This window comes from Haliotis rubra, unplaced genomic scaffold, assembly GCF_003918875.1.
Source record: "Haliotis rubra isolate DU_JTF1 unplaced genomic scaffold, ASM391887v1 Scf1121, whole genome shotgun sequence".
NCBI classification, from domain to species: Eukaryota; Metazoa; Mollusca; class Gastropoda; order Lepetellida; family Haliotidae; genus Haliotis; species Haliotis rubra.
In genome coordinates, this window is record NW_025765028.1 from 26,240 (window position 1) to 98,328 (window position 72,089).

Genomic DNA, 72,089 nt, shown 5'->3' on the forward strand with positions numbered 1-72,089 from the left:
GTATGTCAGTGCTTAGGAAGTTCAAAGCCATTTAGCGATGGCAAATGACTAATGTGTCGGTGGTTCTCAGGCGCGTAGCAAGCCAGTTTGTTTCGTGTTAGCCCGATAGGTTGCAAAGCTATATATTTAGATAGTATTGAGGGCTTGCCCAACCTTTTTAGCAAAACTCAAAGATCAAATAAAAAAATCAAAGATGGCAGTGACCTAATAACGTTCACGCTTCTATACTATTCACACTTTTCTAAGGATCAATCATGGATTCAACAGAAAACTACGGTGTGGGGTCAAATTGGATTTAAATATCTAAGCTTATTGTAAGCATGGATCCTAGGATTCAGTGTGCCATTTCATCTTGTGGATCCTATACCTGCTATTGATAGGTGTTGTGTTGTTGTGAATGACTCGTTCCAAGATTTGCAAAATGGTTACTCATGTATCAAGTGCATAAGGTAAGATTAAAGTGACTGTTTGCCTAAAGAGGGGTTACCATATTATTATTTATCCAGTTTTAAATGGATACAATTTCAAATTATGAATCTATGTTTAAGTAAAGTTGTGAATTTGGTGATTCTTAGCAAAGTGTGATTAGTATATGTTACAGTGGGAAGACCAAACAATTCTTGCAGAAAAGAATGTTGAGTCTGTCCAAACATAAAGATTCAGAAAGCCTGAAGACATACAGAGTATTGCCCATGCACATCCATTGTATTGATGCGAACGTGAGTCATTGTAAAGGTTCATCGATGGCAACAGACACACACATTGCTGCATCACAAACGTTTACCATCAGGTTACGTTTACCAAACACACATTTTAAATGATTTTTGTGATGACTTGATTCACTGAATAGTGCGTTGCACGCACTAAATTATTGGAGGGCTACATCTACACGGGCCATGGAAACAAAGGTCAACGACAGTATCGGAGATAATCCGTACCCCAAGCGATAAAATAATCTATCCCACGTTATAGAAAATATACGACATCTTTCTGTGATTCAGCATATCCTGTGAATACTGAACATTTAGATGTACTTTGAGTATGTTAGACATTTACGTCTTGTAAGGCAAACAAAGCAGTTATTATGAATCCAAATTGCATCTCAAAACAAACATCCGCATTTTATCGCACATCTTTAAGAACATGTTTTGAAGAGGACATTGATGTTATTGTTGTCGGCTGACTTATTCACAGTCTTGTGCATTTGAACCCATCGACTCCAGGACCCAGATGCAAGGAGTAGTATGTGCCCTTGCTCTTGTTACTGGTTTCTACCTGTAACACCGTGACAGTTGCAACGTACAATCAAGTATGATTGCCGACAGAAATTAACACTTTCCTAATGCTGATGTTTCACATTGGGAACGCAGATATATGGACATAGTTACAGTAGAGAGACGGTTACCATGTAGTGCAGGCGAGGTGTTTTAATACTGATGCTGCCGTTGGGTTTATCCACTTAAGTCAACTGCAACCCGAGTCTGTGAGGCCCATGGGGTTAGTGGATTTTAAACTAATCTCTCCCTCTGAGACAGCAACTCAGGTTTACGACACTGGATTAGATGAACAGCTAACTGCTGAGAAGACTGGGTATAAATTGGTAGTCTACGAAGTATTGAGCGTGACATTTCCGGTATTTTCTAGTCTGCTTGCAACAAAAAGTTTACGTCAGTGTTAAAAAGTACGACAGGGCGTTTGTGAATTCATAATACTTTAGACCAGTAACTCAAGAATTCGAAACCCAGAGATTCATAGTCGATAATACTTCTGCATGCAAAAAGGAACCTGATAATACATGAGGGACTCCTTTCATGCTCACCTGACATTCCATCTCTCATAACAAGCAGCAGTTGAATACCACCGACGAATATCAGCGTACGCTTGATTTGGAAGCCTGAAGAAGTAGCCCCAAGTGAACATTGTCATCACTGTCTTTATGCTGTAATTTGAAAACACTGCATTATGAATAACCTTCATAATTAGGGAATACGTGATTACATGCCTGAACATATTCTTTATCTTGTCAAAGACAGACGGATAAGTGGAAGGGACGTACTTAGTGAAGTTATCTGACAGTTATGATCAAGAATAAGAAGTAATGTATGTAAGTTTTATGCATACTATAGTGTAAACATGAATAATAGTAAAGGAAACTGCACTTGTGTCTTTACTGGATTCACAAGTGCTCTCTGTATAACGCACATACATATTTGGAATAAGAGACACATTGTGGTTATGTTCGTGAGATGCAGCAGAAACTGTATAACGACACCGACGGACATATGAGAATAAGAGCTGTAAAAGCAACCATATCTTGGGAACATTTATTTGATGGTAAATTGTATACGTACATAGAGGTACTTAAGACAAAGGGCTTAAATGCCTGAGATATTTTAAAAGTATTTTGTTGCTGTCTGGGCTGTTGACTGCAGTAGCCGTCTTCGCATATAGAAAAACTGGATCAAAACTCGACTTTGGGTGTTCTGTCTGCTTAAATAACTCTATATAATACATGGAGATAACATCTAAACTAGTGAATGTTTGGGCCTTCAGTATGTGTCAAGCGGAAAACTTGCGGAAGCCAATGAAAATCTACCTCTGACAAGCGAACGAAACTTACCTGGCAGTGTGCAACTAAATTTGGTTCAAACAAGTCTGATCAAATTTTAAACACGACTCCGTGGCTACATTAAAACTAAGTCATTCTGGAGTAGGCGATGCAGAAGAAATGTAACACTGGTGTTTGGTATTTCAGCGAGCTTGCAGTTGAATTAAAGCAGCATATCCCTTTTTCTCTATGTATACTGTTTTTTGTAAGGACGTTAAAACAACATCACAGTTGCTGCAAAAACAGGACAGCCTGTGTGTTGCAGACAGACAAACAATACTTTATTACCTAAAAAGGAATTTGTGTTGGATCACAGAGCTTGACAAAGAAATTACTAAAAACATAATAAGAGATAAGTATGTGCTTAGAAATAATTAAACGAATAAGATGATAACAGGACATAATAATCAATACTTGTTTAAAAGTGAAATACTTTGAGGTACAAAAGACGTCCGAGCTGGTTTAGTCTTGGTGATTGGCACTGTGTAGCGGCGGCCGGAAGGTGAAAGCTTATACTCTACATTTAAAAAATGTGTTATGTCATTAATGATTTTTTTTCAGACGCTAAAAGTAATTACCGCTCATAGAGAAGTAAAGGATTATCGAAAGTGACCCAGGCTATTTTACTAGCTGTATTTACAATTTTGTTAAGGTTTGATTTGTTTTTGACTGAGATAAACTCGAACCAGCACTGAGAAGAAAAAGTGAGTATACTCTGAATAAAAGTGGTATAAAACAACATCATAAGAGATTGGGAAACATAACTTCTACGTCCCAATAATAGGTCAATATCTGGTGCCAAACTAAAGATCCCTTAACCATATACACGATACACGTGTTGAAAACGACATACTCTTCCGATTCCCTCGTGTTTACAAGCTATTGAAAGTTGAGTATCCAGATTGTCAGCCACCTCCAACCTTCATGCCGTATTTCCTGTTATGTTGGTATTTCTGGGCACAACAGAGGTGTACGAGTGTGGCAGCTAAAGTTGGGCTTGAAAATACACTTTCTGAATGCAAACAGTCCGTTACTGTTTTGAGGCCTTCTACATAGTAACCGAAGACGAGTTGTTCTGTTGGTATTGTAAATCATTCGTATCTTTGGGATGGCGAAGATGTTTCGGTATGTATGTCTTGTCTTAGTCCTCTGATTGTCTTCTAAACAAATAATTTAAAAATCAAATTGTTATCAGTTTGCAATATTAACTCATTCAGTCACGTAAAAGATTCCAAAGCACCCTACATATTCATACAAAGAAAGATAATAGTGGGACCACAACTTTTGCAATCTCAGAGACCCAAGCTCCATTAATCTGTCAAAACATTTGACCTTTCAAAGTTTAACACCGCTATTCCCACATGACCAATTTCATTCGTTGTGGCCCTAAATGTTGTTCAAAACCACAGATACAGCTATATATCAAATGTATATAATGCACTTGATGGCAGCTATACTCTGCTATGGCGCAGAAACTTGGGGCACTGAATATTGTAAAGTTATTGAGGCCGTACAACTTAAGTTCTGTAAACAGCATTTAAGAGTAAACAAATGTACGTTTAATGGTATGGTGTTAGGCGAGTGTGGCAGACTCCCTCTCCAATATGTTATCTCTTGCGTGTTATTAAATACTGGTGTCGTCTCATACATTTACCTGCAAATAGGTTGCATCGTCAATGTTACATTATGTTAAGATCTTTAGATGAAGCTGGACGCACCACATGGGTTTCAAAGGTTACACAAATATTACTCAGGTATGGCTTTGGTTATGCTTGTTTTTATCAAGAAATTGGAAATGTTGGTATGTTCATTTCTCTTTTTAAACAAAGACTAAAGCATAATCTACAACAGTCATGGTATTCATCAATACAGGATTCTTCAAAATGCTTTTATTATAAGCAATATAGGTCTTTGTTGAATGTTGAAAAATACTTGTGTTCTGACATTCCAGTGTATCTAAGGATGTCTTTATCAAGATTTAGATGTAGCAACTTTAAGATAGCAGTAGAAACTGGAAGATATGGCAATATTGAACTAAGAGAAAGACTTACTGTACTGCAAAGCAAAAGGTCTGGATTATATTGATAATGAATGGCATGTCATATTTGTGTGTGGTTGTTATAAAGATTTAAGAGTCAAATACATTGCTAAATATATACAAGAACCCTACACTGTACACACTATGATAAATCTGTTTCAAAATGAAAGTTGTTATGTTATGTACAACATCGGCTTGTTTTTGTACCATGTTAACAATATTGTAAATTCTAGAAACAAATGAGTGCTACGTATACCTTTTTAAAACAAGGGTAAGTAACCTTCACATATATGTTCTATCCCTATATAGTGTATCGACCTTGTCTACGACAGACAGACAGACAGTTTATTCAGTAAGGAGGCCACTGGCCCATAATACATACAGATAATAGTTTATATCTTTCACTTGCGCATTATTATATGGGAGGCTCGTTTTTATATTCGATTTTTAATTTAATTTTTAATATTGTAGATGTGAATATATGTTAACTAATTCTGAACTTTGGAAGAGATTATTAATCGTTATTCTTGTCCAATTTAGAAACAAAGAACTTGAAGTCATCTACTATTTTATATATACCTTGGTTCTGAATGCCACAAGATCAATGAAACACTTAACTGAAAGCAATGTTGTGTCTACTTAGAGTAAGCTGAAACATTGGTGAAATAAATATAAAAGGTCAGTGCCAGAATACCCAGTCTTGACTATTCTCAGAAATAAACTGTGTGAGCTCTGATTGCCTGTGTCTTGCTACATGTTATCCAAGATATACAAATATTAACTAAAAAAACATGCTGAACTATAGAGAGATAAAAAATAGTTATGCCCACGGGTACCATGTGAGTCATGGCAAATGTCTTTCATTGTGCATTTGAATCGGAATTTCAGTTCAGCTGTGCAAAATTTAAATTTGGTGAAGACAATTATTGAGCTTGACTTCATGTTGTTCAATATATTAGCAAATAAATGGTTTTACTTCCATTGCACTAGGAATACACGAGATCAGTGAAAGAAGTAAAAAGCCTCAAAAGGGTAATTTCAACTTTCTGATAGTCAGCTTCCACTTCATGACGAGCAGTATTAATTCCAGCAGCTCTTCGTCTTGGTATCAGCTTTTAGAGTCGAACATGCTCGTTCTACAAAGGTTTGAAGCAGCAACATTCATGCCTAAAAGTCCGCTCGTCACGCCGAAGACCTGGGTTCGATTCCCCACATGGGTACAACATGTGAAGCCCATTACTAGTGTCCCCCGCCTTGATATTGCTGGAATATTACTAAAAGCGGCGTAAAACAATACTCACTCACTCACTTACATTCGTTGAGGTTTGAGTTATAGAAATGCAACTTTGATGGTTTTGGTAACAAGCTTACTTCACGCTCTGAACCTTCAGGCTAAGGAAGGATGACCAGACAGAACGAAAGCCTATAACTTTAACAGAATGGAAGTCATCAGACCGACTAGTTGCATTGTCAATACACTGTGTCGCCTCTTTCGTTGCACTTGTAAGGTATGTATGCGTCTCTATCCCTGTCATATTTAGTCTGCATATTACATCTTGTCTTACCAAACTTCCCGTGGTTATTTAAGGAGAACAGTTGACTAGCCTTGCATTTATTTATTACTGGTGCCACGGGTGGGGGAACGCTCACCTTCTCTCGAACTCCACGTAACATCGCTGTTTGATAGTGATTCATAGACACATGCCCAGGAAAGAGTCGCAGTTGAAGAATCGAATTGTTCCCTAGACATACTGATAACATAGTTCTCTAGCTAAATATGTCTCTGGCTGTCTCCTTTTGGAGGGAACAAAGCGAATTCTAAATGAAATACCTGTGCCCAACAATTCCAACTCCCATCTCTATACCTCTCCAACATACACATACACAACTCGACAATCTCTCCCGACTAAAAATGATCGGTCTCCTAAGCTTCATTGACATCTATACATTACCGACTGTCATAAGGCTGCATTAGAGTTGGTATTTCGTGTGATGTAAATCAGTTACGTTCAGGCTTGGTTTGAAAGTGACATTCGGAGAGAAATTACCATGAAAATATAAATGTCAAAAGATCAATGAGTAATAATATACAAGAGAATCCGAATAACAGCCTGAAAGCTCATTTTTTTGTGATCTTTAATTAGTTGTTCAAACTGCGATGAGATGGAATTGATTCCTGGAAAGCTGTTTGCTTTTTCACAAAGGACTCTCGTTCATGAATTTATTTACCGCTGGGCAAAGATGACTCAGTTTTACCAACTGCTATTATCTCGGTGACATAACCGCTGTAATAACAAACGGCGACGACCACTAAAACACACTGTGGTGTGAAATCGAACACAGTTATTTCATATTGCTATCCAGGAATAATATTGCCGGCTAAACTTTCCACTCTTTGAAATATTTTTTTAGGGACAAATTTGTTATTAATAGAGTGAATGAGTTTAGTTTTACGCCGCTTTTAGCAATATTTCAGATATATCACAGCGAGGAGATTACACTGTGTACCCATGTAGGGAATCGAACCTGGGTCTTCGGCGTGAGGAGCCAACGCGATAATCACTAGGCTACCCCATCGCCCCTATTAATGAAGTGAGTGAGTGAATATGCTGGATAAGTACCTATTGTAATAAGTGCAAGATAAGGGTTTATGTGAAACCAGGTTTTAACACAAATATCTAGTAGGTTGAAAATGCATAATCAAAATCGCTTCATGATCCTGAATTGGCTTGAGTACATTATTCCCTTATAGAAAGTGATCAAATGCTACAAAGTGAGCGATGTTGTCCACTTTCGAAAGGCATTGTGTATTCATTGCTTTCGGCGGTGGGAGCGGTGCCAACCTGTCAGAGGTGTACACCAAATAGTTGACGAAGTGTTACTGTGGCTCTAAATGTATCAAACTAAAAAGTAAAACATTTCCTGTCAATGAAAATGCTCAACCCAACAGTTTATCAGATCTAGTTTCGGCAGTTCACAGTGATTGTTCTAAATCTCCAGCAAACATTCAGGATACAAGAGAAACCGAAGATCAAAGAGGAACCTCACTGCTACACAGATAGATTCCTATTAATGGTAAAGACCTCGTGGGAGAGAGTTCCTTGACATAATCATGCCTATGGCATGCTATTTGTGCTCTACTTTCATGAGTTGTTTCGCCATTTGGGAGTGTTTTCTAATACATTTCCCCTGACACTTCCATTGATTGCATTCGACCGAGTATAGCAGGTACTACTCAACCATACCACAATGTGAAGTGTTCTTAATTACGTCTCGGGCGATGCCTTATTAGTTTCCTTAAATATTTATATTATTAATTCGCTCTTTGCTGATGGACAATTTATAAAGACAAATTAGAAGGGTAATAAGTTAATAATCATATTTTGTCAGAAATCCCATTTGGGAGTGATTTTGTGAGTTAATACTTAACGTCACATCATCAATATTTCAGCCAGTTGGTGACGAGAACAAATTTGATATTGATAAAGAATACATTTATACTATAAAACCTGTTGTCAGTAGACAGTGAAAACACCCAAGAGTATAAATTTGTATCTAGTCAGGACATTACAACATATCGCCATCAACTGATGGGACCTTGGGGACTTACAGTACTTTTGTTATCAGCATGGACCCTAGCAAGGTAAACGTTAAGGAAGGATAACAATATATGGATGAACAACTTCTTTTTTGCTGTTAGAGCGACGTTTCGGTGTAGGTTCTAACACCGTTATCAAGCATGGTAAACGTGATTCTACTTCGAAAAGGTATACTCTAAAGAGCATACTTTCATAAAACAGTAGTGAAAAGTGACGAACTTACAACATTCTACATAGGCGGATCCAGAGGGGCACCCCCCAACCCCCTTTTTCCCTGAAAGTGTAGTATTAAATGAACATTGAAACTCTCGTGAAAACGGCTGAAAATGAACTGTGCACCCCCATCTCCTTTCTGAACTGTGCACGCCCACCCCTTTCTCAAAAAGGTGTAAGAAGGTGCTCTAAGAAGTAATGACACACAAATATCCCATGTCGTGGACACTCCAGAAACCAACTCTGAAGGCTTATCACGTGATCACAGTTGAACGGGGGTAGGGGGGTGGGGGTGGAGTAACGACCAGAACAAAGCTGTAAAGCTAGAGAACTAGAGAAAACAATACACATATCTAAGTGCATATTATGTACATTATGGCTGGAACATATGGCCAAGACATGAACGTTCTTGACGAAGCTACTATCACACACACGATAAACCGAGGAATATTTCTGACACTAAAACTGGCAACGCTACATCAAACAGGAACACGCCATATGTCACTGCAGTAATATATCCTGTCAAATCTCAAAGTGCTTTTCCCGACACACTGGCACAAACGACAGTGTTACACAAGAACCAGCTGTCTGAGGTATGTTTGCTGTTGTCACATTACAGGAAATGATGCTTAATTAATGTTTGTGGGACACTAGAACAGATTGTTTCACGTCATGATTTAAGGATGGCATTATATGATAAAAGGGTTTGTTTTTGGACGGTCAATGCCCTGTGTTAGGAATAAACACTCTCTACGTCTTGCGAAATACAAGTCAGCTGAAGGTCATTAGCATGTAGGTACTGACTATACAGGAAACCTAATTAATTCAGCTGAACGGTTCTGTTTGCTATGGAAAACACCGCTTAATATTTGTTCAGAAGAGTGGTTTCATGGCAAATACTTTTATGTTTAAAATGGCCTTGAAATTTCTAGTGCGCATGATGTATTATTCAGTACATTAGTAATGTATCATCTATGCTTGTAAAATATACTGCCTATTCCGGAAGATTGGCTAACAACAGAATTGTAGTATAACAAAACATTATTCTAGGATGATTCTCTCGTGTTATTAATCTAATCGAGCGGCTTGAGGCTATGTATGATCGGCAACAGAGTATATATTCGATATTTCAAGAACGTATTAAATTGTACATCACAAGGGAATGTTATCTAATGTTCCACTTTTTTATAACCGTCCCATACGTTTTATGTCACCTACGCTTTTTCTCGGACAACCTGTCATAAACTGGTTACATTATAAGCAACTGCCAATGTTTGGTCGGCGGTAGAAATAGAAGTGTAGTTGCTATGATCGAGATACCAACGTGTTCAATAATTACAGACTGATTTATTCAAACAAAATAATACCACATGTTCACTTCGCCTCGCTTATCCCGTTTATAGAAAGACACACACAGGTTATGAACAGTTCATTCCAGAGTAAGAGTGCCCCAAAAAGACCGGCACCTGCGTACTTCGCACGTTCGGAATCAATTCCCGTCAGTGACCAATGCCCACGTGTTGTAGACAGACAGTGGTCATCATTGGCCCGGGTATACATCATTGGCAGCGACGAGACCGGCAGAGGTTCGTCTTCAGTGATGAAAGCCGAATGTCTGTTCAGAGCTGATGGAATATTTACCGACGAAGTTGAGATGTGGTTCAGAAGGTCGTGTCGTATGGTAGAGTGGTGACTGTTATGGGGCGTTGAGGGATTTGTGGAAAGGAGATAACTCCACTCTTATCGTTAACGGGCGTTTGACAGCTCAGCGGTACATGGACGATGTGATCGCTTCAAGTATCGAAACATTTGTATAACAGCTGCCACGTGGTGTCCGTTATTCGCATAACGACGCGAGATCCCATACAGCCTGAACTGTTCAGTACCTCCTTGCAGGCAACTTGAAATGTTGCTGTGGTCTGCAAGCTGCCCAGATATGCAAAACACGTTTAGGGTAACATGGATTCAACCAACAAGAATGGCTAGGAATTACACGGACTTAAAAGCTTGTTCTGTGCGCAGGAGAAGAACGTGTCAGTGAAATTGGTAGATGTGACAACTGCCAATTACACTGAAAACGTGTTGCTACTTCACTAAACTGCTATGTCAATGTAATTTTAAATTGTTGATTTCGTTGTTACTTTATGCTTTTATCTATTTATATTATAATAAGTTTTATAAGGTACAAAGCTTTGACTCATTTCTTCAAGCGAGCATAACTGCATGTACAGGTATGTTTGCACGTGTTATTGACTTGACTACTGTATTTGACAAGATGTGATTTTATGTGTGCATTGTTATTTGTTGATGTCTTATCAATAAAGATTACGTCTGAGACCTATTATGTTCGTTTCTTTGTATGTCTTTTTACATATGGTCCTTGGTACAGATATCCGAAAATTCGTTTATCCGGACAATTTAAAAAAATACACAAGTGTCCGGATACATTTCTGTAAATTAACACGGGGAATTAAAGTTCGTTGACATTACGCACAGTTTGAATATCCGTTTCAGGCTAATGGTGCCTAAACTTATATGTAATATCAAGATGTGAAAATGTTTTATGAGACTCAACGAAAATTTCCGAACACATCAGCAAAGAACAAAGAGCACACCATCATGTAGGATGCTACTATTTAAAGTCGTATCCACCGCCACTACCAACACGCGTCGAAGGAAGCTACAATCATTAACTCGCCTGTTTCCGTCAACAAAACTGATTCTCAAGAAAGCTCCACAAAACTGACCTGAATTTTCCTTCACCCGATGACAGAGTAAGAATATACTCCGAAACGCCATCATGTGACAGAAAGAGTATCCATACATTTTCACTTTTTTAGGTACGTCACTTCTGAAAGCCATTCAAAGACTTTGTAAGCATTGTTGTCCACAATCTATGTCCTAGCTCTATTATTTACTACCGAACTATTATTTACCGCTGCACATGGTTCCACTCAGTATGTTGGAACTGCTTTAGTAAAAACTACCTACAGGTTCAAACTATTTGCACAAGGAACCACCAATTTTGATGTAACTCTTCAAATAAGACCTACCTAAACGATAAAACAACACAGATGGTAGAACGTCTTTAGTAAGAACTACCTAAATGTTAAAACCGTTTGCACAAGGAATCACCATTGCAGCTTTTTCACACAGCTGATTTAATCTTGATGGGCATACTAGTATATCACAGACAACCGCTAATCATAGAGGATGTACTTGACAATGACCAGACAACCACGGTGGGATCATTTCATAACAGAAGGAATGCGACTCTGTCATGACTTTCTAATGAGCATCACTCCAAACTAGGACTTACTTCTCTCAATGGCAGCCCAACCGCGTCATAACAAAAGACGTTAAGATATGGTACTTGTTGGTCCCTGCTTGGCGCTCGGCATTAATGGGTACAACAAGGACTGGTCGGCTCGGAGTCAGTATAATGTGTCTGAGTGGGGTATTCATGCTTCACTGCGGCATGGTATCTCAGTGGGCTAGCACTATATAAAACCAGCTTCAGTCTGGGCTAGTACAAGCAGCCGCACATACACAGACACACGCATGCAATCGTCATATGAGCGAAATATTCTTAAGCACGACGTTAAACCCAATTTCACCTCACCTCACCTCGATGGCAGCAATATTTTCCCACTACAGCCACGAAAGACGTGATATCTATTGAGTCAATCTTAACAGCTATGTGATTAGAACCACCGAACAGGGTATTTTTTTGGTTTGATTTCCATTGGCTCTTGTCAGAATTACGTCTTGTTAAAAAATAACAGGGCCTTAAATCTCCATTTAACGGACTCGTTGACAGGCGCTTTTTGTGCTACCATGGGGTGTCCTAATACCCTTCAGAGATGACGTTCTCAGAGACAGTTTTATCATTTCTGCTAGTAATTCCCAGAAGAATACGAATGTGCCAAAGGCCTATTTCCTGGACTCGACCACGTGGAGTTCATGATGCTGATGCTACTGATCAATCAAATCGCACAGCTGTACCCTCGAAATGACATGTTTGTGGTCGATTAAACACACATCGCTTGTGATTAGTGTCAGGGGGGCCAGTTTCACAGGCATCATCATTTCGTTACATCGTGATAATACAAATGAGGTTCTATCAGAATAAAGACAAAAAGCAATGCCTTTATCACGGAACAGCCATCGACCAACGGTGAAATACATATCACGTCAAAGATTTAAGAAGAGCGACGGGAAACCATTGTAGTGGAGATATCTCTAATCTAACATATTCCATTTTTATCTGCTTTACATGAATATAACTTCCCAAAACATTATGAAAAGGAACACTTTACTTCTTAAATAGAGATTTTGTAATTGTCTACCTGGCGATGGGCTTGTTTAGATTAGGTTGTGCATACTAAGGTACCATGAGATGAATCTGTCACTAATAGGTACAATGTATGTGAGTGTATAAGGGCTCAGAGGACGAGTACATCATGAGACTGATGGCCGAAGGTTCACACGAACCTTTATTCCCTTTAATCCCACCCGACGGCACCCTTGTACACACAGAGATCGCATATCGAGCTTGTTTCAGATACAGTTGTGCCCCAAAAGAGGCACCCCTTTAATCTTATTCAGCATCATATGGGTCACTGTCGCAGATACAGTTAGTGTATTATTCAAGAAGAGACATATTCCCTTTAATCTTATTGAACAGAATGTGAATTATCTGACAAGACGGGTGAATAACGCGGAAAATTAAAAACATATGGAAACATTCCTAATGGTTTAGTGAATGTTTCCTTTTATCCATAACTGGTCGAAATCCAATATAGTTATTCAATATCCACAAATGAGAAAAGGACGTTTTATGGCGGCAACTATGAAGAGAATCCCCTTTGTGATGAGTGATGGGTAAAGCTGATTCCTCCGACCCTACCCACCCCCCAACCCCTCACCCGCATTGCTCGTTATAAGAGGCGACCAAATGGGCTACCTGTTTGCCGTGGGTTGGGCGGTTGAGGTGTACTGCTTCGAGGAATAGCGTCACTTTCCCCAATACACCACTTCGACCCTTACTTTACCGGGACGCGATCGTAGAATGGGCCCACGTCTATAAATCGGCTGATCACGCCAAGCCCTGGGTCCGGAAAGTAACTTTGCACACATTTGATTTTTCACAATTCTGTTTCTTTCCTTGGTCATTTCTGTCTAAAAGCACAAACTATTGAGTGTTAATTTGCCTACTGTCCTCTGCCAGTAGGCCCATGTGGCAGTCTGGTAGAATATTTTCCTTCTTGAGAATACCTTCCTGGTCGCCTTGGTATCGTCTGTTGGCGATCCACAGATGTGAGGTATCTTTGTGGACGCTCCGTGGCGGGTGGGGAGCTAGCAGGGTCAGCAATATTCGTTACTACCACGGCAATCCCACACGAATCTGTCGATTTGTTATCTTCGGAAACTGAGGCTGCTACAGCTGGCACTAGCGCTGATAATTGTTGTCGTATGTTATGCCTTCTCCGAATGATGGTCGACTTAAATTGAACCCTTTGGCCAAAGGGCATAGAAGGGCTTGCTCTCGACGCGAAAGAGGTTAAAAAGCTACGGTCTTCGGCTCTCTAGTGACTGATTGCAAAAAACAAAAAAAATCAATCCTAAATTCTACTTTCAATCAGATTACTGCCTAATGTTCCTGTCAAGGCTTCACCTCACATGACACTCAATAGTAGTAAAGACATTGTCCGTGATGCAGAACCTTATCTTTCAGACATGGATGAGGCTGACATCGTGTCACTCACAAAGAGCCACTGCTGTGAACCGTTTCATGTCTTGAAAAGAAAACGTAATTACAGAAACAAACATATATCTATTTACATTTGGTCTTTCATGAGGCCCACTTAAATCTGGCTATTGTCACTTTAGAATATGTGCCTACATTCCTAATCCGTTAAGGCGTTAACCCGTGATATCTGGGTTAGAATTAACATAAGAGGCCACAAACAGGATCGGGTGGTCAGATTCTCTGACTTGGTTGACACATGTTATCGTATCAATATCATGCCACAACCCAACTGCGAGTCACCGATGTGGTGGCAAATGTGAAGACAGCAAACCCTGTCATAAACCTGTCTGCCTGTGTAAATTGCCCTATATTGGAGCTTCAGTCTAAACATGACCGTAATGTATTTTTGGAACCACAGAAATTCGTACTGGCTCAGCTTCTGCTTCAGCTCCTGGTTCTATCCTATGTCATTCAATAGGTTGCAAGACTGACTACACGTGGGTGAAAACCTCTGCCCTTACCTTGATATATAACACAGTCGAAGTGAGGCCTCCAAAAGACCTCGAGTTCACTATCATTCAAAGGCATCTTGTGAGAAGGGTTCTTCTTTGTTTCAGGAAAAAGTTACTGTCTTAATCAGCTTACACAAATGAGAAACAAAATAAAAAGACCCATTTCAAATCGAAAAGTGAAACTAACAAAAAGAATGAAAGTGGCTGAACCTCAAAAGGGACAAATAGCCATTCCACGACCTTTCTCCCTTAAAGAATGTGATCACCTGTTTATCCCCCGAAGAGATAACGTCTTGTAGAGGACTGAGGACTAATTTTATTGTTTTTCAGCAATTAGTCCAAGATTTGAAACCGCCGACATTCTGCTTACAAGAAACCTATCTTAAGCAGACGGATAATTTTAACTTACTTAATTTCAACGTCTATTACTATTTTTCTCCTCCGGGTGATAGCGTCGCTGGAGGATTATTCAATGATTGTGGGGAGAGATGTTGTTTTCAGCCCATTTAACACTGAAAACAAATCTCAACGCCGTTACTATGTGGTCTTTGTAAATTCCGGCTTCATTAACTCCTGATTTGTCGATTACAGAGTCAAGCCTAGGAAATGAATTTGAATGGTCAGGCCAGGTCGACCTCTCCAGAAGAGACCATTTTCTTACAATTCTAAAACCTGCGACCCCACCTGATGTTCCTCCAATATGAAGACGGAATTTAAAAAATGCTAACTGAGCTTAATATAAATCTTTATGTAGTGACAACCTTAAACATGAATTTGTTATTGATGTTCCTTGGCAGTAAACTGTTTATTGTCTGACGAACTACATCACATGACATAGCTGGCGAGACACTAAGTCATCTGCAATTCCTCACTTACGAACACTATGGTTTAACGATGACTGCAAACAAACTAGGAAGGCGAGGAAAAAGGCTTAGTAGCATTTCCGTTGTCACCCTATGATACACAATTTAAATAAATTCAAGATTCTAAAGGCTAAAGCACGACGTACATTAAAAAAGTAAACCACAATATTGGCGAAACTGTCTATCCAAAATTAGTTCACGTACGCCGATGTATGCAGTGTGGAATATGATCCAGAAAATCAAATGTGAGGGTTCTAAATCTAACATTTACCATCTATCTAAAAACGAGGGGTAGCCCAGTGGTTAAAGCGTTACCTAGCCGAAGGCCCGAGTTCTGTTCCCCATATGGGTACAATGTGTGAAGTCTAATTCAGGTGTTCCCCGCCGTGATATTGCTGGAATACTGCAAAAAAGCAAAACCTATCTCTGTCAGTCAGTCGTTTACTCACACTCTCAAAAACGAGGACCAGTTATTAACAAACAAATCAAATATTGCAAATAAAGTTGTGAAGTTTTGCAAAACATTCTTCCTCTTTCAGTTATGTACCTCAACTCCCAAAAAGTATAAACACAGCAAGAGGAGAAAGCACTAATTTCAATTCGGCAATGTGGAAGATTTCGATCAAATATGTTCTAGTCAGGAGCTGCATACTTCTCTCAACAATCTCACGCTGCTGCTTCAGGAGCTGTTAACATAACCTTATCAACCCTTATAATACTTACCAAAATCATGTTTGCAGTCTCTTTTAAAAATGTGGATGACATTTGGACGTCTGCAAAGTTCCCTTCTTCATACCGTGAGGCAATAATTTTCCCAATACCTAAACCTGGACGTGATCATGCCGATCCTTCAAATTCTCTACCACCTTCATTATAACTGCGTTTGTAAAACCATGGAGCGCATATTGAATAATAGACTAGCTTGGTACTAACAAACAAATATCTTGTTTTTATACAATGTGGTCCCCATGAAACAGAAGTACCATCGATCATTATCAAGTAAGCTTGGAATCATTTGTCAAAATGCTATAATTAATAAACAAGACGAAGTGTCTTTATTTTTCGATCTAGAAAAAGCATATGACACTGCGTGTAATTACAGTGTTTTAAAATATTTACAAGACTTTGGATTGCGAGGCCTTCTGCTTCAATGTATATCAAAGTGTTTTCATGACAGGCAATGTCAGGTCCATGTGGGTTCTATGCTGCCTTTACAATCAGGATCAGAGGATCGCAATATTTTGTCTGTCACATTGTACAGTTTATCAACTGTGTTAAACGGCTCCATCATTTATAGCGGGGCTTTTGTAAAGACACTTTAGAATTATAATATTGTATTAATCATCAAGACCTAAAGCTAAGCCTTGGATCCTCTAGAACGTCGACGATGCATAGTGGAGGCTGATGAGCCGTCCCTAAACTCACGTCGCACTAGAATATCTTTACAGTATGTTTCTAAATTACGCTCTGAAAATCAAATCCGGTGAGTGAGTGAGGGAGTGAGATTAGTTTGACGCCGCACTCAGCAATATTCCAGCTATATGGCGACGGTCTGTAAATAATCGAGTCTGGACCAGACAATCCAGTTATCAACAGCATGAGCATCGATCTGCGCAATTGGGAACCGATGACATGTGTCAACCAAGTCAGCGAGCCTGACCACCCGATCCCGTTAGTCGCCTCTTACGACAAGCATAGTCGCCTCTTACGACAAGCATGGGTTACTGAAGATCAATTCTAACCCGGGACCTTCACGGGTTCAAATCCGGTGGCAAAAAGAAATAACAAACATCTTGAAAATATAGCCCCTACTCAACATTTCTCTAGAGTTGCGGAAATCTGAAAGAAATCAAATTATTCACCACCAACAAAATATTGATTTAAGAAACACTAATGATACTTACAAATCTATCTTCACAGACAGGTGGATCCAAGTATGGTGGTTCAGTTGTCAGTTTACATTTACTGGATCCAGATTACCAGATGGCAAGTCCATTTGCAGAGCAGAAGCAAATGCCATATTTACTGTTCTTAAATATAATTTATATCAATAAACAGTCCAAACATAGGCAAAGCACAATATATTAGACTCACGTTTATGCCTTCAATCTATTAAAACGTACATATCCTGTAAACATTCACATTTAGTCGAAATAATTGAATTCAATAATGATCTTGCTACTGGCCAGTAAGACATAGTCCTTTGTTGCATGGTTACCCAGCTACATGAGAATCATCAAAAACACAATGGCTGATGCTTCTGCATAGTCAGCACTTAACAAATACGTGACACCACTTCTTATCTCATACTCCGATTATAAACCCGTGATTAAAACCTTACATTCCTGATCCAACGCAAAGTAGGTACAAATAAATTACATGAAACGAAACTAACAATCAGTTATACTTACTTGAGTTGTCATTCCAGATTTTATCGTCATTATTTGACGATGTCGTTTTGGCTATTCCATATATACACATGAATATTTATTGGAAATAATCTCTCTTATACGCCTTGTGATGTAAGAATCACGGTTTAGCATGACCTGCTTAACTGTGTTGATTTTTCTGTAAAATTGACAATACATATTTATTCCCATTTGGTATTAGAAATAGAATTACGTCATTCATTTGAAGTTTGGTAGGCAATGATTATATACTGAAACTGGTCATAGCTGTGCTGTGCCCTTGGCAGGGTTTTGTAAAGTATTGTAAATGTCTGTTCTCCCTGGTGTATTGCAAGCCCATAACATTCAAAGAATATTATATATCTCTCTTTTAGACACATAATACTTTTTATTCTTAACTCTCGCCAATGGAGTGATCAGCACGGTCCATGCAGGTAGCAAAACTACTGACAATGCCCATGGTCCTTAATGTGGCGCTCCAACTTCAATTGCTGGCAATCTATAGCTCAACTTTCTACTGTATTTTCTGAGAGGCATTTTAGAAGTTGTATAGATGAAGGAAAACCAAATTCTATGGATAGTCAACTTCTTTACTGCAATGAGTGCGACGTCTCGGTGTAGGTACTTACACCGTTATCAAGCAAGTTTTTATCACTTGCTTGATAACGGTGTTAGTACCCACACCGAAACGTCGCACTCATTGCAGTGAAGAAGTTGACTATCCATAGAACTTGTTTTTCCTTCTACTGTACTGTCTTCTGGATTTATATAATCATATGGCTTCGTGATAATTTCACATGTATATCTGTGACACTCATGTTCTTTACTGTATCGACAGGTTTTACAATAAACTGTGGTTTCACGTGACAGTGTTATTCATTGTGAGGTGAAGTGAAATTGGGTTTAATGTCGTGTTGAGAATATTTCGCTCATATGACGACGTCAATGCGTGTTTATGTGTAGGTGCGGCTGCTTGTACTAGCCCAGACTGAAGCTCGTTTTATAGTGCTAGCCCACTGAGATACCATGCCACAGTGAAGCATGAATACCCCACTCAGACACATTATACTGACTCCCAGCCGACCAGTCCTTGTTAATGCCAAGCGCCAGGCAGGGACCAACAAGTACCATATTTTAATGTCTTTTGGTATGACGCGGTCGGGGGTCGAACCCGCGACCTTCGCTCTCTGGGCGGAGTCTCTAAACACTACACACTACACCACAATGTACCAAGTGTAATAAAAATGTTTATGCTGACATTCAGCAGGGGGCAGTATATATTTAGAAGAGTGCGATATTTAGACTATATTCTAGATATTTCTAGAATGTACTACAACCTTCCTCCGATACAGAGAACATTATGGAAAGATGTGGTAGGTAAATAACTCAGATCTACATTTCAACTCAATATTTAAAGACACATTTTTGGGAACCATGACCATTGTTGAAGTGACCATAATTGTCTTTAATGCTACAATCACTGTTTTTGTATACTACTGGCTTTGAATTGGCTCAGCGACTCTATTCGTTAGGGACATAGTGATACCTTTGTATTACTTTGCATTGATTTGAGAACTCACATAATTATAGTGTACACTTGTTAAGAAATATCGCACATTCTTTTAGGGTTTGTTGGTTTCACACCGAGTTCAGTTACAGATTGATTACCTTTTAGTTTCAGCTACAAAGGCTATGGCGGTACATGTAGTTCGTAATATGCATTTCAACTGAAACATACATACATTTCGTTACAAGCGTGCACAATGTTAGTTACTGAACCTACGCTGTCTTACATCTCACCAAATACTGTCATATAATCATGCACGATGTTCGTGTTACAGTGAGTAATCTAATGTTCATATTGTAGATTACAGATGTGCAATGTACTCCTTATCCACTCCTTTATCATGCATGCCAAAACTCTTGCAGCATAAGATCCATTTCTCGTGGTGTGATTGGAAAAAGTTGTCTAATAAACATATTACGTGAATGGAGCACTCGGTATTTCGAGATATTTCTGACACAAATGTATTAACTACCATGACGGAGTGGCATATTATTGTAATGTTAATCATATACTGCTCGATGTGCACTGATATACACAAAAAGATGTATTTTTTCATAGATAGAAGGAATTATAAATATACGCTCCTCAAAACACACAAATTCCCTTGCCTGTCCCAGAATAACATTATTTTCTCTTCCGCCCAGCCCTTATTGCAATGGCAAAGCCCTAACTGAAGCAAGTGTACATTTCCGCAGGTATATAGTGGGAATATTGCTGAGCGCGGCGTAAAACTAAACTCACTCACTACAATGGTAAACATCTAAGACCTGCATCGCTTCAGACATTAATTCCGTACCAAGCTGACCCTAAATCATTAAGTGTCATTATCTAAGCTTCTCTAACTTCTGGACCCTAACATGTAACATATTCGCGGAAATTCAACCTTAAACATTTGCGTATTCGACAGTGATCCAACGACAGCTTGGTTAGGGTCTGGTCCTGGATTTGCTCACAGTGTGAAGGGTTTCAGTAGCGTACGCTATGTTCAAGGTCATTCTTCTTTGAAGAATGAGTGAGTTAAAATTTAACGTCACCTCGGCAATATTTCAGCCATATAATGACGAGAAAGGTTTTCCATACACAACAAATATAAGTTGTTAAATAACCAGTCATCGAAGCACTGTAAAATAACTAGAGTATCACAGATGGTGTCTAAAACTAGCATGTAAATCTAAAATTATATTATTAACGAAGACATTACAATATGGAAACAGGTTATAAGTTGCCATCAACTGAAGGTAGATCACCATACTAGAGACCATGGGGACTTACATTACTTTTGCTACCTGCATGGACCCGAGTTGGATTTACACCATCCCTTCAGCCGCTGGAGATTGTAGGAAAATTTATCCGAAATTTAGAGTAACAATAGTACTACATTTAAAAAATCTGGTAAGTTTAAATTTTACTTTGAGACTTTGGGGACTTACGTACTCTCTCAGGGTACAGGAATATAAATCTATCAACAGATACAAAACAATATCTCCAGTTTACTTTTGTCACTTACCAAAACCACACAGCAGCTTTCTATATCGCCTTACTTGGAAATGCGATGGTTTCAAATACAGCGAGTGAGAGAGTTAGGTTGAATGCCACCTTTAGTAATATTCTAGTAATATCAGGAATAACAGGATAAGCTATAACAGGAACACTGTTTATTCTTTTAACATTTATAGTAACTAGATGGTTTGAATAATTGCATTATCAATCATCTATTTTCTCTCTGTTTATCTGACATGCTCCGATCTTTTGCACAACCCATTTTTTGTACCACACAATATAAGAACTTATGACATGACTATATTTATAATCTCAAATATTCTCTCAGTACGTAATAATCCGGGTACATTTGAAAGAGGCTTAACCTCATAAACAATTGCTGACGGCCATGCGAAAATCAACAGAAGTTCACAATGGTGCACCGGGAGAAATACTGTCTGATATGTACCACTTGCTGAGTAAATCATGACGTTTGATGCGCAGGTCTGTATGATGTGGCTTTGCTCGTCCAACTAACTACCAGCCCACAAGTTCCAACATGTTTCAAACATCTTCGACTTTCAAACTATGAATGAACTGTAACACGCACTGAAACAATCATTTTACGTATATGATCACAGGGGGCAGTCTTGTTTAACCTCTTCCGCTGACCATAAATCTATGTTCTTTGTTACGAACACGAAATTCGCCCAAATTATGTTTCCTGGTTTTTCAGCACTATAACCATTCCCGCGGCCTTCACTAAGGTAGTACACTTTCCGTTCGCATCAACTAAACAAGCGTGATGTAACTGACATAATTTCAAAAACGGTAATAAGCCCTACTCATCCCATGCCTCCCTTGTTAACTAAATCTCTTATCATGTGAAAACGGTAATAAAATGTAAGCATGAAACTGGCCCTCATTAGTAGCCGAATGCTATATTAACTGTTTCCATAATCACATCAGAATGTCGCTCATCAAGATGACATACCGTTTTGATTGTTAACAGACGTCTCCGTGGACTTTATTGGAAGCTTAACAGCTTAAATACAGTACTTCACCTTGAACCTCTGCAGGGACTTAGTACGTTTTGCTCTCTTTGCACTTTAAATATGATCAATACACAAGAGAATGCTCTTTGTGAATTAACCTAATTGGCCGTCCTTTGTTGGTCGTTACGCTGATAACGACTGATTTTGTATTTATACAATCAATCTGCAAGATATGAACGTATTTTATCAATATTGATATCTCTATTATTTATGGGTGTATGATGATTGAAACTATTTCAGTCACTAACTTCAAGACCATTGAAACTAGGATGGGTTCATTGTGGATTGTTTTTTTGTAAACAGTCTCATACTGCGACATTACGTGCATTCCTAGAAACGCATGCTGTGACGAGACAAACGTATCAGTGACAAATGAGAATTATAGAGGAAAGTGATACGTATGGCTTTTCCTCTGAACACGAGTTCATTTCTTGGTACAGCCGCACACTCCAAGAAATGTGCCCGAAAGCAGTAATATTAATTGTTTCTGTTATGTGATTCCGCCTGCAAGTCAGCAAATAAAGAGTCATTAGTAAAGATGTTTCAAGATATTTCACTAATTACGTTGTTTGCTTTAAGTTGGGTACACATCATTCAAGGCCGGGGTCATTTCCAAGCTTGACACATACGTTGCTATATTAAATCTATTTTCAGGCGAAGAAGAACGTGAGTGAATGAGTGTAAATGTATATGTGCTGTGTGTTGTGTGTGAGTGTGTGCTCTGTGTGTGACGCCCACGTTTCGGGAACACGTGGAATCATCACTATTACATAGTGATCCGTATACGCATCATGCAATGGATAGAGCATTGAACAGACATCATGAAAATGGTTATGTTGCCTTTATTTCAAGAAGCAGTCTTTTGGGATAGAATTGTTAAAGTTGCCTACTGAAATCTGTATTTCAGCTAAACATTATTTTTTTCTTGGAATGGCTCAAACTAAGGTACTGTAAATAGTCACTGCAACTGGCAGAATCGTAACTGATGGGTTCCATATTCAGTGTGTGGGGACTGCCAACTTGAAGTTGAATTATACCTAATTCCAATCGACACTAGAAAAACTCTCATACCATATCATGGGAGTTTTTACTCAACTTTCCCCATGTGATAAATACGAAGCATGAAAAGTTTATTTTTGGCCAGTGAGATGTGCCTTATTTGAAAATAGTGACGAGAATGTTTTGAAAACGTTAGACAAGTGATAAGACTTATTTCGATTCATATGAATCTGATTAAAGCTTTGCAACCATCGACTTCAACCTTGACTACAGATGTAATATTTCTGGTACAAAAAAACCCAAACATCTTTTATTTTCACACATTTTGCCGTAGGTCAGTTCTTGTTTATAAAACCAAGTATGTTAGTAAAACAGACAACCCCTGCCGAGATATTGTACGTGACATGACACGTTCCTTGTCTGGCATGGCGGAGCAGGAAATAACAGATGAATAAAAACACCAAGGAGCGTCTTCTGTAATATGTTTCAGCAAAAAAGGGAAGGGTTCAACAAATGAAGCGGCAAGTACATACTTGTCTTCATTGTCACAATTCACCAAAGCTGGTTATGTCAACACTCAGTGAGTGATCGAGTTTAGTTTTACGCCGCACTCAGCAATATTCCAGCTATATGGCGACGGTCTGTAAATAATCGAGTCTGGACCAGACAATCCAGTGATCAACAACATGAGCATCGATCTGCGCAATTGGGAACCGATGACATGTGTCAACCAAGTCAGCGAGCCTTACCACCCGATCCCGTTAGTCGCCTCTTACGACAAGCATGGGTTACTGAAGATCAATATTCTAACCCGGTCCTTCACGGGTATTGTCAACACTGGATAAGCATGACAACGCCGAATGCCAACAAGATCTAAAATGTACAAACTATGTCTTGTTTGGCAAAACGCATAAACAATCTCAAAACTAAAATGTGAGAAAAACATTACATTTGCAGAAGCCAGATCAAAACTATTGACGTCTCAATCAGCTCCTCCAGCAAACTTGAATTATGCCGCTGCTGTTGTTTCGAGATCAGATCAAAATTCTTCTGTTTCCTGTCATAAGGAGTTAACATGTATCAACTCTAAACAACCAGTTGCAACTGCACCCATCATGGAGACTGAGGTTACTGACATCAGCATTACCTTCTACTGTTCAGGCAGAGAGCCAGACTGTATGATGGCAACCTGTTTTCAGCAACTATCAGAAGAGGAAAAACACAAAACGGGAAAGAAAATAAAACACTAAATAAATAGAAAACAGTAGCCCATGATTCCTGCTCCTTCAGATGTGCCTGTCACATCGTCACAGAATTCTGAGAGGAGCTCTTCAGCATCACGTTCACGTGAGAGATCATCTATTGAACCACAATGATTCATTCATCTAATACAGTTCTATGAAATAACTTTAAAGAGATTCTTGAGAGGCATTTGGAAGTTGGTGAATATATAAGACGAGTATATGGATGGCAACTTCTTGTTTATTGTATAACATAACGTCTCTGGGCTACTTCTTGCCACTTCTTCAGCTTTAATGAGACACGGTTGTTAGTTCGAGATTTTCAACCGTCATTATTATGTCTCCAAGAGATCTATCTTAAACATGCAGATGCATTTGATTTCAGGTAGTACAAAATATCACTATTCATGTCTCCTCCAGATTAACTACCTAACTATCTACCTAACTAACCACCTAACTAACTAACTACAGATACAATTCATGGTGGTTCTGATTGTCGGTCGGTTTCAAATTGAAATATGAATTGGACGTATCAAATGAGGTGAGGTGAGGTGAGGTGAGGTGAAATTGGGTTTAACGTCATGCTTGAGAATATTTCGCTCATATGACGACGTGCATGCGTGTGTATGCGTATGTGCGGCTGCTTGTACTAGCCCAGACTGAAGCTGGTTTTATAGTGCTAGCCCACTGAGATACCATGCCGCAGTGAAGCATGAATACCCCACTCAGACACATTATACTGACTCCGAGCTGACCAGTCCTTGATGTACCCATTAATGCCAAGCGCCAGGCAGGGACCAACAAGTACCATATTTTAACGTCTTTTGGTATGACGCGGTCGAGGATCGAACCCGCGACCTTCCGCCCTCCTGGCGGACTCTCTAACCACTACAGCACGGAGGCGGTCGGAAGTATCAAATGAACAGTTACTCTTCGTTTACTTTCAAAACACGACAGGCTCATCTCTCAAATGTCATGTTTATGGTGATGTATTATTTCCTCCTAAAATGTCCGTCTGGTCGATTTCGCAATTAGGTAGCTCAGACAACTATACGCAAAAGAATTTAAGGTGCAATAGCCTGTTATAAAGCGAAAACACTTTCCAGAATGTTCTATACTTCGTGTATGTTTGATTTGTCTCATGCTGTTCTAGAAGACTCCAACAGTACTTATCACATGATTGCAGTTCTCACGCAAAAGGTTTATCTCAAAGTTGTGAATTTCATTCTTTAAAACACTGTTTTACCACAAATAACATTAACATGTAACAAATTTCTGATTTTCAGTATAATAGCCTAACTAACAACTGGTCGCTGAGTAGGACAATTTTAACACCGTTTAACATTTTGAACGACTCCGAAACAAATGTATTGATGAAAACACCTCATATAGATCAATCGTTTGCAAACACAAAATTGGAGTTGCTGGAGGTAAAATCTTTGAAGGGTTGTTGATCTTCACAAGAACAGGCTGATAAAAGTCTCTTGTAGAATGTAGTTTTTCTGTAACGTACTGCCTATCATGTAACCTTTCATATGACGTAGCAATGATTAGATTCTGAAAAAGTCTCTAAAAGCCTTTTCATGTTTGTATTTGTCAAGAACCTTCAGAACCCCAAAAACACGTTCCACGAGAGACTGTTATTAGCCATCCACAGCATGCGCCTTTTCAGTAGTATGACACAACTAGCCCATGAACTGATCTTATCTCTGTTGTCACACTTCTTTGTCAGCTTGTAAAAACAGATCTAGACGTGTTCAACTTCATTGCAATCTGATGTAAAGGTCATACTTATAAGTAAGAAAATCCTAGATTAGAAGCGAAATATCGTTGCCAAAAAGCAGTACAAGATACTGAAACCTAGTAGTGCCCCAATCGAAAGACATCAACGCAACATTATATTTTCATGTACATAGATTATGCTTATGTGATAGATGCGTAAGTGATACGTATATTTAGGTTGATATTCCTAACATCTACATTGATGACACCATTATTTACATTGATGCTACCTTCACCTAAATGATATTGTACTCGTTCTTATCGTTAATCAGGTGAGGCGAAATGGGGTTTAACGTCACACTTAAGCATATTTTGCTCATATGACGACGTGCATGCGTGTGTATGTGTGGCTGCTTGTACTAGCCCAGACTTTAGCTGGTTTTATAGTGCTAGCTCACTGAGATACCCACGCCGCAGTTAAGCATGAATACCCCACTCAGACACATTATACTGACTCCCAGCCGACCAGTTATTTGTTTTACCCATTAATGCCGAGCTCCAGGAAGGGAACAACAAGTACCATATTTAAACGTCTTTTGGTATGACGCGGCCGGGGATCGAACCCGCGACCTTCTGCTCACCGGTTGGACTCTCTAACCACTACACCACGGAGGCGGTTTATCGTTAAACAGACAGTGATGATGTGAAGTTCCAACCATAGTCGGGTATAGTTTATACAAACGTTATATCTTCAGTAAAATAGTTTACTTAATTACGTAAGTTCATGTCAATATTGTGGAGCGTGTTGGTCGGTTTGCGAGGTTTTTCCTGTATGTTTATTAACTTGATAAAATAAATTTAGATTGTCTCACATATATATGGTATGACGCGGCCGGGGATCGAACCCGCGACCTTCTGCTCACCGGGTGGACTCTCTAACCACTACACCACGGAGGCGGTTTATCGTTAAACAGACAGTGATGATGTGAAGTTCCAACCATAGTCGGGTATAGTTTATACAAACGTTATATCTTCAGTAAAATAGTTTACTTAATTACGTAAGTTCATGTCAATATTGTGGAGCGTGTTGGTCGGTTTGCGAGGTATTTCCTGTATGTTTATTAACTTGATAAAATAATTTTAGATTGTCTCACATATATAACAAGTTGATAAATGCAGGCACCATTTATAATGTGAAGCTTGTGATATATTGCATGCTATGAGATGGAAGTTAGATTTCCAACTCTACAGTGAGTGAGCGAGTGAATGGACTAGTAAGTGAGTATTGGCCTACGCCACTTAATAAATTACAATTTGTAGACTTCACATGTCTACCCACATGAGGAATCGAACCGGGAGTATTGGCATGAAGTAACACATGCAACACTGCATGGGGTGAACATAAAAACATTGACGCCAGCGATTATCCGACGAAATAGACTTTATTGGACGAAAAAGCAAAAAAAGCCAACTATGAATACTGTGTGAATGGGCGACTGAAAATCAGTGATGACATTCGGTGTTCGCGTAAAAGGTGACCAAGCGTGTTCTGCCCTCATTTACTTTTTCCTTTGGCAGGCAACATGATTTCGTTATGTCGTGATAATACAAATGAGTTTCCATCAGAATGAAGAGAAAAAGCACTGCCTTTATCACGGAACAGCTTTCATCGACCACCATAAAATACATGCGGCGACAAAGCCAAAATTGGTTTCTGTAAGACGGTGGTAGACGGTGGTTGACTAACTAAGTTCCATCTTATGAGCAATGATACTAGTTGTATTAGTGACGTTAGTGTTGTACCGACGACGTTTTAGCTGCACCAATGGTATTCATGTTCCAGTGGTGACGTTTTAGTTGTATCTGTGACGTTCCAGTGGCTAGACGTATCTAAATTGCTGACAGCTGAAGAGATGATGTAAATCCAGCTAGGGCCCATGCAGGAAGCAAATGTACTGTAAGTCCTCATGGTAGCTAGTATGGTGATCTACCTTCAGTTGTTGGCAATCTATAGCCGGTTTTTATATTGTATTGTCCTTTAAAATATTTTAGATTTAATTACTAGTCTTAAATTTATTCCTGTGATAATCTAGTTGTTTTACTATCCTTTGTCGACAGGTGTTGTATAATGTAATTGTGTTTATTGTTAATTTATAACTTTTTAAGTCACAATATGGCTGAAATGTTGCCGATGTGACTATAAATTTTAACTTACTCACTCACACACTCAGTAAACGCAGCCGGAACAAACACCTCAAACGAACTCATCATTGCTCTTTTGACAATGTGCAAAGTATATTTAGCTTCAAAGGATCTATACAATTTCCTCAAAGGGTCCTGCATGGATATTTTCATGGCTTATTATACAATTGTAACCAAATCGATACATGTAGTGTTGACCAGTCCTACATCAACGCTGTGGAGTGAGCATGACCTTGAAGAACTGGTTGTTTGTTGTTGTTGGGAGAGAAAGATATATAACGCCACAAGCGCCAGTAATCCAACTGCAACCCGACGGTCTGTAAGCAATCGATCCTGGGAAAAGTGTTAAATAGGATCAGTATCACAACGAATCTCTCAAAGTGACTCCATAGTCCACAGCGGAACGAAATCGTCGCTGATGGCTAAATTTCCTTTATAGGACGCAACATAATCAATACAACTTGCTTTGAACAGTCAATATGTGTCATAAACTCCCCATTGCTTGAGAATGTCAGTGAGACTGATCCTAATTTAAGGAAAGGGGAAGAAAACATAAAAAATAATGTAAACTGCATGTAAAATAGGTCGACCATGTGCTGCACTACTGCAGATAAGATAGAATGATTCTGCAGAGGATGGAAACACAGAGACCTGTTTCATGAAGTTAAGCATTGATTAATGCTACAAACTCAATAATAAAGCCTGTCACCGAGCAAATAAAACGTGTTTTCATCAGTCACTAGCACGTGCCTTTCAAATTAATTGCCGTCGAACAAGCAGTGCAATCTATAAACTATTATTGCTCAAGACAAAAACAAACGAGTGTTTTCAACATTCACACCTGAAGACATCGTAGTACACAAGGGCATCGCATATTTGACGGTAATTGGTATATTTGTATCATACAGACAGTGAGATTGGTAGAGTTTCTACTTCTGTTGCATAGCCTCTTAAATCTTATTCAATATGTGAGACAATATGTGAAAGAATGAATGAATGAATATTGATGTACGCGTCATGATCAATTATCAAGCAAATCGCGGCAAGAACCAGTAACTATGAATTCCCAACATGTGCGCATAAAGAACGGTAACAACAATATGTGACATCATTATCAGTGTCTAATATAAAATAGACTGTTCCCTGTAATTTTAATGAGCATAACCTCCAGATTGAGTCGTGTTTGAATTGGGAGAAAACATTCAGTATATACGGATACGTTCTTTATGGTTTAGTCTGAATGTTACCCGTAATTCGAACATCTCAGATCCGCATCCCTTCGGGCTTTCCTTTCACATCGAGCTGACACACCGTGAGGGAACTTCAGTACTGTTCGAAGCGGCGTGAACTCACCGCACTCACTGACTGAGCGTCATAATCTATCAGCATGATATAAGCTCCTCTAACTTCTGGGCCGCGACATAAGACGTATTCGCGGAAATTCAACCTTTAACAATGACGTATTGATTATTCGTCAGTGATCCAAGCTGGGATCTGGTCCATAGCGTGAAAGGCTTCAGTAGCGCGCAATATGCTCCAGATGAATCTCCCTGGAGAGTGCTCAAAGGGGACTGCCAATAAACCACGGCCTGGTTGTCTGGAATGATTGAACTAAATAAGACGGCTATTCTTAAAAGAAACTGGACAAAAGTGGAATACGTATGTAAACAAAGGCGGAAAACAATATAAACAAACATGCTGGAACAGCTTTATTGTATCATGATTAAAAATAGAGTTATAGAAGAACAGATATTCAATAAACCGAGAGATACAATACAATAACTCCAGCTCATATTGTCGCTCATCAAAACCATATACATGGTAGCTAAGATTATCAACTGTTTGTTAGTGGCTGTATGTTCAATGGGTGTTAAGGTATCGTAGAATTATTGTCCTCCTGAGAGGGTACGTTAATCCCAAAACTTTCAAAGTAAATTTAACCAGATTTTTTTAAACGTAGTGTTTTTGTTACTTTAAATTATGGCTACATTTTCTTACAATCCCCAGCGACTGAAGGGATGGTGTGAATCCAACTAGTACTAGGGTCCATGCAGGTAGCAAAGGCACTGTAAGTCCCCAAGGACCCTAGCGTGGTGATCTACCTTCAGTTGTTAGCAATCTATAGCCCATTTTTATATTGTACCGTTGAACTTAGAAATAGTGTTTTATGCTACTTTTAAGTATAAATCTGTGTTAGACTAGCTATTTTACTGTCCTTCGTTTTCATATTATGTTTTGTCGAAATAGTGCTATCATCTTCAACTTGAAATGCTAGTTTTAATTCGAACTTTGACCATCTAGTTGTTTTACTGTCCTTTTGACGACAGATTTTATAATATACTAGTCAGCAAAAGAAACGTCAGTTTGGAATTCCCTTTCGCAGAAACGGATAACTGTAAACTCATTTACTGTTTTGATTGTATATTTTTGACATCTCCAACTTTACCTGAGCAAAGACATTCCTTCCCAAACTCAGAATGGAACCCAGGAAATGGTCTCAAAAACGCAACCTGATCTCGGAGATAGTACGGTGTTCTCCATGTTTTTCATGCAACTCATGCTGCACGTGCTGTTCACAAGGACCAGCTCTATAAACTGCACCCCCCAAACCTGGTTGAAACATTTACATTACAACGTCAGCAGGATGCCGCGACTCACGACAGCTCAGAGGAACCAGGCGCTAAGAATACTTGAAGCTGGCCACACAGCTCAAACCGTTGCCAATCACTTCCAGGTCAACGTTCGGACCATCTACAGGCTGCAGCAACGTTTCCGGGCCACCAACACCATAAATTATCGCCCCCGTACTGCCAGACCAAGGGTGACGACAAGACCGCCATGTTGTGCGACAGCATGTACATAATCCCTTCATGAATGCATCCGAAACAGCACTCCAGACAGTGGGAACACACGGAAGACCAGTGAGTACTGATACAGTACGCCGACGTCTTAACAGCGGAAACCTCCATTGCCGTAGACCTTACCGTGGACCTATCCTCACCCCTCATCATCGGCGTGAACGTCTACAGGTTGCCCTACAACACCAAAACTGGCGATACAGGCAATGGAGAACTGTTATGTTCACAGATGAGAGTCGGTACTGCGTATCAACTGCAGATGGCAGAACAAGAATATGGCGACGACGTGGCCAGAGTTACTCAGACCAATGTGTTATGGAAAGAGACTCACGGGGAGGTGCTATCATGGTATGGGGTTGGAATAGGCCTGAACCAGAGAGTGGGTCCTGTGGTGTTCCAGAACCTTGGTCCAGGGAGAGGAGGCGGCATCACAGTGGTGCGCTACATCGACCAAGCTCTCAGACCCCACGTCATTCCACATTTCGCACGTCACCGGAACAACATTTTCCAGCATGATAATGTCCGGGCCCATACTGCCAGAGCTACACGGGACTACCTACAGCAGAACGGTGTCAACATTATGCAGTGGCCAGCCCTTAGTCTTGATTTAAACCCAATTGAACAACTTTGGTATGAAATTCAGAGGAGACTGAATAATGTCATACCATGGCCGAACACTGATTTATTGCGCAAGGCCTTTCTCAGAGTGTGGTTCCAGGTGCCAGTGGTCTTCATCAATCGATTGGTGCACTCCATGCATAGACGCTGTGCTGCAGTTTTTGCCGCTCGTGGTGGTCACACTAGATACAAAAGTGAAGAGTCTGAATGGACTGCAAACGTTGACGTAATGTCTTGGAATTGTGCTGAGTTATCCATTGATGTGTCAGGATATTGTACACAAAACATGTTTTTGATCCGTTTATTATGTCGATTTCTGTTATGATTTGATTACAGTGCCTATCTAATTTTGAATTCGTACTGACGTTGTTTTTGCTGCTGAGTATATATACATTAATGTTTCTTTATCAATATCAAATTTGTTCTCGTCACGAAATGGCTGAAACATTGCCGACGTCACGTTACATACTCACTCACTCAATCAAAACCACGTGAAAAAAGCTTGCCGTTGGCCTTACTTGGAAAACCTGAAACACTAGATGGAAGCCTTCAAGAATCAAGAGAATATTTCAAACAGTGTGGACCAAAGTGTTTAACCCCGCCAGTAAGCTGACAAGGTAAGGATGTCATACATGGGATGTCTCTACGCCCTGCTACATTGATAATGACTAATTTTGTTTTACCCAATTTATCTACAACATATGAACATACTTAATCAACATTGATATCTTTATTATCCATGAGGGTATCACGATTAAAAACTATTTGAGTCAAGAGCCTTGAAAGTGGGATGGGTTCATTGAGGATATCTTGTTTCTGAATAGTCTCATACAGTGACACTACGCTGTGCAGTCATAAGAAACCCTGCTTTGGTGGGAACAGTGTATCAGTGTCAAACGACAATCATAGAGGAACGGGATATATATGACTTTTCCGCTGAGCAAGAAATACCTTCCTGGTGCAACAACAAAGACCAAGAACAGTACGCCCGAAAATAGTATTACAGATTGTTTCAGTTGTACGATTCCGTCGTGTTTTTCTTTGATCAGATGTACAACAATAAAGATTATCAGAGGATTGCAGGGTAAACATGTGGAGGATATTCCAAGTTTGACACATTGGTGATAAAAATGATATTCACTGCAATTCCCTATTTCTGATTTGTACCGATCATCGTGTTTTTCAGGTGAAGAATAATAACCCTGTCCCCTTCTCGATCTACCCGGTGGGACAGGATGCGATCCCCCTTTCGGGAACACCTGGTGTCATCACTATTTGAAAGTGATCCTATACAGACACTGCATTTTACCTTAAGAGGCAGTCCCTTAGGGGATACACGTTTCTTCTTGTTGTCTGTCTTGTTCTTTCCATGGAACTTCAAACTAAGATACTGTCGTAACTGCCGATTGGGCGTTAGTAAACCCTTAACAGTTGCCTATTAATATGGCCGTTCCACATTGTCCGGGTCGATGTAGGTTCAAGTTACACTCGCTTGGTCCGTCAGGCGCTGCTAAGTCTGGGAGTGAGAGGTCGAACGACTGTAACTCCTAACGAACAACATTGCATTCATGTATTGGCGCCCTCGCATACAATGAATAACTCAACACCAGGTTCTATTCTCACATAGGTTTACTCGACCCCTCTCTTCATTACAAGGCGACTTGAACTGGGCAGAACAGGGCATGCTCTTTACCAGATGTGGAACTGCACGATCGCGATGCGAACGTTCTGCTGACTTGCTAGTGCTGGCGGTATCTTTTTAAGGTGTTCGAGACCTGCTCCGACCTTGTCACATGTCCAGATACAATATTTCTGATTCGTTTAAAGTTACATCATTCCATGGTCCCATGCCGTACCTCGTGATCGGAGAATTACTGTAAACTACTCGTCGGTGATTCACCGTTAATTGATACTTTAAGAGTCTTTTTTTCTGTTACTCCCAGTTATTATGCTCTATATTCCTTGATTTATTACCAAGCAGTGGTAGCATACATTCTATAATGAAATAACCGCAATTAGATATATAAATAAGGCTCAAAAGAAATTGGCAAAGGGTTTCACAGAAAAACTTGCATTTTCACATATTTCGCTGTACCTCAGTGCTAGTTTATGAAACCAAATATTTAAGTAGCGCGGAGAGAACAAACTGGTTACAACAACGTATGGAACATAATGAAATCTATTTACGAAGACACACAAATAACTGAAACTTACGTCAGTCACAGCCAAACAATGAGTAGACTCTCATATCATCTACTGTGCAGCTGAAACAACAACAACGGCATTCAGACTTCATATTGGTTCTGTTCGGTGCTCTATTCCAAATTAAAATAGAACGTTTTCAGCTGAAGTTGTACGCTACGTTATCTTCCAAAACAAATTTGAAATGTAATTTTTGTGATATGTTTTCTTACAATGTGCCAATGATTCCCCTAACATTTGCTAGATTTTAAAACTATACCTGGTCGTAGATTGGGACAATTCCAGCATTGCAGATGCTGGATGAAAAATCTTGGAAGGGTTGCTGATCTTTACAAGACCAGGCTCATGAGAGTCTCTTGTGGGATGTCTTTATCTGTAACGTTCTGCCTATCGTGTATCTTGTCATATGAGGTAGCAATGATTAGATTCTCAAAGAAGTCTCTGAAAGCCTATTCAGGTTTGTATTTGGCAAGAACCTTCAGAACAGAAAAAAGCGTTCCACAAGAGGCTGTTATTAGCCTACAACAGCATGCGCTGTTAGCTCACGAACTAATCTCATACTGTGCACACGCGTCCTTGTCAGTGCATTCTGGCATAAAGGTTTAACTTCTAAGTTAATAACTCTTAAATGTTCTTCGCGTAGTATTTCAAAGATTTGAAGCAAAGTAATGAGAGCGCTCGAGGATATCGAAGCCTATTAGTGCCGCAACCCTGAACAAAATGAAAATAAAATGAAATAAATCTACGTTTTATTATGTCAGATGCAAAACGCTAGGTGTGTCGCGTAGCTGCTGGAATATTCCTTGGCATTAAGGGAAAGTTGAATATCAGGCAGTTTAAGTCAACCCCATGTCATACAGTGAGTGAATACTTTAGTTTAGAGTTATACTCACAACGGCATTATTTCAGCTCTTCTATACCGTGGCTAAAACATGATCATACATTGATGACAAAAACCGCATGGTGATAAAATGTGAGGACAGAGGACCGTCAAACAACTAGGATCACATATAGAGATTTTACTTCGATATAATATATCACTATTTAGGCCAATACAATATCACATTGGGCTATAGATCGCCAGCAACTAAAGGTATATCACTATACTATGGACAACTTGGACATTGCTACCTTTATGGTGGCTCGCTGGATTGGGTGTTAGAGAATATTGTCAAATTAACGGATCTATTTATTTAAGTTAATAGTAATTATATTCAATATCCCATCAATGCACAACCGAAATTAACCAATACATTCATTTTAATAAGAAACAATGATTAAATGAGAACTAATAGTATCAAAAAGATACTTTATGTATGATGTGAAATATTAATTAATCCCTTGTGATGGAATAATCAAGGAATACAAACTGGAGTATTCTCACATCCATGAGTGTGTCTGCTGTGGCCAATATGGCATCGCCTTAATATGACCTCTTCATATCTGGACCAGCCAAGTAGGTGTAACTGACAGTTGGGTATCTTGCATTATGTAATTTAGTGATACCTACTTGTGTTTAGCAGTAAGTCCTAAAATAATTCTAGTAAATTTACAATTTAACCATACTACTATTTTTAACTGCAGCGTATATGTATGTTATTTTAATTTATGGCTAGATTGTAAAAAAATAGCTAACATCTGAAGGGATGGTGTAAACCCAGCTAGGGTCCATGCAGGAAGTAAATGTACTGTAAGTCCCCATGGTCCCCAGTATGGTGATCTACCTTCAGTTGTTGGCAATATATAGCCTGTTTATTATATTTGTATTGTCTTCTGTAATCGAGCTGTTTTAGAGTCACATGCTAGTTTTATATTCATATCTGAAATGTTCTAGTTGGTTTTACTATCCTTCGCTGACAGGTTTTTTAAAATTTACCTTTTTTATTCTAAATTGTTTACTTGTTTTTAGTCACGATATGGCTGAAATATTGCTGATGTGACTTTAAATCTTAACTCACTCACTCACTCACTTCTTTAGTATTATATCTCGAATATAACGTCTAATACCAGGTTTATAATCAGTGTAAAGTATTGTGGTGTCAAAGAGTTGTTGGGTTCTGCTTTCACAGCAGCAGCCATTATGTTACTAATACTTCCACGTGGCTGGGTAACGAACAGATGATAATGTCGCATTGGCTAGTAGCAAGGTCGTTATATAATGCAAGAATTTCGATTAAAAGTGGATGTTGGCAAGACATATTCATAATAGCCTGAAGACCGGAGAGAGACTCGGAAAACACAATGAACTGTTTATGTTTTGATCGAGCACTATATAATTTAGATGTGTTAATGTAGCCTCTGATTCTGCACTGAAAATTGATCTGTCCTTTGGTAATCTTGATGATATGGCCCAGCCTTCAGTGACAGTAGCGCCAGCAAATGCACTACAATCCTTGGATCAATCAGTGAATATAGATTTGTAAGTTTCATAGTTGTTTCGTATTTTAGTGTTGTAGGGTCCTGACTCTTCTTCTCACTTGTTTCTGTTCTGTTCCGTGTTCATCACCCTTAATTGATTTATATCCCATTTGAGTCTGATGATTGTGTCAGTTTTATATCGGTTTGTGTTTCAGATATTGATGTATCCAGTTCAGAAGAAATTTGTTCCAGAGTGGTCTGATCAGCATTGACCCAAATGATTAGTGTTTGGCAATGCATTGAAACTCTGGCAGGTTTGACAACAGGTGTAGGTGAACAGGAACAGGAGTGGGAACTGCAGCTGAATACGATATTGTTGACAAAGCCTAATGTGGGATAGGAACTAACCTTTTTGCTTCGTGATCTGGAATTTTGCTGGTATAATTAATTTTCAGTATATCTGATTCACTTTCAAAGAGTAGGACACGTTTAGGAGGAGGCTACATGCTCCCCGCACAGTTGGCACATCTTAGACATTCATTCGTGGACTGCAAGGGAAGCAAACAGTCTTCTCCCCGTGACAAGACGTAGCTCAAATATTTGGCATTTGTAACCTCTGAGGGGATTTGGTCCATTGTAATGTTGAAATATCCAGCTTTAATAGATTGTTGAATAGTTGGACAGTCAAACGTAAAAAGGCAGGCATTTGTTTCGATAATGTTGTTTTCGTGCTTTTGGTTGAAAAGCTTTACAGCTTTAACACCTTGACCTTTTAGTACAGCTACAATATTCACTTCATTCATGTACGAAAGAGATTGAGCTTGATCTCTAAGAAGTCCTCTGCTTGAGTTCAGTGTCCTGTGTACCGAGACAACAACCTGAGTATTGAATTAACTTGGACAAACAGACAGACTGTTGCATCCGTGCACATCCTATTGACAATGAACCGTTCGGAGACAGGTGACATTTTGTTACCTCTCCACAGGCGCCTTGGATGCCCTGGAGATAGCAATGGGGATGCGTTTTAAAAGAGCACCGTCAGCAGAAGTAATAACGGAAAACCTGTTCCAAGAATCAGAACATTCAGAACACACGTCTTCGTCAGAATCAACAGGTCAGCGTTTATTGGCTTTTCAAGAGCCAAATTGATCATGGAGAGAATGATGGGATAAACATAATTAACATCTCTGCCAATATGGTCGCCTAGTACTACCAGCAATGAGCTGCTGAGGACCTATTCTACTTCGGGTCCACACGGGGGAAGAGCATTAGCGTTACCCAGCACTCACCACGGGAGGCTGCCCTTCACGAGTGCCTTGTCATACAGTCTTGTGGAAAGATTGTGATCAATCTGAATCATCATACATAGATCCAACTATGAAATAGATGTGGTGGTTCAATGGTCAGTTTGGGTGAGTGAGTGAGTGAGTTAAAATTTAAAGTCACATCGGGAGTATTTATGCCATAAATAAGTTATATATGAATAAGAAAATCTTAGACGATATGAATTCCTGTCGAGGAACATTTAGAATATCACAAATTTAAAATTTAAAACTAGCAAGTAACAATAAAACATATTTTTCTAAACACACAATAAAAAGCGGGCTATACATCGCCAATAACTGAAGGTAGATCACCATACTACAGACCATGCTGCCTGCATGGAGCCTTGCTGGATTCACACCATCTCTTCACATCTACACGCCTGGACACCTCACTTTCATCATGGTTATAAATCACACAATATTGACATACAGTCTGTATATCGCTTGTCCACGCCACGTTGATGATTCCTTATTATACACGAGACGAAAGGTTTCCTTGATGGTTTCTCTGGCGAAGTACTAATGGAAACGTGTGCTATTAAGCACAATCTATTTTTTCACTTGAAATATTGATGAAACCAGAGACACACAGCTGTCTGTGTCACGTGAGCGTTAAGAGATATCACGACGTATAATCATTGTGGGTTCAGCTGATCGACATTACCGACAGTGTCATCTCATAAAAAGTATCTGTTACACGTATTTACAATTAGAATGTCCTTAATAACAACGTCTGCCTCATTGTAACCCAAGTACAATTTTCACTGCCAATAAGTGTACATTTACAAACTTGTAAATGTCTTGAAAAGATTAGATTTACAAGACCTAAACAATTTTGTAAATACGAGATTTGAAAAATTAGTTTTCTTTGTATAATTGACAAAAGGAAATAATTGGTATGTAATGGTTTTCTGTATGGGCTAATTGCAATGTTGTCGTCGTGGGCGCCGTTGTACAAAGCGATCTTAGCGCTAAGGTGATGGTAATTCCTATACCTTAACACAGACTTAAAATAGTCTTAGCGCTTAGGTTGTTTTGTACAACAGCACCCTGCTATATAGTGGTCTGTAACATTACGGCACTTTGCCATGGAGTACTACGTTGTGTTCGTGGGATGACCTACACTGCTTTAACAGATATTAACAGGTAGAGTGAGAAGGTGCCTGGTACCTTTCAAAGCATGTGGCCAGATATGTAGGGTCTAATGCATATAGCCGATTAGCAGACAAGGGTGATTGCACTGGCTGTGACAGATATATTAATAGACCTTCCAAGGTATTGAAATCGGTTTGTGATGAGCTGTCGGTTTGTTCCGTATGTGAGTGAGTGAGTTAAAATTTTACATCGCGTCGGCAATATTACAGCTATATAGCGATGAAAAGAAGGTAAGCATTTTAAAATATCTGTCGTCAAAGGACAGTAAAATAGGTAGGTATATCACAGTTTTAAAATAAAACCAACCTGAAGACAATTAAGACAGGAAGACAGTAGATTCAATTTAGTCATTCTTACAATTTGAAATTAAAACCAGGCTATTAAGGACTAACAACCAAAGTTCGACCACCTTACTGAGGATCAAGGGGACTTACAGTGCTTTTGCTTCCTACATGATTTCCCAGCAGGATTTATGCCATTCCTTTGGCTATCCTGGCATCTCTAAAGCTGCATACAGAAACTATGTTTTAAGGCACAAAATTAGGATAATGTCTTAAACTAATTCCCCTTCTCAAGCATTTATGGTGCTAAGAAATAATAGTACCAGTCGAAGTGAACAGTATGCAACCAAACCACTGAACCAATATTGTGTATATTATTAGTTATTAAAATATAATCAAAATACTTAAAACTTCTGTTTGTAAATAAAATGACGATATCAGTTTGAACACATGTGGTATTTGAAGAACGATAATTATACATGCTTCAAAATTAACTGGAACAGTAACATTGTTCATGCTATCATGTGCAATCAAAATATTGATTGATCCTCTGTGATATGAACTTGTGCGCTGATTTCTCTTAACATTATTTAACGTGATCTAAAATGAATAGTGTATTACAAACCTCCGGTCACTTACTTCTTGTAAATATTCAAATTGATTAGTTGCATTGGTAAATATAGAGTACAGGTAGGTATTTTAAGTTCGCACAGATATGTACATACATTAAGCAGGTTGGTATCAGCAAATCTTTTTTTACCATATGTATAGTAGACTAAAGATAACGTAATTTGTATTTTTACGAACATTTACTGGGAAAAGTTTGATCATAGATATGCGTTTGGGGACAACGTCTAAAATGTACACTTAAACGGTTGTTTGGAAAACGCATGCATACTAATAGTAAATCACAGGCAAACTGTAGCAAATAGGGCTGTGCAACAAACAGAAAATGAACCGGAAGCCAGCAGGGGTAATGGAGGCAAAGAACGATTTAATATGGCACGAGTGGCGCTTAAAATGTTGAATTAAATATATTTTACGTGAGGAATTATTCAATATGAGGTTGCAAATCTGAGAGCACAACCCTGTGAGGAAATGGGTGTCTACCTTTGGTGTTGGCGATATTTTTATTTTGAAATTAAAAATATTTTTCGAGCAGAAGCGAGGGAAGTATGCTGCCAATCTTTGCTCGCTTCTCGCATATAGAGCAAAAGGCATTTTCGAAATGGCATTGTGTATTCATATATGTTATGGCCGTAATAACAGCAATCTCAAAATTAGGTTCCATAGTCATGGATTCTATTTTCGTTTTTATACAATGTATAGTCTTACAGTATGCCGTTTTGTCATTGAACATGGAAGGTAAACATTTGTTGTGAATGAAAGAATGTGTAGATTTTAATTTAAACAATAAAGATAACAAGAATAACTTTACATAATGTTCTTAACCCAATATACCTGTTCTCAGAAAAAATATTGCAAAGCGTATTGCGACATGCCGGTATATCGGTAATACCATGCAATCTTAGTATTAATATATTACACGCAGCAACTGGTCATTTTTCTCTCTGTTGCGCAGCCCTATTTGCCCTACAGTTTGCCTGGGGGTAAATATAACATCGTTCGTACGAGGGGTGCCCCAGAGGTTTCCGGTCTGACCATGCAAAATACGATAGGCATGAAAGTCTTTCTACCAGTTTTTCAACATAGTCACCCATGACTTATATACACTTGATCCAATGTTTCTCCAGCATTTGTAACCCATCCGTAAACCACTGTTTGTCACGTAACCCTACAAAGTCCTCCATGGCAGTAATAACATGTTCATATGTCTCAAAGTTGCGGCCTTGGAGCTCAGATTTGAGTCGGGAAAAGAGGAAGAGGCTAGATCTGGAGAATAGGCTGTATGTGGGAGGATCTTAAAGCCACAGTCCTGTGCAGCGCTGACCGCTACTTGAGTAGTGTCAACTAGATCATTGTCTTAAAGAAGCCAGATTCCTTTGCGAAGTTTACGTCTGCGCTATTCTTTGATGTTACCATGCAAATGTACTGTAAGTCCCTATGGTCCCTAGTATGGTGATCTACCTTCAGTTGTTGGCCATATGTAGCCTGTTTTTGTATGTTATTGTCTCCTGTAATTATGCTGTTTTAGAGTCACATACTAGTTTTATACTCATATTTGTGATATTTTAGCTGGTTTTACTGACCTTCGCTGACATTTCTTTTTTAATTTACCTTTATGTATTCTAGAATTATTACTTGTTTTAGGTCACGATATGGCTGAAATATTGCCGATGTGACTTTAAATCGTAACTCACTCACCGTTTGATGATACCACGGAAGCTACGCAGTTCTTCTGCAATATATGAACTATTTATGGTCGCACCCTTCTGTAAATAGTTTATCATAAATATGTCCCAGAAAACGGAGGCCATGGCCTTGCCACTGCTGGGAGTTCTTTTGAACTTTTTCGGTATCAGTGAGGTCACATGCTTCCACTGCATGCTTTGACTTTTTGTCTCAGGATCAAAAAGATGAACCGAAGTTTCATCAAGAAGTTGTTGACTAACCATGGCTCTTTTCCGTTCTTGTTCCTCTGATGACACTGATTACCCAACGAGTTGACACCTTACTCACGTGACGCCTAACCCGCACAGCCGCCGCGGCTTCCACGAAAATGGAAGTCGGACAACTGGTAGTCTAGCCTGCGGACTTTGTGTACCCCTCTGATAAGTGTAAATTGGCACGGCTCCCACGGGTTAAGGGTGTGGGTTCGAATCCCGGATAGGACTCAACCCAACAAAAGTACTAGAGTGAGTGAGTGAGTTATTATTTAACGTCACATCGGCAATATTTCAGCCATATCGTGATTAGAACATTTGACATTGAAATAGAATATATATAGATATTATAAAACCCTGCCGACGAAGGACAGTAAAAATACTAGATAATCACAGATATCAATATAAAACTAGCGAACAAAGCTAAAATATTCCAATTAAAGAAGACAATACAATGTAAAAAATGGGCTATAGATCGCCTACAACTGAAGGTAGATCACCATACTAGGGACCATGGGGACTTATAGTACATTTGCTTCCTGTCAAAAGTACTAGAATTTGTACTTCACTAAGAAAGTGTAATCCCAAATATAACATTATGTTACATCTGACCACTTTCGAAATGGCATTGTGTATTCATATATGTTATGGCCATGATAACAGCAATCTCAAAACTAGGTTCCATAGTCATGGATTCTATTTTCGTTTTTATACAATGTAAAGTATTACAGTATGCCGTTTTGTCATTGCACGTGGAAGGAAAACATTTGTTGTAAATGAAAGAATGTGTAGATTTTAATTTAAACCATAAAGATAATCAGAAGAACTTTACATATGTTTTTAACCCAATATACCTGTTCTCAGAAAAAATATTGCAATACGTATCGTGTGAAAAGCGTATTGCGACATGCCGGTATACCGGTAATACCGGGCCATCCTAGTATAAATATATTACACGCAGTAACACCAGATACTGGTTACACCTACTTGGGCTGTCAGTCCAGATATGAAGAGGTCATCTTAGGGTGACGCAGTAACACCAGATACTGGTTACACCTACTTGGGCTGTAAGTCCAGATTTGAAGAGGTCATTTTAGGATGACGCAGTAACACCAGATACTGGTTACACCTACTTGGGCTGTCAGTCCAGATTTGAAGAGGTCATCTTAGGGTGACGCAGTAACACTAGATACCGGTTACACCTACTTGTGCTGTCAGTCCAGATTTGAAGAGGTCATTTGAGGTCATTTTAGGGTGACGCAGTAACACCAGATACTGGTTACACCTACTTGGGCTGTCAGTCCAGATTTGAAGAGGTCATTTTAGGGTGACGCAGTAACACCAGATACTGGTTACACCTACTTGGGCTGTCAGTCCAGATTTGAAGAGGTCATTTTAGGGTGGTGCCGTATTAGTCACAGCAGATATGATTATGACTATTTATTAAAAAGTGAGGATCCTCTATTTTGCATCCCTTGTGATGAGAGAATCACGACGAAGTCATGTCCTGCTGGACTGTATCGTATTTCCGTCACGAGGGATTAGTAGTACAAAGATTCATCCAGAAAGATATTTTAATGCAGGCTCTCATTTAATACAGTAACTTCTTTTTTAAGAATTCTGAGTTACACAAATGTTTATTGACATGTTTTGTTTATGATAAATGGTTTTATATAATTGAAGAAAAATGTGATAACTGAAATTGCTTATACCCTTGAAGGGGGTTGAAGTTCTGTAAAATGAATTCCGATGTGTCTATAAATCTTAACTCACTAACACTCAAAACAAATATCCCGTTCATATCGTGCTTTGCGCTCAAGACGTTATTTTGTCTGTCTCATAAATACACTGCTAAAAGACTGGACCCGAATTTATCCGAATATGGATGCATAACTAAATTACTAATACATAGATATTGGTTCAAATCTACCCGGTTAACTGATGCCGTCTTCATATTTTTACATTACAACAACATGGGCCAAGGTTACTTGAACCTAAATGAATTGATAGCCCTTCTTCCTTTCTTTATCAACAAGGGTCTCCATCCCCAAATATTCTTCATACTTGTTGAAGCTCGTAAAACTGAAGCCATGTATCATGGCCGCGCAAATGCTTGTAGGAAACGAAATGACTAAATAAATCAATTTTGACGCGTTTCAAACTTAAGTTACCTATTAATAAAAATTAGCAGTATCTTATACCTCGGGGCGGATCTCTAACAAGCTCACAAAGCCAGTATGTCTGACTCATATCCGATCCTTTCTGACAGCCTCAGGCGGTCTCCAGTCAAGTGATGATCCCTGATGAATAATTTCCTCTTTTGGGATCCGTCAACATATATCGATAACACCTCCACAGCTTATTCAAAATAATCCCCGGATCGCAAGAATAGAATGGAATATCAAATGTTTATGACTTTTATCTTTTAGTGCAAACGAGCATGAAGGCTCCAGATGACTGTGATACCGTACACCCGGACTACTCCTTGACATTGTGTTGGCATTATCTAGATGGGGGGCATGGGGGTACTTGTAGCTCCTGGTATCCAGAGCCATTCCTTTTCCAAAGCCGCGTTTTACCTACGCATCTTCCTGGTCTGTCGTTCTATCACACCTGCATGTTTAAATCACCGGTTTAATATATCAAAGTTCAAAAAGTGTTGGGAAGATTAGCATCCTCTCTGAGCTGGTTCCGGACTCGATCATGCCTGGTTCTTGCAAGTCATGCCATGACGTTATTTGTCTCTGTATGATGATACCTTTTGCGACGTAACAATTTAACATCATGTTTTTTCTGTTCAGGGCGATTCATGGCTCGCCGGCATTCTGCATGAATTTGATGATAATAGGTGCGACGAGGTATATTCAAGGGGATTAATTCTTAACGGCATCATTGAACGCGATCATTATATGAACTGCTCTATATCAATCCTCAAGCAATCCTTTAGTTTCTTCAAAGCGTTGAGGTCAATTCGATCTGAAAACCTTTGACGACCCGTGAACCCGTGTTGATAAGTGTACAACCCAAGTGAACCCTGGTTGACCAATATGAGCTCATATTAAATCACTTACGTCACACCACGGTTGATCTAAGTTGCCCATACATACGGAATTCCTGTAGTGCATGTCTATGACCCGCAGAACGAGTTCCACACCACGACCTTACCCCTGCCGCTGCCGTCGTTAAAGCAAATTAGTTTCATTTGCTGATTGAATCATGAAACAACCAACTTGGTATTGATAATATATGTATATTCTATTTTTCCTTTGGAAACCTTCCACTGGTAATGTAAATTACTTTGGAATCAATAAAACGTAATTTGATGCTGTGTATCTTGTGGTTTTATATGCATTATATGTGTCTGGATATACCAACATCATCCGTTGAGACATATATCTTTTTGTGGATATGCTAACATCAGTCACTAAATGACAACTGGATCTAAAATCATATCTTCCAATATTTGCGATAATAGTTCTGTTTTCACTGGTGAAGCAAAGGCTATTGAAATAGCCTTGGAAAAATTCAGCACTAATATAATATAAGCAATTGATCATCTTCTTTTATTCTCTTTCCGGCCTTGAAGAAATTAAACGTTTTTCTCCAAAACATCCCGTAATACTTGATATTTTAGAACTATACACTATACCCTCTTCTGGACAGTTTGATATCGTCTTTTGTTTTATGCCAAGCCATGTTTGCATTGTAGGTAACAATCGTACTGATTCTGCAGCTCAGCTCTTGATAAGACTGTCTCCCCTCATTCTGATTTTAAACCATACATCAAACAATACATCATAAAGTTCATGCAAGCTAAATGGAACACCCATGCCGTAAGGTATAAGTGCTTGGGTTGTCAGTCAAAACATGATAAGTCATATGAAGACAATATGGAATTGGCCATACACGATTTACCAATGAATATTTATTAAAGAGTGAGGATCCTCCATTCTGTGTCCCTTGTGATGACACAATCACAGTCAAGCACGTTTTGCTTGTAGATTTATCTCTCACAAGGGATACCTGATATCATTCATCTTCCTTAAAGGATCTTTTTATGAATGTCAGTTCCCATTTAGTTCTTTGTTTTTTTAAAGAAATATATTTATTTGATATAATTATTTTGAAGATTTGAAACGTTTCAAATAAGTGTGATGTTATAACCAACTGATGGCAGTGTCACTCCATCAAAGTAGTGTAAAAGTATACTGGTGAAAAATACCTCTACATTCTGAGTTTTTAAAGAAGAATATCATGGGACGAACTGGTCGGACACTTTCTTCCGCTTTCTTAGTTATTTATGTCAGTATTTAAGGAGTATAACATCCCAGAAGCTCAGTTTGGTTTCCACTGAATGCTCGTCCTTGTTGATACTCGATGGCGGACGGAGAGTGTAGGGTTGCTGAACATCTACCATGGCTCAAAACCTACTCTCTGGTTAAAAACATAATATACGCAGCCATCTTTCTACATCACCTGATGATGAAGTCTCGTCAGCAGAAAAGGATTCTTGACCAAGGTATTTGGTCACTGAAAAGCAGATGGAAGTCCACAGAAATTGAACGCGTTTGCTATCTCTGTGGGAATCAAAGATGTCTGCGGTGAGGTGGCAAACGCCACACGGTTTAGTTCTGGTTCATTCTTTGTTTCAATTACACACTGTTAACGCTCGGGTTGTTTTTTCTGTACACAGGACATTGAATTCTTGCAGTGGTATATATGACCGAAAAAGAAATTATGAGTAGAGTGAAACACAAGAAGCAACTACTGTAAAGCTGTTCACAAGAAAACAAGATGCACATATCATCAAAATAAATATTTAGTTATCTTTTTACTTTTGGACTACCAACTCTACCAAAGGATATTAAAGCTGGTACGACAGTTTATACTACAGCTCTAAAGCTATAAAGCTTATACGACAGTTTCCACTTCATTTTAGACAGCCATATCTAGAGGAAATAACAAGGAAATGAACTTACTCAAATCTCTCCAAATGAGTAAAGTTCTATTACGTCTGCCCCACAAAACGAAACCAGACCCATTAACCCAATCAAATAAAAAACAGAACAGGAAACCTCAGTGGTAATGCCCCATTGTAGAATAAGGAAACCAACAGATTGGAAAATCAAAGGCTCATTAGCATTTAGATGCGCCATCAACATCCGTGACGGTATATAATCCTTTTTGGACTCTTGATATGGAGATCACTCCTTGAACTTACTCAAATCTCTCAAAATGAGTAAAGTTCTATTACGTCTGCCCCACAAAATGAAACCAGACCCATTTACCCAATCAAATAAAAAACAGAACAGGAAACCTCAGTGGTAATGCCCCATTGTAGAATAAGGAAACCAACAGATTGGAAAATCAAAGGCTCATTAGCATTTAGATGCGCCATCAACATCCGTGACGGTATATAATCCTTTTGGACTCTTGATATGGAGATCACTCCCTCGTAGCCAATATATAGGAGTAGATGTTCCTCGCGTTGAAGATACCCGATTTAACAACCACGAGCAGCTCTATTAATTTAATACAATGGAATTGTAGATGCCTCAGGGACAATTTTAACGATTGTTATCAAAGTTTTGAAACCACCTGCTTTCGGTTACCAAGTGATATACCTGGACAGTACCGTTACATTTGATAATAGTCAGTAAAATTCATTCCATTCTCTTAAACTTCCAGGTGATAAAGCCTGATCATGGACATAGCCCCTTATGGGGAAGTACCGATACTAACATTAAAGGGAAACTCCTTGAGGAATGAGTTTCAAATTTTATATTTAAATTTTTGCACATTTAATGATGGATCAGCCACATATTTACATCCTGGAACCGGAACATATTCTGCACTTGATCTGCCACTAGCAGATCCCAGTATTGGTAACGAATTCGAATGGTCAATCCATGATGACCTGCGTGGAAGAGACCATTTCCCCATCCTTTCAGCTATAAACCCGAATGATGATCCTCCTGCTTCAAGGCGGAATTTTAATAAGGCCAACTGACTATTGTTTCAGACTCTTTCTACTGACAAATTGAAATATGACTTTTTGCCCTTGTTTCATTTGTTCCCGGACAAACGGAATAATATATCTGATGAAACTATTCCTACGTCCTCTGCTAAACCACACACTCGTAAAGCATGGTTTACTGACGATTGCAAACAGGTTTAGGAGTCTAATTGCTAATTTAAGGCACGACATACTGTGAAGTGAAATAGTCTTGGAAGAACTTCACGCACATGATGAAGGTGTGGAACATGATACAGAAAATGACAGGCAGAGGTGCAGAATGTCAAGCTCAAGTAGGATCAACCATGTCTGCATTTGTTATTAGACGTTACATCTGGGATCTTTAGCAAAAGAAGTGGGACACCCATGTAGGTATAAATATACTATTCACACTTTGCTAAGGATCAAATCATGGATTCAACAGAAAACTTTGTGGGGTCAAATTTTGTTAAAAATATCTAAGCCTATTGTAAGTATGGATCCCAGGTTTCAGTTTGTCATTTCATCTTGTGGAACCCATACCTGCTATTGACAGGTGTTGTGTACGTATCAATGACTCGTTCCATGATTTGCAAAATGGTTGATTGGTGCCATGAAAACCATTTTTATGGTTACTCATGTATCACTGACTGACTGAGTTTGGTTTTACGCCGCTTTTAGCAATATTCCGGCAATATCACGGCGGGGGACACCAGAAATGGGCTTCACTCATTGTACCCATATGGGGATTCGAACCCAGGTCTTCGGCGTGACGAGCCAACGCTTTAACCACTAGACTACCCCACCGCCCCTACTCATGTATCAAGTGCATACAGTTAGCTTAAAGTGACTAAAGAGGGGTTACCATATTATCATTTATCCAGTTTTAAAAGGATACAATTTCCAATTATAAATCTACATTTAAGTAAAGTTGTGACTTTTTGTGATCCTTAGCAAAGTGTGAGTAGTATATATTACACGCACTAAAACCAACTTTCGGATACAGCTACGTGGCCTGTCAGACAAGAGTTGGAGAGGTAATGTAAAGTCGATATCGTATTGGCCGTTCACGATATACACATGGATGCTTATAAAATGGTGACGATCCTCCATTTTGTACCCCTTGTGATGAAGTCACGCATGGTCTACTGGACTGTATTGATTTTTCTTTTCTAACATCCGCTCATGTTAAATATTTTCATGATAATAGCATCTGGTGTGTGTCGGCAGCTTCCACGTCAACACCGTCCTGTATGACACGCCATGGCAGTTGGGTAGAAAGGTGTTGTTTTATATTCCTTTCACAATGGCTTCTTCAGAGTTCACTGTTGGTTTTTGTTAAAAATACCCAAAGAAACAAGACATAATCTGTATTGAATCTTGAATTTTGGCCGTCCCCATGGTCCCCAGTACATGGGCCAACCTCAGGTTGTTGGCGATCCAGAGCTCATTTTCTATTATGTACTGTCATTAGAAGTGATAGTTAATGTTCGATACTAGTTCTAAATTTTATATCTGTGACATATGTTATAATATATTTACATAGCGCCAAGTTCCATCTCGGCTGCTCGCAGGCGCTTTGTTTTTCCCTCGATCATAGGATGTCAATCTCAACGGCACTTCGTATTATTAATCTCAACCCCTGGGGATCATACAACTCTTGCAGCCACAAGGCGCACCGAGTTATTGTGGCTTTCCATTCCTTACAAGGTACCCATACCCATTCACAGCTGTGCGGACTGGGACACATAGTCACAGTTCTTTGTTTACTGGACGTTGCTGTACCCGCAACTCGGTGTTTGCACGTATTCATGTGGCCACCATCTTGTCATTTACCAACGGATTCGTGGGTTCTTCTAAGTGCACAGGGTTGTGTACTGCACACTAGGGGTTGTTACAACACTGGAAGAGTCTGCACACAAAGCTGACTCCATGGTTTTTACACAGGTGGGCTCGATCCCGTCACCTCAAGCTCGCTGGTTTGCTACCCTGGCGCGTTAGACAGGTCGCCCACCACGCGCCTCACGCCATTGATAGTCTGTTTATTTTACTGCCACGTGACGACATGTTTTATATGCTCTTTTTTATGTATTCTTGTCGGGTACTACTGTTTCAGTCACAATGTGGTTGAAATATTACCGACGTGACTTTAATTCTTAACTCACTCACTCACTCAATTTAGGTCATGAATTCTGGCTGGTGAGCGGGTTGAAACAGAACGAAAATCCATTGAAGGAATATGTTGAAATGTGATAAACGATAATCGTCTCCGCCCTGGAGAAATGTGTACAAAACCAGTCATCTTTCAATGTCCTCAAAGAATATCGTTTTACAAATATTGAGATTGTTTTATTGGTATTGCACGCGATCCTGCAAAGTGCCTTTCAAACATGTCTGACGAGCACACTCTAGCATAAATGAAGTCTCAAAATATAGTGGCAGTTGTATTAAAACTGAAACGTATCATTACACTTTCCCCGATTTAATTCATGGGTCGCTTTTAGTGAATGATTTGAATATTTCCTGTCATGGAAAAGGCATGACCAATAATGAAGGAAGCTGCAGGTATGTTTAAATAGAGTTCTCAAGTATTTTTCAGGAAATGGATTTACAATCTCAAACGTTAAGACTATTATTCATCTTCATAGAAAATGTAACCTCAAAAACACCAAGTACTAATAATTAAATTTAACAATCCTGTTAAAATTGTATAGGAAGCAAGGTTCCCGAGCATAATGTTCGAACACCATTTGACCTTACTGCTCCTCATAAAATAATAAACTACAAATGCCTGAAGATACTTGATCCTCTAACATTAAAATCCTCAAATTCCAAGATAAGGGTGGGGATAAGAACACACACACACCCCACACACCCCAACTATACAGACACTTGAAACTGAGGCTGAATCATTTATGATAGGGCTTTAAAAAACAATTTTATACACACTCACTTCAGAGTTGATGAGCCGTCCATTGACCTATTTTTTGCACTATATTTCTACATTACATTTGACTAAATCCAATCTTTGAAGCCTCTTTATGTAGTACTCTACAATTATAATTCATTAACATTTCCCGCTTCGAATAGGAGTTTAACAGTCTTATATACCTTTTGCTGAATTATACTATGCCAAAATGTCAGGGGACAGTGGGAATCACCAATCACATTCCAATCCTTATGGTATGGACAATGGAAATGATATCATCTCTGGAGTAGGCGTTCAGATCCAATATGCTCTAATGGTTGGTGTGCTTAGATGGTGTCTCAATTGGTCGTTAAAGAGTATTTATAAATTACTTTTTGCAGACTTGGTCAGTAATATTAGGTAAAAGCCATCTCTTTTGAATGGACTCGCATGGGTTCTTCGAGGCCCACCTTAGATCAGTGAAATCATTGACGCATGCTGTTGAACCCGTCAGCCAGAGCAGAAACGAGCCCATTGAGAGTAGTGGGTGTATTTCGACGTTGACGTACACGTCTGCCAATGGTGTCCCAGAAGGGGAGAGATTAGGAGTGCCAGCTATGGCATGACATGATTATGTTGGTGTTGTAGCACGATTAGCATGTGCTTATTCAAAGATGAAACACCGCCCAACAGGTTGTGTATGGGTGGTGCAATGGTGTTATTGTGATAATACTGACTTGTGATTCTGTTGTGGACAATTTAGAGCGCGGCTTTTAACCGATGTCTTGATGTCATGGCTCCGACTAATCTGTCCACTGGGCTTCCAGAGCGGCGTCGATGGTATCGAGCCAACAGTCGGGTGATGTCATGTTGAGAAACATTCAGCGTTTTGGTGACGTCATTCTGCCGTGTGCAAACCTAGAGTATGCCCATGACACTTTGCGAATCATCAATAATGTTTGTGATTAATTTTATATAATTTAATGTCTTTGAGCCTTTGGTTCCAAGAATATAATATTATTTGCTCCCATCTGAGTCTGACTGACAAAGGTAAATCTGGCATGCCCCTTGCACATGCTGTCAAAGGTCACGTGCTTCATTGGAGCTAGCTTTCTTTGGATATGTTCTTAAACATACTCGTATTACTCACTTTGATTGCCAAATATCGATGTACGCTCTAACGGTTTAAATCAAAATATCCCTACGTTTTTGTATAATGTATATGCTGAAAATATACCCCCTTGTTTCTCGACCAAGTCAATCAGCAAAGCGAGTGGTTTACCTCATGATAACAAATTATATGTCTGACACAAATCATCTAATTTATCATCATGACAACAAAGCTTTTACAACCGATATAAATTATGCAAATGGATTCAAGGATGGTGACAGTTTTAGACGCCGCTGTCATTGACTCTATTATCAGGACTACAATAACCCTTTCATTTAACGGCTAAATTAAGGGGATGTAAATAGCACTAGATGATTAAAAAACAAACCAAAACCAACGCCAAGCATTCACAATTTATTATATCTTCAGACTGTACGTCCTTCCTCCTAGCATCAGTCCAGCAAAAATAGACTTTTAATCGAATTATCAAATTAAGTCCATATTGCTACTGGCTAAGACGACATCGCTTTTTGTTGTTTAATCAGCCATACTGGAATTATTGGAAACATGATGACTGCTACTGCTGCAAAAGCAACTCTCAAGAAATCAGTGACACCACATCTAATCCCATTTTGTCCCGTGATGTGATCCTATATTCACGCTCTCATTTAAATGGAGTAGAACACCAAGATGGACATATATAAAAACCGAAAATTACACCAACTTACACGTATTCGGGCTGTTATTCCAGGTTTAAGGGTTTTATTTACAATTAACTGAATATTTTTGTAACGTTAATGATCCTGGGTTCTGTTCTCTTGTGAGGAAAAAAAATCATCGTCAAACATCCTGCTCGACTGTGTTGATTTTTCAATCACACGGTATAAATGTTTCAAAGTTTAATCTCTTAACGATCCGTTCCATAAAATACGCGTACCATTACGAAGTTTAAGAAAGAAAGAGACTTTTATGAACAATGTGTGTGTAAAACGGTATTAAGTCACTGAATGCAATTTATGTTACACATAAAGGATAGACTTTATGGACGATAATTTGTCTAAAGCACTGGGGGATTAAGAAGACACTTCGAAACGTAGTGTTCCTTATAATGAAGAAGATGTACTTACGTACATTTCCTGGAAGATTTACCTCATTAACGTAGTATTCGTACCTAGAGAGTTGCCGTGGCATATCATGATCACCTCTTTAACTCATTTAACATTGTGACTTGCCCGAGTGATGCTTTAGCTGTTTTTTTCACACCTCTAGCACCTATTAGTTTGGCATTGATACCTTGTCAAATGGAAATACAACATTCATAATGTTGATGTCATATAACGGTACCAGATGGTCTACAACTCTTGTGCAGTTTGCTGAAGGACTGCGTATACGAAGCACTTTTCATATAATTACTTGCGTATTCCGTGACAAGCGAAGGTGCGGGAAAATGATAACTTGAAACATACTAAAGCCCCAAAAACCAAAACAGTTTCAATCTGAGATTAAAAGAACATTTTATTTGTTTTTGTATCAGCTTTTGATACTCAACATAAACTCGATCGATCTCTTTTGTGAAATATACTGCGCAGTACACAAGATGTTCACAGGATGTCATAATATGAATTGCTGTGTTAAATAGCTGCACAACAACTGACTTACGTTACACATGGATTAAATCATGTAAGAACGTGCAGAGTTCCTTGACGACATGATTGTAACGATACGCTGTATAAGGTGAAGTAGTAAAGCAGCTAAAATTCATAAAAGGTAACGCGTTGTTAACATAGAGCAATATTTGGACATTTGGCTTACAATATGTTTGGCACTCTTGTAATGATGGAGTTTGCGTCAGTTTGATGTATAAGATATTGGTCCAACCGAATTGAGATTTCATCAAACACACATGTGGTCTCAAGTCAGGTGTGTATGTTTCCTCTGATATAGCAGCGACAGAGGTTTTCTATACCCAAAAACAAAGCTGTTGGAAAAGATATGTGATCGGAATCCCAGATTTAACATGACGTAGGCAAGATAAAGTTCTACAGATAAAAAACTGGATTGTGATTTATCTATTTCTGACAAGCAGTGTAAGGGATAACCTTTCAAAACCTTTAGAACCCGGCCTAGGGAAGATAGAGATTGTCTTACATGGTTTTGGTTAACGTAAAAATGATTGAAAATGATTGAACTGTTTGCGTATATTTGAAGAATAATGTGATGATCAAATTAGGATGTTGTCTTTTTAGGCGTTGAAAATACAAGTTGGATGTCTAGCGTTCCTGGATGTTGGTTGTGGTAACAATAGTACCTGCCGTATTTAGTCCCCAATGGCAGTGTTTCAACTAACAGAAAATACCGACCACTGAAAATCATTTCGATAAAAGGTTGTGACAACTGAAATTTCATTAACGGGTGTGAACTATATATACACATGCAATTCCACCTTACTATAATGATGAAAATGTAGATATACATACCTCAAGAACGTGGAAAGGTCACACAGCTGAATCATCTCTGGCTGGTATTGAATTGTTTCAAGGAAATTAGAAACGAGATCAGTCAGCGCTGACATTAAAGAACAAAAGAAAAAGTAAATGATATCTCTCTCGTTTGGTTAGTGATATAATATCCCCCTGGACATAACGTTTGTTTTAAAGTAATGTCAAAACCTTGGCGTCTAAAAGTATATTTTATCTTCCGAACTTTAAAAACAAGGTAACGATTCCACAGAGTAGTTTGAAATGTTCAGTACCTATTGTGGAAAATACTGCCAGGTGTATAGATAAAAGAAACCGCAAGACACTGCAGAAAGCAATGTCCTACCATATCATTAAGATGTGTACATGAACCACTATCATTTGGTGAAATGGTGATAGTGTCCAGCCAGGCAAAGGCAAATCGAATATTCACATGAACGAAAACTTTTCTAAACAAACAAACATACAAACAAGAGCCCGAAAACAGCGAACAAAAAGAAAAAGTACAGACAAACACAAACAACGAGACCTTTTGCTGAACGATGCTTAATTCCGGAAATATTCTCCACAAGTCTATCTACATCGTCTCTGTCGATGGTTCTGTCGCGAATATATACTAACAGGAAAAATGTAACAATGTTTCATATAAAGGTTTGCGTACTGAACATAGCAACATAATATACTAGGGGTCATTAATAAAGGGTCAAATGATATATAGCACATTGTAGAAAGTTTCTAAGAAATAATAGAACTAAGAGCGTTGTCATAATATGTAATGTGTTGACAAACGTGACACATCGTGTGATACAGACAAAAGGTTCAAACAGAACTAGCAAACATCAGTTGAATATACCATGAAAATGGCGAACATGAAGCACTTGGTCGTTACATTTTGTGTACCCTCCTCGCGCGTCCAAGACAAAGGTGCTTGTTCTCATGCTCCTCATCAAGTTCATAAAGAAAGCTTGCGAAATCGCATTCAATTCCTCTACTAGAGCTCTGCGGAGTCCCGGGAGACCCACTGGTACGTGTGTACCCCAGCATCCCAGACATGCTGAATTGGGTTGAGGTTTGGCGAGCATGCTGCCCACTCCTTCCGATCTACACCCTGCTGCCTACGGAATTCCGTGACAACCCTGCCCCCATGAGGCCTAGCGTTGTCTTCTTGCAGTAAAGAGGGCCCACCATAAAAGCATTGCAAAGCTTGCAGGAATTTTACTGCTATATGAGCCAGAATCTCGTCCCGTTAATGTAAGATTACTGTCGACCGCGTGCAGTGGAGTACGTCCAGAAGAAGGTTTCCCTGCTCCATCTCAAACGCGCCTGCCTGTGACGTGGTGTTAGTGGTGGACGAACTGCAGATCGCCTGTAGCCCAGTCCGGCTGCGTTTAAACGCCGACGAACGGTGATCCTGGATATTGTCTACATTGTTAACATTGAAGTGTTCTGTCTGAAGATCCGCTGCGTTCAGGAATGTGCTACGTATAATCTCGGACTGTTGTGATTCTGGGGCGACCTGGTCGACGTGCAAATCTCTGCCACAGTCTACCAATACCACTCTGACTCACATTAAAGCGGACAGCAACCTGCCGCTGAGTATGAACAGATTCCTAAAGGCTTATAGCCTGGCCCACTTCAGCAAGTGTAAAAAAACGTCTCATTTAAAGCTGCGATTTCAAACAGGTATCTGAACAGTGAACGACAGTGAAAGAGCATCAATGCATGTGTATTGTCCTCGAGCGACTTGCACGTGCAAATCATTGACATTAAGTGGCAGGTGGATTTCCATATTGACAATTTGAATAAAAAATGTGCCCTTTTTAACAGAATGTATCGGACGTAAAAGAACGTAATAATGACATTTCAACGCCATGATGACATTGTGTTTTTCCATACTGTTAAGGAAATTTGTAAAACATTCAGTTGTATATATTTCAAACAAAAACATTTTACAACTTTTAAGAAATAGTGTTCTTGTTCTTGATCTTGTTCCTTCATTAATGGCGCCGAGCATATGTTGTCATTCATTTGATCAATGATTATCACAAGACGTTCTTTGACAAAGAGACACGCCCTTAAGGAGGCCTAGGGGTGATGTGGTGTAGCAATGTCGATATCGAGTGTGACCAACCTTTGATACAGGCAGATAGCGGCGCATGCAAACAACCTCGGGGATGGTATTACAAATATTGACCAAAAGATTGGAAAAACTGGCGCTGCTGGGTAATGGTCAATCTGTTGACAGTTTTCAGTCTCAAACAAGACATGTTCTTGGAAGAAGAGGTCTGAAGTAACAGACGGCCATGGCAGTACAGCAACGTCAATCTGCCTCTAAAGGACTGTAACAACACGTGCAACACGTGGACGGGTATGATCTTGTGACGTTAAGACCATGTATTTAACACAACAGTTAGAACATGATCTCGAACAATGTCGTCTCGTCATGCAAGTTACCATTTAACACCAGATCTGACCAAATGAAACTTGACAGTATACCGTTCTGGCTTTTTGTCTGAACGTCAGATGCTGTTTAGACCAAGCTAATCTTTACTGATGCTGACATAAAAGGAGAACGTTGCATATCGTTGAAAGTAAAACTCTACTCAAGGGGTGCGTTGTCGTAGATGCACCAAATGAAAATGTTTGTCTTGTTAAAGTCACGACAAATGTGGAGTACCAGCTCATCGCAAATCAGGAGTGTTGTCCTGTGGCAGAGAAGGACTCAAAATAAATGTGTTTGAAAGACAATCTGACATTCAATTAAAATATCTGACATCTTCGTTTCGCGACATGGCAGTTTGTAGCGTATGCCAGAAAGTGATTGTCAGTTATTTTAACGGTTAGACAAAATTCTTTTGAGACTACGTTGGCTCAAACATTCTGACACTCAACAGTAATGTCATACATTTTAATGAATTTACCACAGTGAATAACACTTCCACATAACAACATCAAGACACTTGTACTGATACACAAGGTGTGGGCGAATGAAAATGATATGTTTCATTTCTGCCGGGAGGAGACAATCAGACGCAGTGGGTTCGTAAAATGTCCACCACTATCTCATTACACTATGTCGTGTTTTGAAATTAGAAATGTGAATTTTTATGACAACTTCACTGATACTGGGTAAAATCTCCGGTGTTGACCAGACATGCTCACATTCTTCGAGCCATGATTTGATGAGTTGACCAATGTCATCGTCACCCGGCCATCCTCTCTCTCTCTCTCTCTCTCTCACTCTCTCTCTCTCTCTCTCTCTCTCTCTCTCTCTCTCTCTCTCTCTCTCTTTCTCTTTCTCTCTCTCTCTCTCTCTCTCTCTCTCTCTCTCTCTCTCTCTCTTTCTCTCTTTCTCTCTGTCGATGAATTAGTAAGTGTGTGGGCGAACCGTTTCGGCCTAAAAGGATTGTACTAACTTGGACAACTTTGCCAAAATTTAAAATAAACAGTCTTCACTTTCTTTTGCCCATCGTCTATCTTGTTTTGGCATGATATATAGCACAAATATATTATAGTACATGAACAAACTGATAAACAAATTATGGGCATTTTCATTACTGGCATTACTAATTGAAAGCACAGGAGGTGGAATGGGTATTTCCCTACAAATACACATAATTATCCACATTGTAGTTGTAGTAGTATGTCTGTAATACACGGCAGGGCTTACTGCAAGATAAAAAGCAAACAAAACAATAATATTGCAAAAATGCAAAGTCAACTGAAGGGTCGCCGTGAATCCCAAGAACGTAGCCATAGGGCAAAAACCGAAGCAATATACGTATAAGTTTACAGTTGTGTTTTTTTAAGCTTTGCTTTATTAGGTAGGAAAGGGGTTCGAGGTTATTAGGACAATAAATATTCAGCTGGTAATGCCGGTTGCTTCCTTGTGATTGACTGTTATAATGTAATATCACAGTGGGATAATCTTTGCTAAATTACTCCACAGATAATATCACATCACAACTCTGGCGTCAAAACCTGACGTCTTCATTTGCCAAACGTCAAAGTCATGCAATGGATTCAAATATTTGCTACATATGAGACAAATAGCCGAGGAGTGCAATAGTTTTACCGGCATTTCAGAGAAGAGCATTGCGATAAAAATAGAAGATGGTGCGATGCAGCGGCAATTCCACGAACTTGGTTTTGTTTGACAAATGAAGGCAAGAAAACATCCACCATAAACGTAGCAATGATGGATGGAGTTTTGTTTTTTTATGCTGATAATGTTGACAGATTCTGTAAAGTTCATTCCCAAACACATTTCAGTAATTTGTAAATTGAATTTTACAGGGACACTGCACTTCCTTCGTAGCAAATAGAAAATATGTGTAATGATTAAGTTGATACCCACGTGAACAGTTGCAAAACATCTAAAATGAATTATAATAATCAGTCACTTTTATAGCTCACAGTGTCCAAACACCGAGTGTTTGCTCGCGGCGCTTAATCAGAATCTGATTCTTATAACCCAAGCTGCCTGTTAGGCTCTAGAAGGTTATAGTCACATGACGTTATCCAACCTGGTACCCATTTTCTGCTGGGTGAACAGAGGCAGTTTTGAACAAACTCACTTGCCTAAGGTGAGACTACATGTATCACATGCGCTTCGTTATGGGGCAGGACTGAAGTCCTAGAAACTCTCAGGAGTCAAGCTGCCAAACACGGTCACCCATCCAAGGACTGTCCGAGCTCGACGTTGCTTAAGTTCACTGATTCGTGACCTGAGCTCTGTGCACAGGACCACACGCCACCACAGGACCACACATCTAATAAATGAACACATCTAATAAAACCGTGAGCTGGAAGACAACTCAAAATATTTAATGAACGAATGCGGATGACATCAAATTTCCTTTCACTGCTGATGTTTGCTGTATACATGTAAGATAACAAATACACATACAAATGACACCCATTTGCTAGCTACATCTCACCTAAATTCAGTTTGTGTCTACTAAAACAATAATTGTGTACAACGATAAGATTGTCCTAATATCAACTATCATTGTCCTAATATCAAACATTCCTTTGTCAACAATTGTTTGTGTTAATTCCCCTTAGTGAAAATTAGTGAGTAAGTTAATAGTTAAAGTCACATCGGCAGTATTTCTGTCATACCGTGACTATTAGAGTTGTTAATTCGTAAATTTATAAATGAATATCAACAAACTTTGTCGGTACACTTACCTGTCTGCAAAGGACAGTAAAATAACTAGATTTACAATGTACACCTAAAACTAGCATATAATCATAAGATATATAGCCTATATGTAGGCTCTACCTACAACCGAAGGTAAATCACCATACTTGGAGCCACGGAGACTTACAGTATTGTTGTTACCTGCATGAGCCCCAGCTGGATCATCCCTTGCGCTGTTAGCAATTTAGACAGATTTACGATCACATATGTGGTCAGATTAAATATACTTTGACAGACGATACCCTCTCTGGGGACAATAACAGTGAAAATGACATGTGAACACGTGAAACAGGAATTGGGATATGTGCATACGATAGATCGAAGCTTGACTTCACAGGTCAATGTAACATCGACAGGCCATACTTCTTATCAACAGAGACGGGCCTCTGCGATATATAAACCCTCAACAAGATATTGATTTGGACAACGAACCTTGGAGCTGCGTTACAGACAGTTAATCTAACTGCCCAAACTTTTCCGGCAACAGGCAAACATGCCACGTCGTACGAATTCTTACGGCACGCGAACGTTCCCGATGTTGGCGACAACCCTTGCGGTGTACAGCACGTTAGTGTAGAATGGTCTTCTTCAGGGCTCCGGTCTTCTTCAAGGATTGTTGCCAGAAAGTCCTTAATGTAAACATATACGCCCATTGTATTAGTCGTGATTTTGTATCAACATGCAGAGTAAACACAGCAGAGTTTTGACTTAAGTTAGAGTTTTTACTCAAATTTGAGAAAACGCAGGAAAATGCATTTCCCACGATAAACTGAAATCGATATTAAACTCAAACATTGTCGACAATTTGAGTTTGGTGGATAGATAACTTAACTTGTTTGAGCTTTTTATTTTTTTTAATGCAGATGAGATAAACATTCAGCTGTTTCAAATTGTCAAACTCAGTTTGAAATTTGAGTGAAAACTTACGTTTTGAGAGATAGGGGCCTGATATCCTTACGATCATCTTGACACGCGAGCTCTACAATTGAGTGTCTGCGCTTAGAATGCACCACATGGTGACTTTGGCAGATAGCAAACGTGATTGGATAGATTGGCAAAAATAAGTATTATGTTTGAATTTCTATATCCACATTCAGGCTGGACAAATAATGCTAGTTTCTTGCTATGTAAATTCCAGTTTTAACTCTTGTAACACATTTTGTTGTATGTCAAGTTTGTTGCAGATGCAGATATAACAATCAATTTTGATAATGGCTAGTTCAGAAAAAGTAGTATTGTCACTGAACTGTAGGGACCTTAAAAATGCACAAAACCCAGTAGTCTACATTCTTCCGTAAATAAAAGCTCTGCCTTCTAGATGTGCATTTCACGAACGACAAAGAACAGATAAAAAAACCCATCAAGGTTGAAACATTGTATAATCAGTATTAATTTAGCTCATATGAAATCAGTGCTAGAGACACAGATATGTTCTTCAATAATGACACTATTAGAAACAATACTTTCACTTTTCATTAAAAGAAAAGAAAAAAGACACAAACCAATGAAATGAACTGGAAAAACAAATATATGAAGTGGAAAAAGAATTAAATGAGAATGAAGGCTTATAAAAAAATACGTCTGGTACCCTTAAAATAAATAATGACATGGCTATAATATTTACAGCACTTACACCAACAGTATTCATATAGTAATAGTACACAAACCATTGATACATGCTGTAATCATACAATGTTAATGCTCACAGCATTGAGACCTTATGTGTAAATCATCAAGTGATACGGGGAGTGTGAGAAACATCGAGGAGACGATAGATAGGATGGGGATATTAGATAGAAGGTTACACGTGTCCCATGTGTTAATCAGTAGAAAGGATAGCCCATTTGTCTTCGAATGATTGGTCTTCAGCGAAAATGAATATTTTTTTAATTGTATTTTTACTTCTTATCATGTTTAACACATGCAGAAGGTTCATGTCTAAATTTGTACATTAACATATACATGTTGTTTTGTAATGGAGTATAAATGATCTAAAAGAATACAGTTGCCATGGGCGCCAAGGATAACGATGTTTTAGTTAGACTTACATCGGTGCTACTTGAAGAGTTAAACTGAATGATAAATGCTCGTAACAGATAAAAGAAGAACTCGATAAACTAAATACTATAAAACTAAAACGTTAATTTGCAAGATCAAAAGGGAAGTGGAATTTCAAACTTCGATTTTTTGGAATAAATCGATAAATGAAATTGTAAGAAATGATGGTAAAACATCAAGATGAACTAATTGAAGAAACTCAGACATTTAACAAAAGAATGTATACTACTTAGAATTGAAGATAGATAGCATTCGACAATTCTGCTACTTTAGAAGGTAAAATCTAAAGAGGAAGCCCTGAAAGCCTTACAAAAGATGGAAGATGATAAGAGCCCACGACCAGATGGATCTGGTACAGAATTCATTAATATTTTTGGGAATTACTTCAAAATATTCACAATAAACTCACCTATTCATATGAAATAGAATCATTATCTGTAATTCTGAAACAAGGATATTTCCCTTTTCCCTGTTAGTAGAGGTTGTAGACTAGGTGATCCAGTATCACAATACATTTTCACTCTGTGTGTAGAAAATGTATCCATACGTATTAGAAATAACAGACTTATTGAAGGCATAAAAGTAGAAAACAAAGCGTTCATCTTAGAACAAATAGCAAGTGATATTACATTATCTTGAGATGGTTAGATGTCATTGCTTGCAAGGTATCCGGGTTTGAAAGTAAATGCTGACAAGACAAAGTTGATATGGATGGGTTTTGAAAAAAGGATCTCAATACAAGTTATGTAAATATATTAGAATCCAGATTGGAATTTTAAGTATTGGAAACTCAGTTTTTATACTGACTTAGATCAGACTGCAACAAAATACAAAAGATAGAAAATGAAATGAATGGTATTACAATATAGAGAACATATACACAAAATGATTCAGTTAAAACAGGATTACACTCATCGTCTGTGTCTCGCGCTTTACGTATAAGCAGGCAGTGAAGCAAAATTACACAAATTTGGAAAAAATCATAAGAAGCTTTTAGTGCTGTCTTGAAGACTTCCTATTGGAGATTGTCTGATGGAAGATGTGAGAGTGAAGGCTGATATGAATGGTTTGTCTTCAAGGCAGTTCTGGTGTTCGGCTGTGTCAGACCGAAGGAGTCCATAGATCGATATGGGCGTTTTGGGACAAAGAACTCGCAAGATGTCTTAGATATTCTGATGATTTATCATGAACGAGAAGTAGAAGCTGTATGTCAATTTTGAACTTCACTTGGAAGAAATAAGGCACTGCACACAGGAGAGTTATGTTCAGTCTGACAGGTTTTGAGACTGCACAAACTGCTGAGTTTGAGATTTTTCTGCTTACGAAAAGTAAATTGCAGTAATTCTGTCTCCTTACTGTTTTTACTCCCCAGCGGGTAAAGGATTTGATGGGAAAGAAACATCATTTACAAATCTGTATTACTTAAATTCCCATGTAAGATTGCAGTATAACTCCAAGGGCTTTTCAAGGTGCGGCTCGTAGTCAGAATCGTGAAGTTGGCTCCTCATTATGGGAATTGTTGTGTTGTTTTTACTGACAGAATTCCTGAACATTTTGCAATCTCGTAAATGCATGGTTTTCGACATATGAAGAAATGCAATAATCAAGGAAATTGTAAACCATCCATGTTCTTTAAGGCAAGGAGGCAGCACTGTGACAGTAACATTAGTAAAGACAATTTGTTTGAGTGGCATTCTAGAAGTTGGTGGTAGAGATGATAAGACTTGACTTTATGGATGATCAAAATAAAGAAGTTGATCATCCATAAAGTCAAGTCTTGTCATCTCAATTAGTACAGACTGACTGAGTTTGGTTTTACGCCGCTTTTAGCAATATGCAAGCAATATCACGGCGGGGGACACCAGAAATGGGCTTCACTCATTGTACCCATGTGGGGATTCGAACCCGGGTCTTCGGCGTGACGAGCCAACGCTTTAACCACTAGACTACCCCACCGCCCCCTCAATTAGTAAAGACACATACCATGCTTTCATATAACAACAACTTGACAGCAACACGTACATAGCCCAGTGTGGCAGCCTCCCTACCTCACATAACCACCAGGGAATAATACAATGCTCGGTTACCAGTCATCTTACTTTGAGGCCACGGTCAACAGCAACTCATCAAGTCATTTAAACGTCATACGAATAGTAGTAAGATGTTACATGACTTTTCATGCTTGGGTTTTGTGGGTTTCATCTTGTCCTCGATTATAGCTGTCTCTATGAACCTTTCAGGTGATAACATCAATTCAGTAAGTCTCCGCCCTTTCGTCAGTCAGAATCACTATCAGTTGAATAATATATAATGTTGATCATTACCAGATATATGACCTGAACGACGACGCGTTGGTACGACGGAGTCATGCGATTCAGCGTTGATCACTTTTGAACGCTTTTCGCCAAAGTGTTATAGCGCCCCGTCTGTTTTTGCATCACATCACAATATCCATCTCATCGCGTCAGTGCATCATCTTTCTTTTACAACAGTGTGTAAACAGATCAACCTATCAACCTTCCTTTCCATGCTCTATAAGCAACGAAGTTTTGAAAAAGAATGTGATTGCAGTCATTTCGCACCCCGGTATCTCCTATTTCCGACTTCTACGTATCCATTACATGTGTTTTTCAGTTTCCGTATGCGTTCCTTCAGTTCGGATTCTATACATGTTATTATTTGTGACATGTCTTTTATGTAGCGTCCGCAAGGGATACTATGGACTGTAACGGTTAAGAGGCAGTCATGTGATTTGTCCAAACCGTTTAGGGTCATTTTTCTGTTGTCAGGTCAGCACATAAATTTACTTATTTGTCCCGTGATACGAATGAACCAACGAAAGGCAAAGATTTCAAATGGAGGAATAACAATATTCCAAGACAAATGATCTAAAATATGCATCACATTGAGTTCTTCACACATATAGTGCAGGAATCTGAGAACATTGACACAATGTCACACAAAACATGAACAAAACAAATTATACGAAACAACTATTTGCAATTGTCCAATCAAAAGCAGAAACATAAGTGTATTATTCAAAAACACAAAAAATAAGTGATCTCTGTTTAACTGCACTTAACAGACTAGATTGTCATGAATACGATGAATACGTATAGTTCCATGCATGTGTCTATGTCATGTCATGCTAAAAGATTACAAATTATGCCCCGAATTTCTCTTTTCTTCTATCTATTAACAGATCCATCGAGTCTGTCAATCAAACCTGGTGCATGCGCCAATTTGAGCTAATCAAATGGTCTGGCGTGCTGTGGGGATTGTTCAGAATTACTTCCTGGCTCAAACGATGCCTCTGAAGCGATGTGCAAATAATGTCATTCTGACTCGCAATATCAATTACCTGTCACTAAGATTATATGTGAACGATATTGGTTACACCTACTTGGGTTGTCAGTCCAGATTTGAAGAGGTCATCATGCGGCGATGTCGCATTGGCCATACAAGTTATACTCATGAATACCTGTTAAAAGGTGAGGATTCTCCGTTTTGTATCCCTTGTGATGAAAGAATCACAGTCAAGCATTTTGCCATCACAAGGGATAAATATTTTAATGTCAAAACAGTGAAGGATCTTTTAGTGTTAATTATCATTTAATCATTGAATTTTTAAAAGAAATAGAATTGCTAGATAAATTGTGATTAATAGTTTGTAAATAGATAAGTATTTTATTATTGGTAGTTTAGATGAGTAACTTAGATCGTAGTGGCTGTACCCTCAAAGGGGGTTAAAGTACTGTAGAATTATTGTCTTCCTGAGAGGGTACGTAAGTCCCAAAACTTTCAAAGTAAGATGTAAATTTACCACATTTTAGTCGTAGTATTTTTGTTCTTTTAACTTCCGGCTAAATTTTCCTACAATCGCCAGCGGCTGAAGGGATGGTGTAAATCCAGCTAGAGTCCATGCAGGTAGCAAAGATACTGTAAGTCCCCATGGTCCCTAGTATGGTGATCTACCTTCAGTTGTTGGCGATCTATAGCCTGTTTTATATTGTATTGTCCCAAAAGTGCTATTAGTTTTAAACTTTCCACGCTAGTTTTCATTCCAATTGTGATATTCTAGTTGTTTTAATGTGCTTTGTCGACAGGTTTTTATAATATACATACATTCCGCTTCAATGTCAAATATGTTCTCGTCACGATATAGCTGTTAAATGTGACGATGTGACGTTAAATAATAACTCACTAACTCATTTATGTGAACGTTTAAAATAACAAAACCCAGGAGGTCGGGACAAAAGATTTGTTGCGAATCAAGAAGAGTGATAGGCCTTACGATCAGTTATATTTTGATTTCACGAATTTCCGCACTTTAGCACATACGCATATTCATTACCAGTATATGACAACAAACAGCAAGTTAAGATTTTGCAGGTGTTGAAACAGGGATAATGCTTGTAACTGCAAAATCGTTTTTGATTCACGTTTTGCCAATATCGGACAATTAGTTTCCCGGTCATAATGTTTAAATGAAACAAGCAAGACAGCTGTGACACAATGCAAACAAGCATGAAAGTAATCTGATTTCAGTTGGTGCCGATGGAAGAGCACAGACAATTAGAATAAATACAAATCTTTTGGATATTGTTGCCTTCTCTCTTACATATTGTTTCTTTTGTTATAGAATTTGGGACATGTTTTTAATCTAAAGTCACAAAGGTCTATCTATTGATTTTGCAAAATAAATTGAGGAGTAATATAATCAATGTTACGCAAACTCTTTCAGTTTGATTAGTATGAGAGACTATAAAACCATGCTTTGCATTTCAGCATTTCGATGAATTGATGGGACCTTGTATTGAATTTCCTGGCTCACTTGATGTGAAGCATCCCCTCACTGTAAAAGAGAAGAGGAAATTGTGTGAGAAGAACAGTGATTTATTGGAATATTTGACAGAATGAAATAAACGTTTATTCCTGAACAATGAGAAGAATCCTGGTTTAAAATGTTTGCTGGATCACTCCAGTGTCCTTGAGAAGTAGTGATAAAAATTGTAAATTAATGAAATTATCAAGAATCATTCCCATCAGTTATGTATTGATGATCTAGATTAAAAAGATTTAGTTCCAAAAACAAGTGAAACATACACTAAGTATCTCATGATACAACTACTTGGTATTAACTCAGTCTGTTGCTTCTTGTTTGAAGTTGTCTTTTCAAGTATCCTATAAAATGATGATGCTGAAAGTAATCACCAGTGTCATAACTCATAAAACTCATAGAAACACAACTGTTACCTTTTTGCAACAACCTGCTTGGGCATTATTCAGTTCTGTAACAGAATAATAATGATTCTCAGTTGATGTAAATCTTCTCGCTGAAATCATCAGCCGGCTTTTAAGGTTTCACATTTTTTATGAGCAAACGGTAGTGTTTATAAAGATATTTGTTTTGTACAAAATTGTTCAAGATGTGATAATGGTTATTTGGAAATTCAAGTCTATATGTACTTGCGCTGTGTTTTGCAAGACGCAAATGATTACAGGACAATTCTTTGATGGACTTCACTAATTTTAAAAACAGCTGTAATACATCTTGGATTACAATCAGTGACTATTTTAGAAAATAAACCAATCTGAATAACTGTTAATGTATTATTTTTAATTAGTTCAGGAATAGTTTTTACACCAGTATTTATGGGCCATACATGAATTATATATCTAAACATATGTAAGCGATACTCTGATATGTGAAATGAAATAAATCTTAATTTGTGTAATGTGCTGTGGGGATATAGTCTACAAGACAAAGAATCTTAATGACTAAGTCACGATATGGCTGCAATATTAACCATGTGACTCTAAATCTTAACTCACTCACTCACCCAGTCTTATTGATTAAGGAGCTTATTTTGTCAATATGTTCTTTATCTAACAGAGATAATACGGTAATAAAGTAGTGGAGAGTGGACATAATTTTCTGCTTTTGTTTTTTAAAATTTAAGGCCCAGGGTTCCGAACCAGCACTTAGAGAGTTCCGTTGTGAAGAGCTTACAGACGTTTCTGCACTTCCGAGACTGATTACATGAGCATCTTCGCGAGGTAAGTTTCTAGAATCCTCCTTTTATATATAAGAACGTGACGAGATCGTGTCGAGGCCTTGCACGATTTCATATGCGAGTATCTACTTTCCCAGTGTGTACATGATATCTGGCTTACAACGCGCTCCTGCTTACGACACTCAGGAATTCCAGAACTTCTCTTCAGACAGAATAGTTTATTCAGGATTTGACACATTCGTTTCGCGGATTCGACCTTCTCGCCATCCATCCATCCATCCATTTGGGCGGTGTAGTAGAATAGTGGTTAATGCGTTCGCTCGCTACGCTGAGGACCCGTATTCAATTCTCCACATGGATACGACGCGTGAAGCCCATTTCTGGGGTCACCCGGCGTGATATTGCTGGAACACTGCTAAATGCGGGTTAAAACTAAACTCACTCACTCACAAAAAGAGCCACGTATAGGATTGGTATCTTGCGATAAATGCCCAACCTAAGGTCAGAATTCAATTTACCACGTCATAAGTCATATGACGGCAAACTGTCTCTGTTCAAAAGAGAAGGTTAAAGTTGAAAATCGTAATTTTCCAGAAGCTGGAAATGATGAGGGCAAGGGACAGACGCATCTATTCGAGCCACATAAAGAAGAAACTGTGCACACAGAAAATTCCTTCAGAATTGGAATACAACACAGAAAGGACGAAATGATGCAGACACTTTATAAGCTGAAGTATCGGGCCACAACAACATGTCAAAAGAACATGAACAATATCCGTAACGATGACGTCAGAAGTTCACAGTTGAGTAGGGGGTCACACGACGAAGTCACAAAGTCAATGACGGGTATGACCATCATGCGCATGAAGCACAGCAGTGCATCGACGACGCATAGATAAATAAACATTGAAGGCCTGGGGAATGGTTTGGGACGTGGTCACTGCCGTCTGGAACCTGTGTCTGAGATGAGTCACCCGAATCCATCTGTCCTGTCTTGGCGTCGTTACTCGCGGACGCCCAGAACGTGGGTGGTCGGCGACGTCATTACTGTTTCCATAACGCCTGACAAATGCAGATACGATGGCATTGGAAATGTGCTGCCACCTGTTGTTGGCTCATGCCTGCTCGAACCATTCCAATGGCTTCGTGACGTTGAGCAGATGTTAATCTTGGCATGATGTGCATGTGACATTTCATGTGAATTTGTGAACGTTTGAATGAGCAAAGATCAAGCTTTCGAAAGTGACAGCAATTTCTGAGTTTCACATGTTGTGTGCAGCTGCACAGGCTGCACGTGCAGTAACACATTACAAGTCCATAGACCACCAGAAATGACATCACGTCGCCTGGCACCTGCATGAGCGTTTGATTGTCTGCAATACTTGCTATGTTCACACCTATATTTATGTATGAAGACACTGTCTGAATATCTTTATATTTTCTGTGTGCACAGTTTCTTTATGTGGCCAGTATATATTGATCATGGTACAATTTGTGTCGCTTACACTTAAGAATATCTTTGCCGTACATCTTCATCACTATTAATTGTTTAGCCTAATTATGGTGGATTGAACTGCAAGTGATTTAAGAATAATTGCAGCTTCGATATTAGGTTTGTGTCATAATGGTAATATCATATCTTCCAAATGTTTCTGGGGCAGTGGGATATCAGTCGCTCGTCAAACTGAAGACCCGGGTTAGAATCCCAACATGACTACAATGTGTGAAGCCGTGATATTGCTGGACTATTGCTTAAAGTGGCGTAAAACTCAACTCACTCACTCTCTCCAAATGTTTCTAACCGAGGTTGTGCCTGTGTGTGAGTGAGTACGAGCGAGTGGGTGTGAACCATCGACAGTCATTCGATACCTCCAGCATGGCATTGGCATCAAACTAATGTGGAGACACCACTACGAATGCCCTCAGCATGTAACTGGATGCATGAACGATATTGTCGGTTGCAGCCCGACTATTACGGTTGAAACACTTCTTTACCAGCAGCCATGAATTACTTTCTTATTGACACGACTTTGTGTCTTGTTCATTTGATATAATATATCATCCCATTTTCCCGCACTAATTCCCCAACTTCATCTCAATATGATGAAGCCTGGGTTCCGTTCGTTCATGCTTGTGGCTGAGACGCCCAATGTTCGGAAGGGAAAGTAGCGACATCCAGGACAGGGAAACGCGTCAACGTACTTGACGACATTAATACTCCCGGGGGGATATTCCGTAACGAATCCTATTAATTGTGTTCTTCTTACAAGAGCGCCTTCCCTTACTAAAACACCTTTTCAACTGCGTTCACACATGTAGTGTTCCAAATAATGTATTTTCTATCAATCACTGTATTCCCCACGGTGGAATGGCATGATGAATAGCCACGAGGATCAAATACATGTTTTAGCAGGCCCACTGCAAACTGAAAGAGCTTCTGTGATATTTCTGGAATCAAACATTGCATATCCGTCACCTTTTTAACCAGATAATGGGGGCTTGTTCATCATGCGAACAACCTGCTGGTTTGCCGTCACGAAACACATTTTGTCCTTTTAAGACACACAGAATATAACATATCTGCAGGTATACGATTTCGAGCCATTATTGTCAATGGCCTAGATGCACTTGTGCCAAAGCCACGTAATGAAGGTCTCGAGAGGATGATATTGATATTTGATGAATAAATCAAGGCTGCTGCCTTGCTGACCGTACAGGTCAGTTAAGATTGTGAGGACCATCTGCCATCTTTCGACGAGGGAGCTGTCTGACACCAGGTGAAACATAACGGGGACATTTTATGAATGTCAACTTCTTTATTATAAGGAACATAAGGTGTTAACACTCATAAAAGCTCCCCCGTGAAACACTTCTAACGCCATTCGCACTCAAGCCAAGGCCATACACAGTGTGGTTTAATACCCACTGCTAGGTGATCGTTGACAGGGTATTTAGCTATGGACGAGACCAAATCAAAACCTCCAGCGGTGTACTACACCAAGCAACTCATGAGCAGCTACTGTCATGACATCATATGTATGAGCTAGTCCTGAGACTAGCTTAAACAAATTACGGAAGAATTCGCTTACATTCGTGTTGCGTTCATTGAAGTACAAACGTAAAGCCAGCGCACATATTGTGTAAGTTGGCTTGAAAGTCAAATCGTTAATGCATCAACACTGCTAACTTCACAGACTGATTATTTAATCATTAGAACACTCAAGCACACAAAGAAAAACACCCAAAACATAAAAACAAGACATTAAATTAAAATGAATAAAACAAAAGAAACAAAAACAATTAAGCAAAAAATAAAGAACAAAAACTGTAGACAGCAGGGAAACTAGCAACATAATTCAATAATGCATCCACGTTAACAGCCCCATCAATTATGTTATGGAACGTTCGGCCAATTGTAGCTATAGTCCGTCAGTGGACGTGACCTAAATTGGATTAATTGAAGCATAAAATAGAAAACACATTTTTTTGGCTTACCAGTCAAATGTCTTTTAAATATGACTGTATGAAATCCTCGAATATAGTATTTTTGTGATGTCGGATGTCTTTGTGATGTTGCTAATGTATTCCATGATTTATGTTTAAACTGCATTAATGTAAACGTTGACGCTTATTTGTGTCATTGCGAGAAAATTGACACTGTTGTAATGATAGATGTTTCGATATATAGTTGGATATTGACAAATGTAATGTGAAACCAAACGCGTTGAGAGGTTGAATCACAAACACGGATCGAAGTATGTAAACTTAGACAACAGATAGCTTATTATCATTGTAATCCGTCAAAGGTTGCTTTTATGTACTCAAAGCATTAGTATCATGGTGCATCACGATTTCGTTACGACAGTGAATCAGGGCGGATTGGTAGCCTAGTTGTTAAAGCGTTCGCTCGTCACGTCGAAGATCCGGGTTCGAGTTCCCACATGGGTACAATATGCAAAGCCCATATCTGGTGTCCCAGCCTTGATATTACTTGGAATATTGCTAAGATCGGCGTAAAACTAAACTCACTCACTCAGTAAAATCATCTTAAGCTTATACCCTTAGGGTGTTGCAAACAGTCAACATCTGAGGTAACACAGCATCAATTGCAGAATCCTAAATTACAGATCACTCATCACGAATACAAAGGTACAGTACGAGTAGATCTGCGCCAAGCGCCAACCTCTGTTAATACCAGAATACAATTTTAGATATCATGTCTCCTTCCTTGTGAATAGAATAGTTCATGCGTAGGTTGGGGTATCATTAATCTGACATCTGTTTGGGAACATAATATCAGTTCAGAAATAGTTTAGCCGAGAGAAAGGCGTCAATATTATAAAGCTGAAACGGATGACTGCGTTTGTTATCCGAGTGTAAACTTTAATACTAAACATTACTTTTCTGTCCAGTCGCAGCTCGAACACAACTAATGGGGATCGGGTTCGATGAGGGAAAACAGGGTTTAACGAAGCATCTGACATTATTGCACTTATATCGTTACGTACAAACACGTTTGTACAACAGCTTCTAATAGTCGCTACCTGTGCTTATTTCACAGTGTTAGCCAACTGACAGACCATGCCACAGTTAATGTAGACAAATCAGTCCAGCAATCAGCTGTCGACTTAACGGGATGCTTCAGAAATAATATTTGAACTTTTCATGTGTATCTTTGGTAAATGCCAGAGTTTGTAC